Genomic DNA, 66,028 nt, shown 5'->3' on the forward strand with positions numbered 1-66,028 from the left:
GGAAGTAACTTAGTGTAAAATGAGAGTTCAAAGCATGACATATCTTGGACATTTCTGCTGGAGACAGTTCTGTCTCTCTCTCTCTCTCTCTCTCTCTCTCTCTCTCTCTCTCTCTCTCTCTCTCTCTCTCTCTCTCTCTCTCTGTCTCTCCTCTCTCTCTCTCTCTCTCTCTCTCTCTCTCTCTCTCTCTCTCTCTCTCTCTCTCTCTCTCTCTCTCTCTCTCTCTCTCTCTCTCTCTATCTCTCTCTCTCTGTCTCCCTCTCTCTCTCTCTCTCTCTCTCTCTATCCTCTCTCTCTCTGTCTCTCTCTCTCTCTCTCTCTCTCTCTCTCTCTCTCTCTCTCTCTCTCTCTCTCTCTCTCTGTCTCTCTCTCTCTCTCTCTCTCTCTCTCTCTCTCTCTCTCTCTCTCTCTCTCTCTCTCTCTCTCTCTCTCTCTCTCTCTCTCTCTCTCTCTCTCTCTCTCTCTCTCTCTCTCTCTCTCTCTCTCTCTCTATCTCTCTCTCTCTCTCTCTCTGTCTCCTCCCTCTCTCTCTCTCTCTCTCTCTCTCTCTCTCTCTCTCTCTCTCTCTCTCTCTCTCTCTCTCTCTCTCTCTCTCTCTCTCTCTCTCTCTCTCTCTCTCTCTCTCTCTCTCTCTCTCTCTCTCTCTCTCTCTCTCTCTCTCTCTCTCTCTCTCTCTCTCTCTCTCTCTCTCTCTCTCTCTCTCTCTCTGTCTCCTCTCTCTCTGTCTCTCTCTCTCTCTCTCTCTCTCTCTCTCTCTCTCTCTCTCTCTCTCTCTCTCTCACATAGATCAATACATATTTGTGTTCTTGTATTTCCATCTGAAGTCAGCAGCAACTATCCATCGTGTTGTTTGTCTGCTGAATTCTACAAAACAAAGGTGACCAGTTCAGGGACAGAAGGACAGAGCCGCATTGACTCATTCTTGACCGCCAAAGGTGTCCATGTTTACAGCCAGGGCCACCCCAGGCAGAAGGCCATAACAGAGGCTATACTGCAAGACCTGATCATGTCCTGCAACCTGCCTGTGTCCTTAGAGGACAAGCCCTTCACTAGGCATTTCATGTCCTTAGATGATAACATATAGACCAAGCCCGTGTTCACTGACTGAACAAAGAGGCATTTACAATCTCCACCCGGCACAGCCATGTCCTTGGTTCCTCTCTACCTGGTACAGCCAGAAGAGATGATAACTAGGTTTATAATCTAGACCAGTAAGTAGGCCAGAAGAGGACTGGCCCACCCCTCATAGCTTGACCTGGTACAGCCAGAAGAGGGACTGCCCACCCCTCATAGCTTGGTTCCTCTCACCTGGTACAGCCAGAAGAGGAACAACAGCCAGAAGAGGGCTACAGAAGAATACCTGGTACAAGATTTATAGCCCACCCCTCATAGCTTGGTTCCTCTCTCCACAGCCAGAGGACAGCCAGGAAGAGGACTAGCTTGGTTCCCACCTGGTACAGCCAGAAGAGGACTGGCCCACCCCTCATAGCTTGGTTCCTCTCTACCTGGTACAGCCAGAAGAGGACTGGCCACCCCTCATAGCCTGGTTCCTCTCTAGGTTTATAATCTCCACCCCTCATAGCCTGGTTCCTCTCTAGGTTTATAATCTCCACCCGGCACAGCCAGAAGAGGAAGCCCACCCCTCATAGCTTGGACCTGGTACAGCCAGAAGAGGACTGGCCCACCCCTCAGCTTGGTTCCTCTCTACCTCAGCCACCCCTCATAGCCTGGTTCCTCTCTAGGTTTATAATCTCCACCCCTCATAGCCTGGTTCCTCTCTAGGTTTATAATCTCCACCCGGCACAGCCAGAAGAGGACTGGTCACCCCTCAGAGTTTTTTAAAATCTTTATTTGACCAGGCAAGTCAGTTAAGAACAAATTCTTATTTTCAATGACAGCCTAGGAACAGCGGGTTAACTGCCTGTTCAGGGGCAGAACAACAGATTTGTACCTTGTCAGCTCGCAACCTTCCGGTTACTAGTCCAACACTCTAACCACTAGGCTACCTGACCCCCCCAGTTACTAGTCCAACACTCTAACCACTAGGCTACCTGACCCCCCAGTTACTAGTCCAACACTCTAACCACTAGGCTGACCCCCCAGTTACTAGTCCAACACTCTAACCACTAGGCTACCTGACCCCCCAGTTACTAGTCCTAACCACACCCCGGTTACTAGTCCAACACTCTAACCACTAGGCTACCCCCCCGGTTACTAGTCCAACACTCTAACCCCTGAGTTACTAGTCCAACACTCTAACCACTAACCCCCCCAGTTACTAGTCCAACACTCTAACCACTAGGCTACCTGACCCCCGGTTACTACCAACACTCTAACCACTAGGCTACCTAGTTACTAGTCCAACACTCTAACCAAGGCTACCTGACCCCCGGTTACTAGTCCAACACTCTAACCCAGGCTACCTGACCCCCGGTTACTAGCTAACCACTGCTACCTGACCCCCCGGTTACTAGTCCAACACTCTAACCACTAGGCTACCTGACCCCCCAGTTACTAGTCCAACACTCTAACCACTAGGCTACCTGACCCCCCAGTTACTAGTCCAACACTCTAACCACCAACACTGCTAACCACTAGGCTACCTACCCCCGGTTACTAGTCCAACACTCTAACCACTAGGCCCTGACCCCCCAGTTACTAGTCCAACACTAGTCCAACACTCTAACCACTAGGCTACCTGACCCCCAGTTACTAGTCCAACACTCCTACCTGACCCCCCGGTTACTAGTCCTAACCACTATGACCCCCCAGTTACTAGTCCAACACTCCAACCACTAGGCTACCTGACCCCCCCAGTTACTAGTCCAACACTCTAACCACTAGGCTACCTGACCCCCGGTTACTAGTCCAACACTTAACCACTAGGCTACCTGGCCCCCGGTTACTAGTCCAACACTCTAAACACTAGGCTACCTGACCCCCGGTTACTAGTCCAACACTCTAACCACTAGGCTACCTGACCCCCGGTTACTAGTCCAACACTCTAACCACTAACCCCCCGGTTACTAGTCCAACACTCTAACCACAGGCTACCTGACCCCTCAGAAGCTACCTGACCCCCTCAGTTACTGTAACCACTGCTAGACCCCCTCAGTTACTGATACCTGACCCCTCAGTTACTAGTCCAACACTCTAACCACTAGGGGTTACTAGTCCAACACTCTAACCACTAGGACCTGACCCCCCAGTTACTAGACACTAACCACAGGCTTGCTGAGGCTACCTGACCCCTCAGTTACTAGTCCAACACAGCTACCTGACCCCCCCAGAGTCCAACACTCTAACCACTAGGCTACCTGACCCCCCGGTTACTAGTCCAACACTAACCACTAGGCTACCTGACCCCCTAGTTACTAGTCCAACATCTAACCACTAGGCTACCTGACCCCCTAGTTACTAGTCCAACATCTAACCACTAGGCTACCTGACCCCCGGTTACTAGTCCAACACTCTAACCACTAGGCTGCTGACCACCCCAGTTACTAGTCTAACCACTAGGCTACCTGACCCCCTAGTTACTAGTCCAACACTCTAACCACTAGGCTACCTGACCCCCAGTTACTAGTCCAACATGCTAACCACTAGGCTACCCTGCCGCCCCTCTTCCACGGAAGAGAAATGAACTCCCATTGCTGGAGACAGTTCTGTTGAGCTGTGATAGACTCACAGGGTCACACCCTGGGGGAAGAGAAATGAACTCCCATTGCTGGAGACAGTTCTGTTGAGTTGTGATAGACTGATATTGATGATATTGATGATGATGATGATGATGGCAATAATGATATTGATGATGATGATGATGGTGATGATGATGATGGGGATGATGATGATGATGATGATGATGATGATGATGATGATGATGATGATGATGATGATGATGATGATGATGATGATGATGATGATATTGATATTGATATTGATGATGATGATGATGATGATGGTGATGATAGCATATGGGAATAATTTGGTGAAGAGTACAATGAATGATGTGAAGCTATCCAAACCAACTGCAGACAACAGAGTTTAGAGTGAATTTCCCCCGTTCATTACAACTGGTGAGTAAGAGATGGACTGAAGGAAACACTAAACAAATCATAAACAGTGTGATGGCTGAGGTAACTCAACTTTACAGCTTTACTACATATACTACCTGTGGTCTGAAAGAATACTACCTGTGGTCTGAAAGAATACTACCTGTGGTCTGAAAGAATACTACCTGTGGTCTGAAAGAATACTACCTGTGGTCTGAAAGAATATTACCTGTGGTCTTAAAGAATACTACCTGTGGTCTTAAAGAATACTACCTGTGGTCTGAAATAATATTACCTGTGGTCTGAAAGAATATTACCTGTGGTCTTAAAGAATACTACCTGTGGTCTGAAAGAATATACCTGTGGTCTGAAAGAATACTACCTGTGGTCTGAAAGAATACTACCTGTGGTCTGAAAGAATACTACCTGTGGTCTGAAAGAATACTACCTGTGGTCTGAAAGAATATTACCTGTGGTCTTAAAGAATACTACCTGTGGTCTGAAAGAATACTACCTGTGGTCTGAAAGAATACTACCTGTGGTCTGAAAGAATACTACCTGTGGTCTGAAAGAATACTACCTGTGGTCTGAAAGAATATTACCTGTGGTCTTAAAGAATACTACCTGTGGTCTTAAAGAATACTACCTGTGGTCTGAAAGAATATTACCTGTGGTCTGAAAGAATACTACCTGTGGTCTTAAAGAATACTACCTGTGGTCTTAAAGAATACTACCTGTGGTCTGAAAGAATATTACCTGTGGTCTGAAAGAATATTACCTGTGGTCTGAAAGAATATTACCTGTGGTCTGAAAGAATACTACCTGTGGTCTGAAAGAATACTACCTGTGGTCTGAAAGAATACTACCTGTGGTCTGAAAGAATATTACCTGTGGTCTGAAAGAATACTACCTGTGGTCTGAAAGAATACTACCTGTGGTCTGAAAGAATACTACCTGTGGTCTGAAAGAATACTACCTGTGGTCTGAAAGAATACTACCTGTGGTCTGAAAGAATACTACCTGTGGTCTGAAAGAATACTACCTGTGGTCTGAAAGAATATTACCTGTGGTCTGAAAGAATACTACCTGTGGTCTTAAAGAATACTACCTGTGGTCTGAAAGAATATTACCTGTGGTCTGAAAGAATACTACCTGTGGTCTGAAAGAATACTACCTGTGGTCTGAAAGAATATTACCTGTGGTCTGAAAGAATACTACCTGTGGTCTGAAAGAATATTACCTGTGGTCTGAAAGAATACTACCTGTGGTCTGAAAGAATATTACCTGTGGTCTGAAAGAATACTACCTGTGGTCTGAAAGAATACTACCTGTGGTCTGAAAGAATATTACCTGTGGTCTGAAAGAATACTACCTGTGGTCTGAAAGAATACTACCTGTGGTCTGAAAGAATACTACCTGTGGTCTGAAAGAATATTACCTGTGGTCTGAAAGAATACTACCTGTGGTCTGAAAGAATACTACCTGTGGTCTGAAAGAATACTACCTGTGGTCTGAAAGAATGCATTTTGAAGCTGAGTTTGGAGTCAAATCAAATCAAAACAACATTTTATTTGGTCACATACACATGGTTTAGCAGATGTTAATGCGAGTGCAGCGAAATGCTTGTGCTTCTAGTTCCGACAACGCAGTAATAACCAACGAGTAATCTAACCTAACAATTCCACAGCTACTACCTTATACATACAAGTGTAAAGGGATGAAGAATATGTACAGTGAGTGAATGGTATTATCGCTGCTGCTGTGTCTACCAGATGGAAGTCCATCCTCCGGCTTGTTAAAACAACGCCTCAATAGTCTACTTGAAGCCCAAGGACACAAGGAGCTCTGTTTATCACCAAGGGAATGGAGACAGCTATTGGAGTTAGTGGACATTTTTTGGGACCTGTTTTGTCCAGGCCACTGACCTTACTCAGGGGGAGAAAGCTGTGACACTCAGTGCTGCCCTTCCTTGTGCTCTGTCACTCAATTTCCATCTGAAAAGTATTCCCGAGCACAAGCTCGTCACCTTTTCAGTCTAGTAAAAAGCACTGTAGCAGTCACTCAAACACCAGATTCCAGGGGGGTTTGTGAATGTTAGAATGGAGTACTCGGATGAACAGGCAACAAAAACTGTAATACATAATGAGCTGCGCTGCTGGATCCATCTGTCTGCCTGTTCTGTCCTCATGACCACGTGAAGATAAAGCTGAATTGAAGGAGAGTCTGATTGGTGGGGTACGATACATTGCAACATGCAATGTTTTCTATGTCGCTTGCAAATTCAAAATAATAATGATTCGTTTTTTTTTCATGTATAATGTTTACTGTTATATTCTGGATTATATACATTATTTTATTGATGTTTATTTTATTCTCCAAAGTCACCGTTACGCAGAGCAGGTAGTGGAGAGGAAGAACACCCGGTTGAAACCTCCAGAATGTTCTCTGACGACCGCAGCAAGAAGAAAAAAGAGACATAAAGTCATATTCAGAGCAGAGATTCTTCACTACATTGAAGTATCTTCTGATGGAAATTAAGTTGATTTGTTTGGACTTTTTTTTGGGGGGGGGGGGGTCCATGCAAAAGACTTTTCAAGGCTCAAGCAGGTAGCAATGACAGTGTTGGCTGTGCCAGCCCCCAGCGCCCCCAGTGGGGAGAGTGTTTAGTCACGGTGGCCTCATCATGTGCCCTCATCGTGCCGGGCTCAGTGCAGGAACGCTGACAAACTTGATCTTTCTGAAATGTCACCTGTCCGCAACATAAATGTTCTCTGTCTAAAGGGGGCCGCAAACAGGATGTAATTTACTACTTGTTACAGGGGATTATATTTCTGTTAACGTATCCAGGTCAGGAAGTGTATTTTATGGATAAAAGGTCATTACGTTTGATATAATAATATAATAATAATATATGCCATTTAGTTTGATATGTATAGTGACACTTTAGTAAGTGCAGCTATTGAATAGTTGTCAGTCATTCTGGTTTACATTCATGCTTGTCATTTATCTTCCCTCACCTACAGATGTTCTGTTTGTGTGATTGAATGAAGTGAAATATAGACAATGTCCGCCACAAAATACCCTTTAAAATGTTACGTTTGATTGTTTTAAAAAAAAATATCCTGAACAATTACTTTTATCAATGTAAACTGTCTACATTTTAAAAGGAAATGTATTTTGATTTAAATAGTGCCTGATGTGCTTTTCTTTCATACACGAGTCTCTTCAAATCATTTACATGGTTTATAGACCAAACCCACAGCAGGCAGAAAGCCATTGCCAAAAGGGACTTGAGACTCGACTTAGACTTGGCCCTAAAAGACTTGAGACTTGACTTAGACTTGGCCCTAAAAGACTTGAGACTCGACTTAGACTTGGCCCTAAAAGACTTGAGAATTGACTTAGACTTGGCCCTAAAATACTTGAGACTTGACTTAGACTTGGCCCTAAAAAAACTTGATACTTGGCCCTAAAAGACTTGAGACTTGACTTGGACTTGGCCCTAAAAGACTTGACTTGACTCTACCTCAAAGACTTGAGACTTGACTTAGACTTGGCCCTAAAAGACTTGAGACTTGACTTAGACTTGGCCCTAAAAGACTTGACTAGGACTCTACCTCAAAGACTTGTGAACATCTCTGGTGGTACGTTATAGAGGCCTCATCATAGTGTGGCGCTCAGATGCTGTGTTCTTCAAGCGCCCGTTCGCTTATTGAGGCCAAGAACATAAAGATGACATTCCAATATACTAGAATATCACTTAGAACGCGTGGCCAACACTGGAACCCAAATGCTGCAGGGTAGCTTAGTGGTTAGAGCGTTGGACTAGTAACCGAAAGGTTGCAAGTTCAAATCCCCGAGTTGACATGGTACAAATCTGTCGTTCTGCCCCTGAACAGGCAGTTAACCCAATGTTCCTAGGCCGTCATTGAAAATAAGAATTTGTTCTTAACTGACTTGCCTGGTTAAATAAAGATAAAATAAAAACCCAGATGCTTTATTCTATGTGGCATGTTAATGTAGAATCTAGATATTGGAACAGAATGGTTTTGGATTCTGTTGTGGTTGTTTGAGTCTTCTGACGAACCAAAGGTTTCTGAACCCCTCAGACCAGAAGGAGAAGAGCAGACAGGGGGCTTTGGGACACAGTCAATTGATCCTGTAAATCCAGACACCTTGGACTCTTATCCATGCTGTCATACCCATACTAGCTAGCATACAACTTGGAATACATATAGCCGAATACATGGCTTCATTCTTAGTATTATTCCAGTCTACATATTGGAACAGAGCCAACAGATTAATTGATATTAAACGTACAGTGGGGGAAAAAAGTATTTAGTCATTTATTTTATTTATTTCACCTTTATTTAACCAGGTAGGCAAGTTGAGAACAAGTTCTCATTTACAATTGCGACCCTGACCAAGATAAAGCAAAGCAGTTCGACAGATACAACGACACAGAGTTACACATGGAGTAAAACAAACATACAGTCAATAATACAGTATAAACAAGTCTATATACAATGTGAGCAAATGAGGTGAGAAGGGAGGTAAAGGCAAAAAAGGCCATGGTGGCAAAGTAAATACAATATAGCAAGTAAAACACTGGAATGGTCGATTTGCAATGGAAGAATGTGCAAAGTAGAAATAAAAATAATGGGGTGCAAAGGAGCAAAATAAATAAATAAATTAAATACAGTTGGGAAAGAGATAGTTGTTTGGGCTAAATTATAGGTGGGCTATGTACAGGTGCAGTAATATGTGAGCTGCTCTGACAGTTGGTGCTTAAAGCAAGTGAGGGAGATAAGTGTTTCCAGTTTCAGAGATTTTTGTAGTTCGTTCCAGTCATTGGCAGCAGAGAACTGGAAGGAGAGGCGGCCAAAGAAATAATTGGTTTTGGGGGTGACTAGAGAGATATACCTGCTGGAGCGTGTGCTACAGGTGGGAGATGCTATGGTGACCAGCGAGCTGAGATAAGGGGGACTTTACCTAGCAGGGTCTTGTAGATGACATGGAGCCAGTGGGTTTGGCGACGAGTATGAAGCGAGGGCCAGCCAATGAGAGCGTACAGGTCGCAATGGTGGGTAGCATATGGGGCTTTGGTGACAAAACGGATTGCACTGTGATAGACTGCATCCAATTTGTTGAGTAGGGTATTGGAGGCTATTTTGTAAATGACATCGCCAAAGTCGAGTATTGGTAGGATGGTCAGTTTTACAAGGGTATGTTTGGCAGCATGAGTGAAGGATGCTTTGTTGCGAAATAGGAAGCCAATTCTAGATTTAACTTTGGATTGGAGATGTTTGATATGGGTCTGGAAGGAGAGTTTACAGTCTAACCAGACACCTAAGTATTTGTAGTTGTCCACGTATTCTAAGTCAGAGCCGTCCAGAGTAGTGATGTTGGACAGGCGGGTAGGTGCAGGTAGCGATCGGTTGAAGAGCATGCATTTAGTTTTACTTGTATTTTAGAGCAATTGGAGGCCACGGAAGGAGAGTTGTATGGCATTGAAGCTTGCCTGGAGGGTTGTTAACACAGTGTCCAAAGAAGGGTCAGCCACCAATTGTGCAAGTTCTCCCACTTAAAATGATGAGAGAGGCCTGTAATTTTCATCATAGATACACTTCAACTGTGACAGACAAAATGAGGGAAAAAAATCCAGAAAATCACATTGTAGGATTTTAAATTAATTTATTTGCAAATTATGGTGGAAAATAAGTATTTACTTTTTGCCCCACTGTGTTCTTCTGTTTGTTTGACAGCTGAGCAGTGACGCAAAGTACTTCAGTAAACATACTTGAAAGTACTAATTAAGTAGTTTTTTGGTGTATCTGTACTCTATACCATTTATATTTTTGACAACTTTTACGTCACTACATTATTAAAGAGAATAACACATACATACATTATCCCCGACACCCTAAAGTACTCATTACATTTTGAATGCTTAGCAGAATAGGAAAATGGTCCTGGGCACACACTTATCAAGAGAACATCCCTGGTCATCTCTATTGCCTGAGATCTGGTGGACTCTCTAAACAGAGAACATCCCTGGTCATCTCTATTGCCTGAGATCTGGTGGACCCTCTAAACAGAGAACATCCCTGGTCATCTCTATTGCCTGAGATCTGGTGGACTCTCTAAACAGAGAACATCCCTGGTCATCTCTATTGCCTGAGATCTGGTGGACCCTCTAAACAGAGAACATCCCTGGTCATCTCTATTGCCTGAGATCTGGTGGACTCTCTAAACAGAGAACATCCCTGGTCATCTCTATTGCCTGAGATCTGGTGGACCCTCTAAACAGAGAACATCCCTGGTCATCTCTATTGCCTGAGATCTGGTGGACTCTCTAAACAGAGAACAACGCTGGTCATCTCTATTGCCTGAGATCTGGTGGACTCTCTAAACAGAGAACATCCCTGGTCATCCCTATTGCCTCAGATCTGGTGGACTCTCTAAACAGAGAACATCCCTGGTCATCTCTATTGCCTGAGATCTGGTGGACTCTCTAAACAGAGAACATCCCTGGTCATCTCTATTGCCTCAGATCTGGTGGACTCTCTAAACAGAGAACATCCCTGGTCATCTCTATTGCCTGAGATCTGGTGGACTCTCTAAACAGAGAACATCCCTGGTCATCTCTATTGCCTGAGATCTGGTGGACTCTCTAAACAGAGAACATCCCTGGTCATCTCTATTGCCTGAGATCTGGTGGACTCTCTAAACAGAGAACATCCCTGGTCATCTCTATTGCCTGAGATCTGGTGGACTCTCTAAACAGAGAACATCCCTGGTCATCTCTATTGCCTCAGATCTGGTGGACTCTCTAAACAGAGAACATCCCTGGTCATCTCTATTGCCTGAGATCTGGTGGACTCTCTAAACAGAGAACATCCCTGGTCATCTCTATTGCCTGAGATCTGGTGGACTCTCTAAACAGAGAACATCCCTGGTCATCTCTATTGCCTGAGATCTGGTGGACTCTCTAAACAGAGAACATCCCTGGTCATCCCTATTGCCTCAGATCTGGTGGATCTAAACAGAGAACATCCCTGGTCATCTCTATTGCCTGAGATCTGGTGGACTCTCTAAACAGAGAACATCCCTGGTCATCTCTATTGCCTGAGATCTGGTGGACTCTCTAAACAGAGAACATCCCTGGTCATCTCTATTGCTTGAGAGCTGGTGGACTCTCTAAACAGAGAACATCCCTGGTCATCTCTATTGCCTGAGATCTGGTGGACCCTCTAAACAGAGAACATCCCTGGTCATCTCTATTGCCTGAGATCTGGTGGACCCTCTAAACAGAGAACATCCCTGGTCATCTCTATTGCCTGAGATCTGGTGGACTCTTAAACAGAGAACAACCCTGGTCATCTCTATTGCCTGAGATCTGGTGGACTCTCTAAACAGAGAACATCCCTGGTCATCTCTATTGCCTGAGATCTGGTGGACTCTCTAAACAGAGAACAACCCTGGTCATCTCTATTGCCTGAGATCTGGTGGACTCTCTAAACAGAGAACATCCCTGGTCATCTCTATTGCCTGAGATCTGGTGGACTCTCTAAACAGAGAACATCCCTGGTCATCTCTATTGCCTGAGATCTGGTGGACTCTCTAAACAGAGAACATCCCTGGTCATCTCTATTGCCTGAGATCTGGTGGACTCTCTAAACAGAGAACATCCCTGGTCATCTCTATTGCCTGAGATCTGGTGGACTCTCTAAACAGAGAACATCCCTGGTCATCTCTATTGCCTGAGATCTGGTGGACTCTCTAAACAGAGAACATCCCTGGTCATCTCTATTGCCTCAGATCTTACAGATTTTACTAAACACACATGCTTTGTTTGTAAATGATGGAGTGTTGGAGTGTTGGAGTGTTGGAGTGTTTGGAGTGTTGGGAGTGTTGGAGTGTTGGAGTGTTGGGAGTGTTGGAGTGTTGGATTGTTGGGAGTGTTGGAGTGTTGGAGTGTTGGAGTGTTGGAGTGTTGGGAGTGTTGGGAGTGTTGGAGTGTTGGAGTGTTGGAGTGTTGGGAGTGTTGGGAGTGTTGGGAGTGTTGGAGTGTATGGAGTGTTGGGAGTGTTGGGAGTGTTGGAGTGTTGGAGTGTTGGAGTGTTTGGAGTGTTGGGAGTGTTGGAGTGATGGAGTGTTGGGAGTGTTGGAGTGTTGGGAGTGTTGGAGTGTTGGGAGTGTTGCAGTGTTGGGAGTGTTGGGAGTGTTGGGAGTGTTGGAGTGTTGGGAGTGTTGGGAGTGTTGGAGTGTTGGGAGTGTTGCAGTGTTGGGAGTGTTGGAGTGTTGGAGTGTTTGGAGGTTGCAGTGTTGGAGTGTTGGAGTGTTGGAGTGTTGGGAGTGTTGGAGTGTTGGGAGTGTTGGGAGTGTTTGGAGTGTTGGAGTGTTGGAGTGTTTGGAGTGTTGGAGTGTTCCCCTTGCTCTCTGTAAAACATTTAAATTGTGCCGTCTGGTTTTGCATAATATAATATAAGCACTTTGAAATTATTGATGTATACTTTTACTTTAGATACTTAAGTGACTTTCACTTTTACTTGAGTCATTTTCTATTAAGCTATTTAACTAATTGGGGACTCCCCCCCCCCCCCTCCCCTCCGCCCACCACCACAGCTGAGAACACGTGTGGCGGGACGTTGAGAGGGTCCAGTGGGATCATCTCCAGCCCTGAATTCCTCAGTGACCTGTCCAACGCTGGGGAATGTAAGTGGACGGTGCTGGCTGACCCCGGAGACACCATCTCACTGGTGTTCACCGACTTCCAGATAGAGGACAAACACGGCTCTCTGGAGATAGAAGGATCAGAGCCGCCCAGTATCTGGTGAGTGGATTGTTTATGTTTTTGTTATTTTTGTAGCTCAGTTGGTAGAGCATGGCGCTTGTAACGCCAGGGTAGTGGGTTCGATTCCCGGGACCACCCATACGTAGAATGTATGCACACATGACTGTAAGTCGCTTTGGATAAAAGCGTCTGCTAAATGGCATACATTTATTATTATATATTATTTAATAACACTTTTAAACTAAAGCCAACTGATGTAATAAAAATAATAATTATAATTAGGTTTTAGTTTTTATATTTGTCCTGTTTCACACATATATACAAGTGTGTTTTATACTCGTGAAATGGAAATGTGATTTTTGTTTGTTGCATATTCCATTTCCCCTATGAGACACCCTCGGAGAGTTGGGGTCACGGTCAGGGGTCTGCCGTTGTCAACGGCAACCCTGGAGAAATGTAGGGTTAAGTGCCTTGCTCAAGGGCACGCCGACAGATCTCTTCACTTTGGTTATACCTATAATGTGTTTGAGAAACACAACTGTCTGGAGGAAATATCAGAGTTACACAGTATTATTATCTGACCCTGCTGGTCATCTGTGAACATTTGAACATCTTGGCCATGTTCTGTTATAATCTCCACCCGGCACAGCCAGAAGAGGACTGGCCACCCCTCAGAGCCTGGTTCCTCTCTAGGTTTATAATCTCCACCCGGCACAGCCAGAAGAGGACTGGTCACCCCGCATAGCCTGGTTCCTCTCTAGGTTTATAATCTCCACCCGGCACAGCCAGAAGAGGACTGGCCCACCCCTCATAGCCTGGTTCCTCTCTAGGTTTATAATCTCCACCCGGCACAGCCAGAAGAGGACTGGCCCACCCCTCATAGCCTGGTTCCTCTCTAGGTTTATAATCTCCACCCGGCACAGCCAGAAGAGGACTGGCCCACCCCTCATAGCCTGGTTCCTCTCTAGGTTTATAATCTCCACCCGGCACAGCCAGAAGAGGACTGGCCCACCCCTCATAGCCTGGTTCCTCTCTAGGTTTATAATCTCCACCCGGCACAGCCAGAAGAGGACTGGCCACCCCACATAGCCTGGTTCCTCTCTAGGTTTATAATCTCCACCCCTCATAGCCTGGTTCCTCTCTAGGTTTATAATCTCCACCCCTCATAGCCTGGTTCCTCTCTAGGTTTATAATCTCCACCCCTCATAGCCTGGTTCCTCTCTAGGTTTCTTCCTAGATTCTGGCCTTTCTAGGGAGTTTTTCAAAGCCACTGTGCTTCTACACCTGTATTGCTTGCTGTTTCGGGGTTTTAGGCTGGGTTTCTGTACAGCACTTTCTGACATCGGGTGATGTAAGAAGGGTTATATAAATACATTTGAATTTGATTGAGAGTATCTGGTGAGTCAGGATTGCTGAATATCTGCAGTACCAGTCAAAAGTTTGGACACACCTACTCATTCCAGGGGTTTTCTTTATTTAGACTATTTTCTACACGATAGAATAATAGTGCAGACATTAAAACTATGAAATAACACATATGGAATCATGTAATAACACATATGGAATCATGTAGTAACACATATGGAATCATGTAATAACACATATGGAATCATGTAATAACACATATGGAATCATGTAATAACACATATGGAATCATGTAATAACACATATGGAATCATGTAATAACACATATGGAATCATGTAATAACACATATGGAATCATGTAATAACACATATGGAATCATGTAATAACACATATGGAATCATGTAATAACACATATGGAATCATATAATAACACATATGGAATCATGTAATAACACATATGGAATCATGTAATAACACATATGGAATCATGTAATAACACATATGGAATCATGTAATAACACATATGGAATCATGTAATAACACATATGGAATCATGTAATAACACATATGTAATCATGTAGTAACACATATGGAATCATATAATAACACATATGTAATCATGTAATAACACATATGGAATCATGTAATAACACATATGGAATCATGTAATAACCAACACATTTTAGTTGTTGTATATTTGAGATTCTTAAAAGCAGAGCCACCGTTTGCCTTGAAGACAGTTTTGCACACTCTTGGCATTCTCTCTGAGAAATACAGGTTCACTCTATCCAATCAGAAACAACAGGATCAACGTAAAGCCCGCCTTTCTCTTAACCGACAGCCAGTTGAGTTATATGGACCACGTGGAACCTCGGACACGACTGATATGAGAAAGATCCTGGCAACACAACGTTTTTTCTTCTTCTTTATATCACAGAAAATTACAACAACAAAAAAAATACTCTGATCATAAATCGGATTCAGATAATTGTCCGTATTCGTTACGATACTCATTTTGGCCGACTACTAGGCACACCCCACTACAGACGGTTTTGTGAGAAGGGCGACATAGGAGGATATGAAGGGCGACCTTCATGGATTGTGGATTGAGACACAGCCCATGCAAACAAACAGATATCTCTAGTTTTAAACAGATATCTCTAGTTGTAACAGATATCTCTAGTTTTAACAGATATCTCTAGTTTTAACAGATATCTCTAGTTTTAAACAGATATCTCTAGTTTTAACAGATATCTCTAGTTTTAACAGATATCTCTAGTTTTAACAGATATCTCTAGTTTTAAACAGATATCTCTAGTTTTAACAGATATCTCTAGTTTTAAACAGATGTCTCTAGTTTTAAACAGATGTCTCTAGTTTTAAACAGATATCTCTAGTTTTAACAGATATCTCTAGTTGTAACAGATATCTATAGTTTTAACAGATATCTCTAGTTTTAATAGATATCTCTAGTTTTAACAGATATCTCTAGTTTTAAACAGATATCTCTAGTTTTAACAGATATCTCTAGTTTTAACAGATATCTCTAGTTTTAAACAGATATCTCTAGTTTTAACAGATATCTCTAGTTTTAACAGATGTCTCTAGTTTTAACAGATGTCTCTAGTTGTAACAGATATCTCTAGTTGTAACAGATATCTCTAGTTTTAAACAGATATCTCTAGTTTTAAACAGATATCTAGTTTTAACAGATATCTCTAGTTTTAACAGATATCTCTAGTTTTAACAGATGTCTCCAAGCCCTAGACCTTTCCTCTCTATGTTATTACCTATCCAGTCCCCAAGCCCATTCCTCTCTAAGTTATTGCCTATTTAGTCCCAAAGCCCTAGACCTTTCCTCTCTAAGTTATTGCATACCCAGTCCCCAGTCCCCAAGCCCTAGACCCTTCCTCTCTAAGTTATTGCCTACCCAGTCCCCAGTCCCCAAGCCCTAGACCTTTCCTCTCTAAGTTATAACCCTACCCAGTCCCCAAGCCCTCGACCTTTCCTCTCTAAGCTATTACCTACCCAGTCCCCAAGCCTGTTCCTCTCTAAGTTATAACCCTACCCAGTCCCCAAGCCCTAGACCCTTCCTCTCTAAGTTATTGCATACCCAGTCCCCAGTCCCCAAGCCCTAGACCCTTCCTCTCTAAGTTATTGCCTACCCAGTCCCCAGTCCCCAAGCCCTAGACCTTTCCTCTCTAAGTTATAACCCTAACCAGCCCCCAAGCCCTAGACCTTTCCTCTCTAAGTTATAACCCTACCCAGTCCCCAAGCCCTAGACCTTTCCTCTCTAAGTTATAACCCTACCCAGTCCCCAAGCCCTAGACCTTTCCTCACTAAGTTATAACCCTAACCAGCCCCCAAGCCCTAGACCTTTCCTCTCTAAGTTATAACCCTACCCAGTCCCCAAGCCCTAGACCTTTCCTCTCTAAGTTATAACCCTACCCAGTCCCCAAGCCCTAGACCTTTCCTCACTAAGTTATAACCCTAACCAGCCCCCAAGCCCTAGACCTTTCCTCTCTAAGTTATAACCCTACCCAGTCCCCAAGCCCTAGACCTTTCCTCTCTAAGTTATAACCCTACCCAGTCCCCAAGCCCTAGACCTTTCCTCACTAAGTTATAACCCTAACCAGCCCCCAAGCCCTAGACCTTTCCTCTCTAAGTTATAACCCTACCCAGTCCCCAAGCCCTAGACCTTTCCTCTCTAAGTTATAACCCTACCCAGTCCCCAAGCCTGTTCCTCTCTAAGTTATAACCCTACCCAGTCCCCAAGCCCTAGACCCTTCCTCTCTAAGTTATTGCCTACCCAGTCCCCAGTCCCCAAGCCCTAGACCTTTCCTCTCTAAGTTATAACCCTAACCAGCCCCCAAGCCCTAGACCTTTCCTCTCTAAGTTATAACCCCACCCAGTCTCCAGTCCCCAAGCCCTAGACCTTTCCTCTCTAAGTTATAACCCCACCCAGTCCCCAAGCCCTAGACCTTTCCTCTCTAAGTTATAACCCTACCCAGTCCCCAAGCCCTAGACATTGAAGAGTTCATTGTGCAGCCAGGAATGCAGACATTTCAGAGTGGCTCAATAATTCCCTATCTAGTGCGCTACTTTTGACCAAGGCTCCCTGTAAAAGGGGTTTAAAGTGCCGGTTGGGACGCGGTCGTTGAGTGTCTCAGAAACTGAATGCTTTTTTTTTTCATTCTTCCTACAATATTTGTGTCATTTAGATTTCAGTAAAATGGCTCAGTGTGCAGAAAAGGTCACGTTATGTGAAATCAATTACCTTCTAAACTCCCAGAGGAACACCCTATTTCTTCCACTGCCAGGATGGATTAGAAAAGCTCCTAGTATTTTTGAATTCACAAAGTCATTTTCACTGACTGTCGAGATCACGCCCATTGTTCACGCCCTCTTACGCCTTTAGCCCCACCCATTCATCATTGTCCACGCCCTCTTATAAGCCTTTAGCCCCACCCATTTAACATTGTTCACGCCCTCTTAAGCCTTTAGCCCCACCCATTTAGCATTGTTCACGCCCTCTTATTAAGCCTTTAGCCCCACCCATCTCTTTAAGGATTCACATGAGGTCATGTGATAAAGATTTAAAGTGGTAGTAGCCTACAATAAGGAAAAAATCAATTTCAACAGAAAGTGTCAAAAGATAAAAAATACGTTCTATAAATATTAGTTGATACTTACCCAGATACACTTGTCTAAATTGATGGGTCATGTGGAATAACTGCTAAAACCCCGAGCCACATCCAGTGGTGGAAAAAATAATACATGGACATACTTGAGTAAACGTAGAAATCATTTAAATTCCTTATATTAAAACCAGACGGCACAAATTATAAAAAAAAATTTATTGACGGATAGCCTGGGGCACAATGTACTTAAATATCAAAAGTCAAAATAAACAATTTCAACTTCCTGATATTAAGCAAATCAGACGGCATAATTGATTTTTTTTAAATTGATGGGTAGCCAGGGGCAACACTCCAACACTCAGACATCATTTACAAACAAAGCATCTCTGTTTAATGAGTCCTCCAGATTAGAGGCAGTAGGGATGACCAGGGATGTTCTCTGTTTAGTGAGTCCTCCAGGTCAGAGGCAGTAGAGGTGACCAGGGATGTTCTCTGTTTAGTGAGTCCTCCAGGTCAGAGGCAGTAGGGATGGACCAGGGATGTTCTCTGTTTAGTGAGTCCTCCAGGTCAGAGGCAGTAGAGGTGACCAGGGATGTTCTCTGTTTAGTGAGTCCTCCTGATCAGAGGCAGTAGGGATGACCAGGGATGTTCTCTGTTTAAATGAGTCCTCCAGATCAGAGGCAGTAGAGGTGACCAGGGATGTTCTCTGTTTAGTGAGTCCTCCAGATTAGAGGCAGTAGGGATGACCAGGGATGTTCTCTGTTTAGTGAGTCCTCCAGATTAGAGGCAGTAGGGATGACCAGGGATGTTCTCTGTTTAGTGAGTCCTCCAGATCAGAGGCAGTAGGGATGGACCAGGGATGTTCTCTGTTTAGTGAGTCCACCAGATCAGAGGCAGTAGGGACGACCAGGGATGTTCTCTGTTTAGTGAGTCCTCCAGATCAGAGACAGAGGTGACCAGGGATGTTCTCTGTTTAGTGAGTCCTCCAGATCAGAGGCAGTAGGGATGACCAGGGATGTTCTCTGTTTAGTGAGTCCTCCAGATCAGAGGCAGTAGGGATGACCAGGGATGTTCTCTGTTTAGTGAGTCCTCCAGATCAGAGGCAGTAGGGACGACCAGGGATGTTCTCTGTTTAGTGAGTCCTTCAGGTCAGAGGCAGTAGAGGTGACCAGGGATGTTCTCTGTTTAGTGAGTCCTCCAGATCAGAGGCAGTAGGGACGACCAGGGATGTTCTCTGTTTAGTGAGTCCTCCAGATCAGAGGCAGTAGAGGTTACCAGGGATGTTCTCTGTTTAGTGAGTCCTCCAGATCAGAGGCAGTAGGGATGACCAGGGATGGTCTCTGTTTAATGAGTCCTCCAGATCAGAGGCAGTAGGGATGACCAGGGATGTTCTCTGTTTAGTGAGTCCTCCAGATCAGAGGCAGTAGGGATGACCAGGGATGTTCTCTGTTTAGTGAGTCCTCCAGATCAGAGGCAGTAGGGATGACCAGGGATGTTCTCTGTTTAGTGAGTCCTCCAGATCAGAGGCAGTAGGGATGACCAGGGATGTTCTCTGTTTAGTGAGTCCTCCAGATCAGAGGCAGTAGGGATGACCAGGGATGTTCTCTGTTTAGTGAGTCCTCCAGATCAGAGGCAGTAGGGACGACCAGGGATGTTCTCTGTTTAGTGAGTCCTCCAGATCAGAGGCAGTAGGGATGACCAGGGATGTTCTCTGTTTAGTGAGTCCTCCAGATCAGAGGCAGTAGGGATGACCAGGGAGTGACCACACTCTTGATAAGTGTTTGAATTAGACAATTCTCCTGGTCAAAATGTAACGTGGGACTTTTGAGTGTTAAAGAAATTGTACGGAGTAAAAAGTACATTACTTTCTTTATGAGGTAAAATATGTAAAAAATATAAATAATAAAGTAATGTACAAATAACAACAACAAAAAAACAGACTTAAGTAGTACTTTAAAGTATTTAAAGTATTTTACACCTCCGCCCAAATGCCTTCACTCCGGTACATTAGCATACTTGATATACTGTTACACACAGACTGACATTATCATACTTGATATACTGTTACACACAGACTGACATTATCATACTTGATATACTGTTACACACAGACTGACATTATCATACTTGATATACTGTTACACACAGACTTACATTAGCATACTTGATATACTGTTACACACAAACTTACATTAGCATACTTGATTTTTACATTTTTTATATTTTTTTTTAACCTTTATTTAACTAGGCAAGTCAGTTAAGAACAAATTCTTATTTTCAATGACGGCCTAGGAACAGTGGGTTAACTGCCTGTTCAGGAGCAGAACGACCTTGTCAGCTTGGGGGTTTGAACTTGCAACCTTCCGGTTACTAGTCCAATGCTCTAACCACTAGGCTACCCTGCCGCCCCATATACTGTTACACACACACACTTATCACAAAGTATTCCATACGTAAGTTAATTAAGGCCATGCAACCTGAGTTGAAACCTCAGGGAGGTGCACATGTGCAGTACATAAACAGATGCATGCGCCATATATTTAAGTGTTGGACACTTGATACGGTCACATGATATTGTTGTGGTAAGTCACACGTATAAATATTGCAAAGAAAAAGCCACATCTCAGACTGGCCTATAAATACAATAGATTAAGATGGGCAAAAGAACACAGACACTGGAGAGAAGAACTCTGCCTAGAAGGCCAGCATCCCGGAGTCGCTTCTTCACTGTTGACGTTGAGACTGGACAGAGGAACTCTGCCTAGAAGGCCAGCCTCCCGGAGTCGCTTCTTCACTGTTGACGTTGAGACTGGACAGAGGAACTCTGCCTAGAAGGCCAGCCTCCCGGAGTCGCCTCTTCACTGTTGACGTTGAGACTGGACAGAGGAACTCTGCCTAGAAGGCCAGCCTCCCGGAGTCGCTTCTTCACTGTTGACGTTGAGACTGGACAGAGGAACTCTGCGTAGAAGGCCAGCCTCCCGGAGTCGCTTCTTCACTGTTAACGTTGAGACTGGACAGAGGAACTCTGCCTAGAAGGCCAGCATCCTGGAGTCGCCTCTTCACTGTTGACGTTGAGACTGGACAGAGGAACTCTGCGTAGAAGGCCAGCCTCCCGGAGTCGCCTCTTCACTGTTGACGTTGAGACTGGACAGAGGAACTCTGCGTAGAAGGCCAGCCTCCCGGAGTCGCCTCTTCACTGTTGACGTTGAGACTGGACAGAGGAACTCTGCGTAGAAGGCCAGCCTCCCGGAGTCGCCTCTTCACTGTTGACGTTGAGACTGGACAGAGGAACTCTGCCTAGAAGGCCAGCATCCCAATGTCGCTTCTTCACTGTTGACGTTGAGACTGGACAGAGGAACTCTGCGTAGAAGGCCAGCCTCCCGGAGTCGCCTCTTCACTGTTGACGTTGAGACTGGACAGAGGAACTCTGCCTAGAAGGTCAGCCTCCCGGAGTCGCCTCTTCACTGTTGACGTTGAGACTGGACAGAGGAACTCTGCCTAGAAGGCCAGCCTCCCGGAGTCGCCTCTTCACTGTTGACGTTGAGACTGGACAGAGGAACTCTGCGTAGAAGGCCAGCATCCCAATGTCGCTTCTTCACTGTTGACGTTGAGACTGGACAGAGGAACTCTGCGTAGAAGGCCAGCCTCCCGGAGTCGCCTCTTCACTGTTGACGTTGAGACTGGTGTTTTGAAGGGTACTATTTAATGAAGCTGCCATTTGAGGACTTGTGAGGTGTGTGTTTCTCAAAGTAGACACGCTAATGTACTTGTCCTCTTGCTCAGCTGTGCACTGGGGCCTCCCACTCCTCTTTCTATTCTGGGTAGGGCCGGTTTGCGCTGTTCTGTGAAGGGAGTAGTACACAGCGTTGTACGAGATCTTCAGTTTCTTGGCAATTTCTCGCATGGAATAGCCTTCATTTCTCCGAACACGAATAGACTAATGAGTTTCAGAAGAAAGTTATTTGTTTTGGGCCATTTTGAGCCTGTAATCGAACCCACAAATGCTGATGCTCCAGATACTCAACTAGTCTATAGAAGGAGGGTTTTATTGCTTCTTTAATCAGCAAAACTTTACGGGAAAAAGCACACCATGCAATAATCTGAGTACAGCGCTCAGACAACAAAACAAGCCGTCTCCATATTCATGTTGTGGAGTCGACAGAAGTCACAAATAGCATTATAAATATTCACTTACCTTTGATGACCTTCATCAGAATGCACTCCCAGGAATCCCAGTTCCACAATAAACGTTTGTTTTGTTTCGATAAAGTCCATGATTTATGTCCAAATACCTCCTTTACGTTTAGTTCCAAAATCCAAATTCATGACGCGCAGGCCAGATGAAAAGTCAACAAATTCTATTACAGTTCATAGAAACGATGTCAAACGATAGAATCAATCTTTAGGATGTTTTTAACATAAATATTCAATAATGTTTCAACCGGAGATTTCCTTTGTCTGTAGAAATGCAATGGAAGGCAGCTAACTCGGGGGGGGGCGCGTCAATCAGCTCTTATTCCCTCATCCTTCACAGTAGGAGCATCAAACAAGGTTCCCGAAGACAGTTGACAGTGGAAGCCATAGGAAGTGTCATATGACCCCATAGACACTGTATATTAGATGGGCAAACCTACAAACCTCACATTTCCCACTTCCTGTTTGGTATTTTTTCTCTCAGGTTTTTGCTGCCATATGAGTTCTGTTATACTCACAGGCATCATTCAAACAGTTTTAATAATAATAATAATATAATAATATATGCCATTTAGCGGACGCTTTTATCCAAAGCGACTTACAGTCATGTGTGCATACATTCTACGTATGGGTGGTCCCGGGAATCGAACCCACTACGCTGGCGTTACAAGCGCCATGCTCTACCAACTGAGCTACAGAAGGACACAAGACACGATACATTTGAGTTCTAGTTATTTTGATGACATTCATCCTGTTATCCTTGTGTGGTATTTAGATTCCATCCAATCAAACTCTCTCTTTTTTTAACACTGACAGTGTTTCTCTGTTTCCTCTTCAACACTACGTATGTGACCCGATTCAGGACACTAGGTAGATTCAGGACACTAGGTAGATTCAGGACACTAGGTAGATTCAGGACACTAGGTAGATTCAGAACACTAGGTAGATTCAGGACACTAGGTAGACTCAGGACACTAGGTAGACTCAGGACACTAGGTAGATTCAGGACACTAGGTAGATTCAGGACACGAATCTAGGTAGTAATAATTGAGGTAGTAATAATTGGGGCACCACGGAAAAAAGTTATTTAACGAGTTACTATCTCCCGACTAAACTCTAAAGATATAAATATCTCTTACGTCAATTCACGAAATCTTATTTACTGTCAGACTCGTTCTGAATGTCGTCCTTGGATATCTGCACAAACCCATCAATGATGAATCAGCAATATACAAATTGGTTTAATTATTGTCTCGTTCTGAATGTCGTCCTTGGATATCTGCACAAACCCATCAATGATGAATGAGCAACATACAAATTGGCTTAATTATTGTCTCGTTCTGAATGTCGTCCTTGGATATCTGCACAAACCCATCAATGATGAATCGGCAATATACAAATTGGCTTAATTATTGTCTCATTCTGAATGTCGTCCTTGGATATCTGCACAAACACATCAATGATGAATGAGCAACATACAAATTGGCTTAATTATTTATTTACTAACTAACTAACTAAATAATCACACAGATTAAATAAACACACAAACAGAATATCTTACAAATTGATTACTACAGTTTTGTGGCCAAAAGTTTTGAGAATGACACAAATATTAATTTTCACAAAGTCTGCTGCCTCAGTTTGTATGATGGCAATTTGCATATATTCCAGAATGCCAGTAAGATTGCACCTAAATCAACCATTTATCGGATCATCAAGAACTTCAAGGAGAGCGGTTCAATTGTTGTGAAGAAGGCTTCAGGGTGCCCAAGAAAGTCCAGCAAGCGCCAGGACCGTCTCCTAAAGTTGATTCAGCTGCGGGTTCAGGGTTCAGGGCACCACCAGTACAGAGCTTGCTTAGGAATGTCAGGACACACACACACACACACACATGTTTTGGGCATCCGTAAAAAGCTTGTCCGGAGAAGACAAGGTGAGCGCTACCATCAGTCCTGTGTCATGCCAACAGTAAAGCATCCTGAGACCATTCATGTGTGGGGTTGCTTCTCAGCCAAGGGAGTGGGCTCACTCACAATTTTTAAGAACACAGCCATGAATAAATAATGGTACCAACACATCCTCCGAGAGCAACTTCTCCCAACCACCCAGAAACAGTTTGGTGACAAACAATGCATTTTCCAGCATGATGGAGCACCTTGCCATAAGGCTAAGTGGCTCGGGAACAAAACATCAATATTTTGGGTCCGTGGCCAGGAAACTCCCCAGACCTTAAGCACTCGGGGGAAAAGGACATTCTCTCCTTTTGTCATAATGTCTGGGCTCACGTGGGTGTGGCCACTGACTTGGTTAAGATTTTATTTGAAAAACAATTCACTCATTTAGAAGGCTAACATCACATTACATCTTCTCACAAATAGTTTCGTATTTAATCATATAAGTTCCACAACATCTATATGTAAATCTTATCACTGGGAAATATACACATTCAGAGATACAGTTATGTTGTTATACTGTCCCTATTGTCACGCTGGAATAAATGATTCAGAGGAATGTGTAATAGTTTAAAAAAAAATGTTAACCCAAATTACGGCTTGCCGTGTAAAGGCACGGGGACGAAAACCAAACAATCACATAACAAAAACACAGGGTTGAAACCCAAAACAAAAGAGCGGAGAGTACCTCGAATAAATAACACACTCGCACAATGGTTAACACTACGGGACGAGACCCGTAATCATCAGCGCAATCCACAAGGGCCCCAAAGCCCAAAACAAAAGAGCGGAGAGTACCTCGAATACATAACACACTCGCACAATGGTTAACACTACGGGACGAGACCCGTAATCATCAGCGCAATCCACAAGGCCCCAAAGCCCAAAAAACACAAAAACACAACGGAGAAACAATAATGGACCACAGTGAACAATAAATATACAAATACAACTGGGCCAAGTGTGTGCATGTTCCAATGGTAATGAACACCATCCGTGGGCCACGTAAGACGTTCCATCCGTGGGCCAATCATCATGTTCCATCCGTGGGCAATCCACAAGTGTGTGTAATGGTTCCATCCGTGGGCCAAGTGTGTAATGAACAACACAACACAACACAACACAAAACAAAACAATGTTCCACAATGTTCCACAAATGTTCCAACACAAGTGTGTGTAATGAATGTTCCATCCCCAACGGTTCCACAGAGAAACAATAATGGACCACAGTGAACAAAGGGCACATAGTGTGTGTAATGAATATACAAATACAATCCAAGTGTGTGTAATGAATGTTCCATGGGCCAAGTGTAATGAATGTTCCATGTAATGTAATGAATGTTCCATCCGTGGGCCAAGTGTGTGTAATGAATGTTCCATCCGTGGGCCAAGTGTGTGTAATGAATGTTCCATCAAGTGTGTGTAATGAATGTTCCATCCGTGGGCCAAGTGTGTGTAATGAATGTTCCATCCGTGGGCCAAGTGTGTGTAATGAATGTTCCATCCGTGGGTGTGTGTAATGAATGTTCCATCCGTGGGCCAAGTTCCATCCGTGGGCCAAGTGTGTAATGAATGTTCCATCCGTGGGCCAAGTGTGTGTAATGAATGTTCCATCCGTGGGCCAAGTGTGTGTAATGAATGTTCCATCCGTGGGCCAAGTGTGTGTAATGAATGTTCCATCCGTGTTCCATCCGTGGGCCAAGTGTGTGTAATGAATGTTCCATCCGTGGGCCAAGTGTGTGTAATGAATGTTCCATCCGTGACGCTTAGTTACATCACAAATTAGAAAATGAATTCGACATGATAGTTCTTTATTAAGTATCCACAGACCCTTCCAATTTTTTTTTGGGGGGGGGGAATATAGAAATATTGTTTCATTATTCAACCTTTTGATGTTACCATACTGCAACGTCTCTCTCTCTCTCTCTGTGGTAACAAAGGGGATTTAACTTCCATTTCTAAAAGACAAATGAAAACAAGAAACCTTGTTTAATAGCTGTGTGTTGGGTTTGTATTGTGTTGCATTGACTGTGTGTGAAGCTGAGGAGAGGCGGGGAAGGAGAGAGGGAGGGATGCAGGCAGGCAGGTGGAGAGAGGGGGGGAGGGAGAGAGGGGGAGAGAGGGAGGCAGGCAGGCAGGTGGGAGAGAGGGGGAGGGAGGGAGGCAGGTGGAGAGGGAGAGAGGGAGGGATGCAGGCAGGCAGGTCGGGGAGGGAGAGAGGGAGGGAGGCAGGTGGAGAGGAGGGGGGGGAGGGAGAGAGGGAGGGATGCAGGCAGGCAGGTCGGGGAGGGAGAGGGGGGAGGGGGGAGAGAGGGAGGGAGGCAGGTGGGAGAGGGGAGGGAGAGAGGGAGGGATGCAGGCAGGCAGGTCGGGGAGGGAGAGAGGGAGGGAGGCAGGTGGAGAGAGAGGGGGAGGGAGGCAGGCAGGTGGGGAGGGAGAGAGGGAGGGAGGCAGGTGGAGACAAACCAGAGAGGGGAGGGAGGCAGGTGGAGAGGGAGAGAGGGAGGGAGGGAGGCAGTATGTTCCCTATATAGTGTGGTTCTGGCCCTGTGGGCCCTAGTTATAGTAATGCAGTATGTTCCCTATATAGTGTGGTTCTGGTTCTGGCCCTGTGGGCCCTGGTTATAGTAATGCAGTATGTTCCCTATATAGTGTGGTTCTGGGTTCTGGCCCTATGGGCCCTGGTTATAGTAGTGCACTATGTTCCTTATATAGTGTGGCTCTGTCTCTGGCCCTATGGGCCCTGGTTAAAGTAGTGCAGTGTAAATGGGTTAGGATGCCACTCAACCCTGGCCTGGTTAGCCAGACAAACCAGCACAAACCTCTGGCAGTGATGTTCCTCCCAGTCATTACTGTGATGTTCCTACCAGTGATTACTGTGATGTTCCTACCAGTGATTACTGTGATGTTCCTACCAGACATTACTGTGATGTTCCTACCAGACATTACTGTGATGTTCATCCAGTCATTACTGTGATGTTCCTACCAGTCATTACTGTGATGTTCCTACCAGTCATTACTGTGATGTTCCTCCCAGTCATTACTGTGATGTTCCTACCAGACATTACTGTCATTACAGTCTACAGTTGTGTGTTGTTCCTACCAGATGTTCCTACCAGTCATTACTGTGATGTTCCTACCAGTCATTACTGTGATGTTCCTACCAGTCATTACTGTGATGTTCCTACCAGTCATTACTGTGATGTTCCTACCAGTCATTACTGTGATGTTCATACCAGACATTACTGTGATGTTCCTACCAGTCATTACTGTGATGTTCATACCAGTCATTACTGTGATGTTCCTACCAGTCATTACTGTGATGTTCCTACCAGTCATTACTGTGATGTTCATACCAGTCATTACTGTGATGTTCCTACCAGTCATTACTGTGATGTTCCTACCAGACATTACTGTGATGTTCCTACCAGTCATTACTGTGATGTTCCTACCAGACATTACTGTGATGTTCCTACCAGTCATTACTGTGATGTTCCTACCAGTCATTACTGTGATGTTCCTACCAGTCATTACTGTGATGTTCCTACCAGTCATTACTGTGATGTTCCTACCAGACATTACTGTGATGTTCCTACCAGTCATTACTGTGATGTTCCTACCAGTCATTACTGTGATGTTCCTACCTGACATTACTGTGATGTTCCTACCAGTCATTACTGTGATGTTCCTACCAGTCATTACTGTGATGTTCCTACCAGTCATTACTGTGATGTTCCTACCAGACATTACTGTGATGTTCATACCAGTCATTACTGTGATGTTCCTACCAGTCATTACTGTGATGTTCATACCAGTCATTACTGTGATGTTCCTACCAGTCATTACTGTGATGTTCATACCAGACATTACTGTGATGTTCCTACCAGTCATTACTGTGATTTTCATACCAGTCATTACTGTGATTTTCATACCAGTCATTACTGTGATGTTCCTACCAGTCATTACAAAACTACTGGAGCCTTTAAGCTGCTCTGCTCAGGGAGGTCTCTGACAACCTCCTCTCATTTTAATATTCTCTAAAAATATGATCTTGTTTCGATCTTATAGACTACAGCAGCTGTGTCTGATAACCCTGTTGTTATAGACTACAGCAGCTGTGTGTGATAACCCTGTTGTTATAGACTATAGCAGCTGTGTGTGATAACCCTGTTGTTATAGACTACAGCAGCTGTGTGTGATAACCCTGTTGTTATAGACTATAACAGCTGTGTCTGATAACCCTGTTGTTATAGACTATAACAGCTGTGTGTGATAACCCTGTTGTTATAGACTATAACAGCTGTGTGTGATAACCCTGTTGTTATAGACTATAACAGCTGTGTGTGATAACCCTGTTGTTATAGACTACAGCAGCTGTGTGTGATAACCCTGTTGTTATAGACTACAGCAGCTGTGTGTGATAACCCTGTTGTTATAGACTATATCAGCTGTGTCTGATAATCATGTTGTTATAGACTATAACAGCTGTGTCTGATAACCCTGTTGTTATAGACTATAACAGCTGTGTGTGATAATCATGTTGTTATAGACTATAACAGCTGTGTGTGATAACCCTGTTGTTATAGACTACAGCAGCTGTGTCTGATAACCATGTTGTTATAGACTACAGCAGCTGTGTCTCATAACCCTGTTGTTATAGACTACAGCAGCTGTGTGTGATAACCATGTTGTTATAGACTATAACAGCTGTGTGTGATAACCATGTTGTTATAGACTATAACAGCTGTGTGTGATAACCATGTTGTTATAGACTACAGCAGCTGTGTGTGATAACCATGTTGTTATAGACTATAACAGCTGTGTGTGATAACCCTGTTCTTTAGATAGCAGATACTGGTTGTTTCTCTTTCTCTTCTTGTCCCTGAAGTAACAGCGGTCGTGTACATGTGGAGAAACAGATAGTCTGGAACAGGACAGACATGACAGGTGATTGAACCCGTCAGATTACAGAGGCTGTTATGTCTGTATCTTTACCTGCAGGTTATCTGGTGTGAATATACCAGCGCCCGTCATCAGCAACAAGAACTGGCTCAGACTCCATTTTGTGACCGACAGGAGTCATCTAAATAAAGGATTCACACTTCAGTATCAAGGTAAGACACAATCAACCGATTTATTGAATGAATTCATTGTCACGTTTGATAACCGTAAAATGTTTGTGTTTTTCACCTGAAAGTCTTTGTAGACGGACAAGGAGGACCAAGGAACTCTTTATACAATTACCTGACTATATTTTTTGTGTTGCCATGTTCAACAGGTCCTCCTTGTTCTTTGATACCTAATTGTTCTTTAATAACCACTCTAATAACCCCTAATAACCCCTAATAACCACTCATAACCCCTAATAACCCCCTAATAACCACTCATAACCCCTAATAAGCCCTAATAACCACTCATAACCCCTAATAAGCCCTAATAACCACTCATAACCCCTAATAAGCCCTAATAACCACTCATAACCCCTAATAACCACTCATAACCCCTAATAAGCCCTAATAACCACTCATAACCCCTAATAAGCCCTAATAACCACTCATAACCCCTAATAACCACTCATAACCCCTAATAAGCCCTAATAACCACTCATAACCCCTAATAAGCCCTAATAACCACTAATCATAACCCCTAATAAGCCCTAATAACCACTCATAACCCCTAATAAGCCCTAATAACCACTCATAACCCCTAATAACCACTCATAACCCCTAATAAGCCCTAATAACCACTCATAACCCCTAATAAGCCCTAATAACCACTCATAACCCCTAATAAGCCCTAATAACCACTCATAAGCCCTAATAACCACTCATAACCCCTAATCAAATCAAATCAAATCAAATTTATTTATATAGCCCTAATAACCGTACATCAGCTGATATCTCAAAGTGCTGTAACCAGAAACCCAGCCTAAAACCCCAAACAGCAAACAATGCAGGTGTAAAAGCACGGTGGCTAGGAAAAACTCCCTAGAAAGGCCAAAACCTAGAAGAAACCTAGATAAGGAACCGGGCTATGTGGGGTGGCCAGTCCTCTTCTGGCTGTGCCGGGTAGAGATTATAACAGAACATGACCAAGATGTTCAAATGTTCATAAATGACCAGCATGGTCGAATAATAATAAGGCAGAACAGTTGAAACTGAGCAGCAGCAGTCAGGTGGAATGGGGACAGCAAGGAGCCATCATGTCAGGTAGTCCTGGGGCACTGTCCTAGGGCTCAGGTCCTCCGAGAGAGAGAGAAAGAAAGAGAGAATTAGAGAGAGCATATGTGGGGTGGCCAGTCCTCTTTTGGCTGTAACCCCGGGTGGAGATTATAACAGAACGTGGCCATAAGATGTTCAAATGTTCATAAATGACCCAGCATGGTTGAATAATAGTAAGGCAGAACAGTTGAAACTGGAGCAGGAGCATGGCCAGGTGGACTGGGGACAGCAAGGAGTCCTCATGTCAGGTAGTCCTGGGACATGGTCCTAGGGCCCAGGCCAGTTGAAACTGGAGCAGCAGCATGGCCAGGTGGACTGGGGACAGCAAGGAGTCATCATGTCAGGTAGTCCTGGGGCATGGTCCTAGGGCTCAGGTCCTAACCCCGAGAGAGAGAAAGAAAGAGAGAAGGAGAGAATTAGAGAACGCTAATAACCACTTAAGATAAGCCCTAATCACACAGGACACCGAATAAGGACAGGAGAAGTACTAACCAGATATAACAAACTGACCCTAAGCCCCCGACACATAAACTACTGCAGCATAAATACTAAGGCTGAGACAAGCCTAATAAGCCCTAATAACCACTCATAACCCCTAATAAGCCCTAATAACCACTCATAACCCCCCTAATAAGCCCTAATAACCACTCATAACCCCTAATAAGCCCTAATAACCACTCATAACCCCTAATAAGCCCTAATAACCACTCATAACCCCTAATAAGCCCTAATAACCACTCATAACCCCTAATAACCACTCATAACCCCTAATAAGCCCTAATAACCACTCATAACCCCTAATAAGCCCTAATAACCACTCATAACCCCTAATAACCACTCATAACCCCTAATAAGCCCTAATAACCACTCATAACCCCTAATAAGCCCTAATAACCACTCATAACCCCTAATAACCACTCATAACCCCTAATAACCACTCATAACCCCTAATAAGCCCTAATAACCACTCATAACCCCTAATAAGCCCTAATAACCACTCATAACCCCTAATAAGCCCTAATAACCACTCATAACCCCTAATAACCACTCATAACCCCTAATAAGCCCTAATAACCACTCATAACCCCTAATAACCACTCATAACCCCTAATAACCACTCATAACCCCTAATAAGCCCTAATAACCACTCATAACCCCTAATAACCACTCATAACCCCTAATAACCACTCATAACCCCTAATAAGCCCTAATAACCACTCATAACCCCTAAATAAGCCCTAATAACCACTTATCATAACCCCTAATAAGCCCTAATAACCACTCATAACCCCTAATAAGCACTCATAACCCCTAATAACCACTCATAACCCCTAATAAGCCCTAATAACCACTCATAACCCCTAATAAGCCCTAATAACCACTCATAACCCCTAATAAGCCCTAATAAGCGGCCCTGTCTTGGAGGGTTCTAGGGGATTGTTAGAGGGGCACAATGAAAACAAGGCTGCGGCCCTGTCTTGGAGGGTTTCTAGGGGATTGTTAGAGGGGCACAATGAAAGCAAGGCTGCGGCCCTGTCTTGGAGGGTTCTAGGGGATTGTTAGAGGGGCACAATGAAAGCAAGGCTGCGGCCCTGTCTTGGAGGGTTCTAGGGGATTGTTAGAGGGGCACAATGAAAACAAGGCTGCAGCCCTGTCTTGGAGGGTTTCTAGGGGATTGTTAGAGGGGCACAATGAAAACTAGGCTTCGGCCCTGTCTTGGAGGGTTTCTAGGGGATTGTTAGAGGGGCACAATGAAAACTAGGCTTCGGCCCTGTCTTGGAGGGTTCTAGGGGATTGTTAGAGGGGCACAATGAAAACAAGGCTTCGGCCCTGTCTTGGAGGGTTCTAGGGGATTGTTAGAGGGGCACAATGAAAACAAGGCTTCGGCCCTGTCTTGGAGGGTTCTAGGGGATTGTTAGAGGGGCACAATGAAAACTAGGCTTCGGCCCTGTCTGGAGGGTTTCTAGGGGATTGTTGGAGGGTTTCTAGGGGATTGTTAGAGGGGCACAATGAAAACTAGGCTTCGGCCCTGTCTTGGAGGGTTCTAGGGGATTGTTAGAGGGGCACAATGAAAACAAGGCTTCGGCCCTGTCTTGGAGGGTTTCTAGGGGATTGTTAGAGGGGCACAATGAAAACAAGGCTGCGGCCCTGTCTTGGAGGGTTCTAGGGGATTGTTTTTGATTCATCCTATTATATTATATTCTATTCATTCATATTCATAAAAAGGTCGATTTGGATTCAATTGGATACCTTTTCACCCCCTGTAAACACGTCAGTTGCAAAGACAATCAATCTAATACATTTTGATATGGAATTTATCAATGAAGTTATGGTCATGCCACTGAAATGACACTCTATTCTGTTTGTAGCAGGGATAATGACTCCTTTCCTGTATGTAGCAGGGATAATGACTCACCTTTCCTGTATGTAGCAGGGATAATGACTCCTTTCCTGTATGTAGCAGGGATAATAGAGGGCACAATGACGCACTCTGCTGTATGTAGCAGGGATAATGACTCCCTCTTCTGTATGTAGCAGGGATAATGACTCCCTCTTCTGTATGTAGCAGGGATAATGACTCCCTCTTCTGTTTGTAGCAGGGATAATGACTCACTTTTCTGTATGTAGCAGGGATAATGACTCACTTTTCTGTATGTAGCAGGGATAATGACTCACTCTGCTGTATGTAGCAGGGATAATGACTCACTTTTCTGTATGTAGCAGGGATAATGACTCACTCTGCTGTATGTAGCAGGGATAATGACTCACTCTGCTGTATGTAGCAGGGATAATGACTCACTTTTCTGTATGTAGCAGGGATAATGACTCACTCTGCTGTATGTAGCAGGGATAATGACTCACATTTCTGTATGTAGTAGGGATAATGACTCACCTTTATGTATGTAGCAGGGATAATGACTCACTCTGCTGTATGTAGCAGGGGTAATGGCTCACTATTCTAAAACAAATATGAATCCGATAGCAATTATTCATGATGTTCGTTCCTCACAAGGGGCGATGTGTTATTACTGAACCCAAACCGCCACTGCGTCTTCCTCTCATCTAATGCTGGAACTTCCTCTCATCTAATGCTGGAACTTCCTCTCATCTAATGCTGGAACTTCCTCTCATCTAATGCTGGAACTTCCTCTCATTCTAATGCTGGAACTTCCTCTCATCTAATGCTGGAACTTCCTCTCATCTAATGCTGGAACTTCCTCTCATCTAATGCTGGAACTTCCTCTCATCTAATGCTGGAATTTCCTCTCATCTAATGCTGGAACTTCCTCTCATCTAATGCTGGAACTTCCTCTCATCTAATGCTGGAACTTCCTCTCATCTAATGCCATTGTTTTTTATTGCTCTCATCCAGTGAAAAGCTCTGGTGAGCTGAAATCCAGAGGAGTAAAGTTACTACCGGGAAAGGACAACAATAACAAATGGTCTCTGAGTAAGTTTCCTGTGTGTCTTTATGCTAATCACTTCCTGTTTGTGTTTGTGTTTGTGTTTGTGTTTGTGTTTGGGCTATTTGCTTATTTGAGACGGGGTGGTTCTTTGTTTTAAGCTGGGGCGTTTAGCTACACTCATGGAGAAAAGGGTTCCAAAAGGAACCCTTTTGGTTCCAGATAGAATGCCTTTGGTTCCAGGTAGAACCCTTTTTGGTTCCAGGTAGAACCCTCTGTGGTAAGGGTTCTTTTGTGTTTCTACCTGATTGGTGTGTTTCTATAGTGAATCAATAAGCCTGATAAACAGTAACATTGTGTTTCTATAGTGAATCAATAAGCCTGATAACCAGTAACATTGTGTTTCTACCTGATTGGTGTGTTTCTATAGTGGATCAATAAGCCTGATAAACAGTAACATTGTGTTTCTATAGTGGATCAATAAGCCTGATAAACAGTAACATTGTGTTTCTATAGTGGATCAATAAGCCTGATAAACAGTAACATTGTGTTTCTATAGTGGATCAATAAGCCTGATAAACAGTAACATTGTGTTTCTATAGTGGATCAATAAGCCTGATAAACAGTAACATTGTGTTTCTATAGTGGATCAATAAGCCTGATAAACAGTAACATTGTGTTTCTACCTGATTGGTGTGTTTCTATAGTGGATCAATAAGCCTGATAAACAGTAACATTGTGTTTCTACCTGATTGGTGTGTTTCTATAGTGGATCAATAAGCCTGATAAACAGTAACATTGTGTTTCTATAGTGGATCAATAAGCCTGATAAACAGTAACATTGTGTTTCTATAGTGGATCAATAAGCCTGATAAACAGTAACATTGTGTTTCTATAGTGGATCAATAAGCCTGATAAACAGTAACATTGTGTTTCTATAGTGGATCAATAAGCCTGATAAACAGTAACATTGTGTTTCTATAGTGGATCAATAAGCCTGATAAACAGTAACATTGTGTTTCTACCTGATTGGTGTGTTTCTATAGTGGATCAATACGCCTGATGAACAGTAACATTGTGTTTCTACCTGATTGGTGTGTTTCTATAGTGGATCAATAAGCCTGATAACCAGTAACATTGTGTTTCTACCTGATTGGTGTGTTTCTATAGTGGATCAATAAGCCTGATAAACAGTAACATTGTGTTTCTACCTGATTGGTGTGTTTCTATAGTGGATCAATAAGCCTGATAAACAGTAACATTGTGTTTCTATAGTGGATCAATAAGCCTGATAAACAGTAACATTGTGTTTCTACCTGATTGGTGTGTTTCTATAGTGGATCAATAAGCCTGATAAACAGTAACATTGTGTTTCTATAGTGGATCAATAAGCCTGATAAACAGTAACATTGTGTTTCTATAGTGGATCAATTAGCCTGATAACCAGTAACATTGTGTTTCTATAGTGGATCAATAAGCCTGATAACCAGTAACATTGTGTTTCTATAGTGGATCAATAAGCCTGATAAACAGTAACATTGTGTTTCTATAGTGGATCAATAAGCCTGATAAACAGTAACATTGTGTTTCTATAGTGGATCAATAAGTCTGATAAACAGTAACATTGTGTTTCTATAGTGGATCAATAAGCCTGATAAACAGTAACATTGTGTTTCTATAGTGGATCAATAAGTCTGATAAACAGTAACATTGTGTTTCTATAGTGGATCAATAAGCCTGATAAACAGTAACATTGTGTTTCTATAGAGGATCAATACGCCTGATAAACAGTAACATTGTGTTTCTATAGTGGATCAATAAGCCTGATAAACAGTAACATTGTGTTTCTACCTGATTGGTGTGTTTCTATAGTGGATCAATAAGCCTGATAACCAGTAACATTGTGTTTCTATAGTGGATCAATAAGCCTGATAAACAGTAACATTGTGTTTCTATAGTGGATCAATAAGCCTCATAAACAGTAACATTGTGTTTCTATAGTGGATCAATAAGCCTGATAAACAGTAACATTGTGTTTCTATAGTGGATCAATTAGCCTGATAAACAGTAACATTGTGTTTCTATAGTGGATCAATAAGCCTGATAAACAGTAACATTGTGTTTCTATAGTGGATCAATAAGCATGATAAACAGTAACATTGTGTTTCTACCTGATTGGTGTGTTTCTATAGTGAATCAATAAGCCTGATAAACAGTAACATTGTGTTTCTATAGTGGATCAATAAGCCTGATGAACAGTAACATTGTGTTTCTACCTGATTGGTGTGTTTCTATAGTGAATCAATAAGCCTGATAACCAGTAACATTGTGTTTCTATAGTGGATCAATAAGCCTGATAAACAGTAACATTGTGTTTCTATAGTGGATCAATAAGCCTGATAAACAGTAACATTGTGTTTCTACCTGATTGGTGTGTTTCTATAGTGGATCAATAAGCCTGATAAACAGTAACATTGTGTTTCTACCTGATTGGTGTGTTTCTATAGAGGATCAATAAGCCTGATAAACAGTAACATTGTGTTTCTACCTGATTGGTGTGTTTCTATAGTGGATCAATAAGCCTGATAAACAGTAACATTGTGTTTCTACCTGATTGGTGTGTTTCTATAGTGGATCAATAAGCCTGATAAACAGTAACATTGTGTTTCTACCTGATTGGTGTGTTTCTATAGTGGATCAATAAGCCTGATGAACAGTAACATTGTGTTTCTACCTGATTAGTGTGTTTCTATAGTGAATCAATAAGCCTTATAAACAGTAACATTGTGTTTCTACCTGATTGGTGTGTTTCTATAGTGGATCAATAAGCCTGATAACCAGTAACATTGTGTTTCTATAGTGGATCAATAAGCCTGATAAACAGTAACATTGTGTTTCTATAGTGGATCAATTAGCCTGATAAACAGTAACATTGTGTTTCTATAGTGGATCAATAAGCCTGATAAACAGTAACATTGTGTTTCTATAGTGGATCAATAAGCATGATAAACAGTAACATTGTGTTTCTACCTGATTGGTGTGTTTCTATAGTGAATCAATAAGCCTGATAAACAGTAACATTGTGTTTCTATAGTGGATCAATAAGCCTGATGAACAGTAACATTGTGTTTCTACCTGATTGGTGTGTTTCTATAGTGAATCAATAAGCCTGATAACCAGTAACATTGTGTTTCTATAGTGGATCAATAAGCCTGATAAACAGTAACATTGTGTTTCTATAGTGGATCAATAAGCCTGATAAACAGTAACATTGTGTTTCTACCTGATTGGTGTGTTTCTATAGTGGATCAATAAGCCTGATAAACAGTAACATTGTGTTTCTACCTGATTGGTGTGTTTCTATAGAGGATCAATAAGCCTGATAAACAGTAACATTGTGTTTCTACCTGATTGGTGTGTTTCTATAGTGGATCAATATGCCTGATAAACAGTAACATTGTGTTTCTACCTGATTGGTGTGTTTCTATAGAGGATCAATAAGCCTGATAAACAGTAACATTGTGTTTCTACCTGATTGGTGTGTTTCTATAGTGGATCAATAAGCCTGATGAACAGTAACATTGTGTTTCTACCTGATTGGTGTGTTTCTATAGTGGATCAATAAGCCTGATAACCAGTAACATTGTGTTTCTATAGTGGATCAATAAGCCTGATAAACAGTAACATTGTGTTTCTACCTGATTGGTGTGTTTCTATAGTGGATCAATAAGCCTGATAAACAGTAACATTGTGTTTCTATAGTGGATCAATAAGCCTGATAAACAGTAACATTGTGTTTCTACCTGATTGGTGTGTTTCTATAGTGGATCAATAAGCCTGATAAACAGTAACATTGTGTTTCTACCTGATTGGTGTGTTTCTATAGTGGATCAATAAGCCTGATAAACAGTAACATTGTGTTTCTACCTGATTGGTGTGTTTCTATAGTGGATCAATAAGCCTGATGAACAGTAACATTGTGTTTCTACCTGATTAGTGTGTTTCTATAGTGAATCAATAAGCCTGATAAACAGTAACATTGTGTTTCTACCTGATTGGTGTGTTTCTATAGTGGATCAATAAGCCTGATAACCAGTAACATTGTGTTTCTATAGTGGATCAATAAGCCTGATAAACAGTAACATTGTGTTTCTACCTGATTGGTGTGTTTCTATAGTGGATCAATAAGCCTGATAAACAGTAACATTGTGTTTCTATAGTGGATCAATAAGCCTGATAAACAGTAACATTGTGTTTCTACCTGATTGGTGTGTTTCTATAGTGGATCAATAAGCCTGATAAACAGTAACATTGTGTTTCTACCTGTTATTTTGTTCCTACAGTGAACGAAGGAGGAATTAAACAACTGTCCAATTATTGCCCGGATCCGGGGGAACCTGAGAACGGCAAACGCCGAGGCTCTGACTTCAGGTGAGCTCGTCTGTCTACCTACCTCACCTGGGCCTGTCTACCTACCTCACCTGGGCCTGTCTACCTACCTCACCTGGGTCTGTCTACCTACCTCACCTGGGCCTGTCTACCTACCTCACCTGGGTCTGTCTACCTACCTCACCTGGGCCTGTCTACCTACCTCACCTGGGCCTGTCTACCTACCTCACCTGGGTCTGTCTACCTACCTCACCTGGGCCTGTCTACCTACCTCACCTGGGCCTGTCTACCTACCTCACCTGGGTCTGTCTACCTACCTCACCTGGGCCTGTGTCCTAAATGGGCCCTGGTCAGACCTACCTCACCTAGGCCTGTGTCCTAAATGGGCCCTGGTCAGACCTACCTCACCTGGGCCTGTGTCCTAAATGGGTCCTGGTCAGACCTACCTCACCTAGGCCTGTGTCCTAAATGGGCCCTGGTCAGACCTACCTCACATGGGCCTGTGTTCTAAATGGGCCCTGGTCAGACCTACCTCACATGGGCCTGTGTCCTAAATGGGCCCTGGTCAGACCTACCTCACCTAGGCCTGTGTCCTAAATGTGCCCTGGTCAGACCTACCTCACATGGGCCTGTGTCCTAAATGGGTCCTGGTCAGACCTACCTCACCTAGGCCTGTGTCGTAAATGGGCCCTGGTCAGACCTACCTCACATGGGCCTGTGTTCTAAATGGGCCCCGGTCAGACCTAACTCACATGGGCCTGTGTTCTAAATGGGCCCTGGTCAGACCTACCTCACATGGGCCTGTGTTCTAAATGCGCCCTGGTCAGATCTACCTCACCTGGGCCTGTGTTCTAAATGGGCCCTGGTCAGACCTACCTCACATGGGCCTGTGTTCTAAATGGGCCCCGGTCAGACCTACCTCACCTGGACCTGTGTTCTAAATGTGCCCTGGTCAGACCTACCTCACCTGGGCCTGTGTTCTAAATGGGCCCTGGTCAGACCTACCTCACATGGGCCTGTGTTCTAAATGGGCCCCGGTCAGACCTACCTCACCTGGACCTGTGTTCTAAATGTGCCCTGGTCAGACCTACCTCACCTGGGCCTGTGTTCTAAATGGGCCCTGGTCAGACCTACCTCACCTGGACCTGTGTTCTAAATGGGCCCTGGTCAGACCTACCTCACATGGGCCTGTGTTCTAAATGGGCCCTGGTCAGACCTACCTCACCTGTGCCTGTGTTCTAAATGGGCCCTGGTTAGACCTACCTCACATGGGCCTGTGTCCTAAATGGGCCCTGGTCAGACCTACCTCACATGGGCCTGTGATCTAAATGGGCCCTGGTCAGACCTACCTCACCTGGGCCTGTGTTCTAAATGGGCCCTGGTCAGACCTACCTCACCTGGGCCTCTGTTCTAAATGGGCCCTGGTCAGAAGTAGTTCACTGTATGGAAAATATGATGCCCTCTGATGATCAGCCATGGACTCAGTTGGAATATAATACATCCTCTAGACTACAGACCCTGGTAAAGAAGAGACAAAACTAGATATTTTCAATTGGAGTTATGGCTTCAGTCCATCTGTCCATAATATGTCCTCAGTTCATCTGTCCATAATATGTCCTCAGTCCATCTGTCCATAAAATGTCCTCAGTCCATCTGTCCATAATATGTCCTCAGTCTATCTGTCCATAATATGTCCTCAGTCCATCTGTCCATAATATGTCCTCAGTCCATCTGTCCATAATATGTCCTCAGTCCATCTGTCCATAATATGTCCTCAGTCCATCTGTCCATAATATGTCCTCAGTCCATCTGTCCATAATATGTCCCCAGTTCATCTGTCCATAATATGTCCTCAGTCCATCTGTCTATAATATGTCCTGAGTTCATCTGTCCATAATATGTCCTCAGTCCATCTGTCCATAATATGTCCTCAGTCCATCTGTCCATAATATGTCCTCAGTCCATCTGTCCATAATATGTCCTCAGTCCATCTGTCCATAATATGTCCTCAGTTCATCTGTCCATAATATGTTTTCAGTCCGTCTGTCCATAATATGTCCTCAGTCCATCTGTCCATAATATGTCCTCAGTCCATCTGTCCATAATATGTCCTCAGTCCATCTGTCCATAATATGTCCTCAGTCCATCTGTCCATAATATGTCCTCAGTCCATCTGTCCATAATATGTCCTCAGTCGATCTGTCCATAATATGTCCTCAGTGCATCTGTCCATAATATGTCCTCAGTCCATCTGTCCATAATATATCCTCAGTCCATCTGTCCATAATATGTCCTCAGTCCATCTGTCCATAATATGTCCTCAGTCCATCTGTCCATAATATGTCCTCAGTTCATCTGTCCATAATATGTCCTCAGTCCATCTGTCCATAATATGTCCTCAGTCGATCTGTCCATAATATGTCCACAGTCCATCTGTCCATAATATGTCCTCAGTCCATCTGTCCATAATATGTCCTCAGGCCATCTGTCCATAATATGTCCTCAGTCCATCTGTCCATAATATGTCCTCAGTTCATCTGTCCATAATATGTCCTCAGTTCATCTGTCCATAATATGTCCTCAGTCCATCTGTCCATAATATGTCCTCAGTCCATCTGTCTATAATATGTCCTCAGTCCATCTGTCCATAATATGTCCTCAGTCCATCTGTCCATAATATGTCCTCAGTCCATCTGTCCATAATATGTCCTCAGTTCATCTGTCCATAATATGTCCTCAGTCCATCTGTCCATAATATGTCCTCAGTCCATCTGTCTATAATATGTCCTCAGTCCATCTGTCCATATGTCCTCAGTCCATCTGTCCATATGTCCTCAGTTCATCTGTCCATAATATGTCCTCAGTCCATCTGTCCATAATATGTCCTCAGTCCATCTGTCCATAATATGTCCTCAGTCCATCTGTCCATAATATGTCCTCAGTCCATCTGTCCATAATATGTCCTCAGTCCATCTGTCCATAATATGTCCTCAGTTCATCTGTCCATAATATGTCCTCAGTTCATCTGTCCATAATATGTCCTCAGTCCATCTGTCCATAATATGTCCTCAGTCCATCTGTCTATAATATGTCCTCAGTCCATCTGTCCATATGTCCATAATGTCCTTAGTCCATATTCCAAATGATCCTAAAGCTTCTTATTATATTAGACTGTGTGGGTGGAGCTAGACTGTGTGGGTGGAGCTAGACTGCGTGGTTGGAGCTAGACTGTGTGGGTGGAGCTAGACTGTGTGGGTGGAGCTAGACTGCGTGGGTGGAGCTAGACTGTTTGGCTGGAGCTAGACTGTGTGGCTGGAGCTAGACTGTGTGGGTGGAGCTCGACTGTGTGGGTGGAGCTAGACTGTATGGGTGGAGCTAGACTGTGTGGGTGGAGCTAGACTCTGTGGGTGGAGCTAGACTGTGTGGGTGGAGCTAGACTGTGTGGGTGGAGCTTGACTGTGTGGCTGGAGCTGGACTGTGTGGCTGGAGCTAGACTGTGTGGGTGGAGCTAGACTGTGTGGGTGGAGCTAGACTGTGTGGGTGGAGCTCGACTGTGTGGGTGGAGCTAGACTGTGTGGCTGGAGCTAGACTGTGTGGGTGGAGCTAGACTCTGTGGGTGGAGCTAGACTGTGTGGGTGGGGCTAGACTGTGTGGGTGGAGCTTGACTGTGTGGCTGGAGCTGGACTGTGTGGCTGGAGCTAGACTGTGTGGGTGGAGCTAGACTGTGTGGGTGGAGCTAGACTGTGTGGGTGGAGCTCGACTGTGTGGGTGGAGCTAGACTGTGTGGCTGGAGCTAGACTGTGTGGGTGGAGCTAGACTCTGTGGGTGGAGCTAGACTGTGTGGGTGGGGCTAGACTGTGTGGGTGGAGCTAGACTGTGGGTGGAGCTAGACTGTGTGGGTGGAGCTAGACTGTGTGGGTGGGGCTAGACTGTGTGGGTGGAGCTAGACTGTGTGGGTGGAGCTAGACTGTGTGGGTGGAGCTAGACTGTGTGGGTGGAGCGAGACTGTGTGGGTGGAGCTAGACTGTGTGGCTGGAGCTAGACTGTGTGGGTGGAGCTAGACTGTGTGGGTGGGGCTAGACTTTCTTTCTTACATGAATGTGTTGTTATGTGTTCCAGCATTGAGCGACGGCTCAGTTTACCTGTGATGAGGACCATGTGCTGCAGGGCTCCAAAACCATCACCTGTCAGAGGGTGGCTGAGGTGTTCGCTGCCTGGAGCGACCACAGACCTGTCTGTAAAGGTGAGGCCCTCTTCCTGGTACATCTAATATAGATACACGCTGCCTAGAGCGACCACAGACCTGTCTGTAAAGGTGAGGCCCTCTTCCTGGTACATCTAATATAGATACACGCTGCCTGGAGCGACCACAGACCTGTCTGTAAAGGTGAGGCCCTCTTCCTGGTACATCTAATATAGATACACGCTGCCTAGAGCGACCACAGACCTGTCTGTAAAGGTGAGGCCCTCTTCCTGGTACATCTAATATAGATACACGCTGCCTGGAGCGACCACAGACCTGTCTGTAAAGGTGAGGCCCTCTTCCTGGTACATCTAATACAGATACACGCTGCCTAGAGCGACCACAGACCTGTCTGTAAAGGTGAGGCCCTCTTCCTGGTACATCTAATATAGATACACGCTGCCTAGAGCGACCACAGACCTGTCTATAAAGGTGAGGCCCTCTTCCGGGTACATCTAATACAGACAACTGCTTTGATTAAACCAGGGCCTGTGGATATATGCAGATTCTAATGGTTAAGCCTTTACCTCTGTTTAATATTGGTCGATAGCAGAGAATATTACACCAGCAAGGTATCATTCCCTCTCTGCATTTAAACATCTCATTCCTTTCTCCTGTTTCAGTTAAAGAGCTGCAGGACATTGACTAAACATGACATATTCTAGTATCCCATTTAAACATCTCACTCTCCTGTCTCTTGTTTCAGTTAAAGAGCTGCAGGACATTGACTAAACATGACACATTCTAGTATCCCGTTTAAACATCTCAATCCTTTCTCTTGTTTCAGTGAAAACGTGTGGATCGACACTCCAGGGTCCATCGGGGACTTTCACCTCTCCCAATTTCCCCATCCAGTACGAGAGTAATTCCCACTGTGTGTGGATTATCACTGCTAGTAACCCCAATAAGGTATGGTTTATATTCTTACGCCTTTACCTGTCAGCTCACTCCTAGTCTCTCCTAGTCTCCCCTAGTCTCTCCTGGTCTCTCCCAGTCTCTCCTAGCCTCTCACAGTCTCTCCTAGTCTCTCCTAGCCTCTCATAGTCTCTCCTAATCTCTCCCAGTCTCTCCTAGCCTCTCCTAATCTCTCCTAGTCTCTCCCAGTCTCTCCTAGCCTCTCCGAGCCTCTCCCAGTTTCTCCTAGTCTCTCCCAGTTTCTCCTAGTCTCTCCCAGTCTCTCCCAGTCTCTCCTAGTCGCTCCCATGCTCTCCCAGTCTCTCCTAGTTTCTCCTAGTCTCTCCCAGTCTCTCCCAGTCTCTCCCAGTCTCTCCTAGTTTCTCCTGATATCTCCCAGTCTCTCCTAGATTCTCCCAGTCTCTCCCAGTCTCTCTCAGTCTCTCCTAGTCTCTCCTAGTCTCCCCAGTCTCTCCCAGTCTCTCCTAGCCTCTCCTAGCTTCTCCTAGTCTCTCCTAGTCTCTCCCAGTCTCTCCTAGCCTCTCCTAGTCTATCCTATGCTCTCCTAGTCTCTCCTAGTCTCTCATATGCTCCCTAGTCTCTCATAGTCTCTACCAGACTCTCATATGCTCTCCTAGTCTCTCCTAGTCTCTCCTAACCCTATCATAGTCTCTCCTAGTCTCCCTAGTCTATCCTATGCTCTCATAGTCTCTCCTAGTCTCTGCTAGCCTCTCCCACTCTCTCCTAGTCTCTCCTAGTCTCGCCTAGTCTCCCCAGTCTCTCCTGGCCTCTCCCGGTCTCTCCTGGTCTCTCCTAGTCTCTCCTTGTCTCTCCCAGTTTCTCCTAGTCTCTCCCATTCTCTCCCAGTCTCTCCTAGTCTCTCACATGCTCGCCCAGTCTCTCCTAGTTTCTCCCAGTCTCTCCTAGTCTCTCCTACTTTCTCCTAGCCTCTCCAAGTCTCTCCCAGTCTCTCCTAGTTTCTCCCAGTCTCTCCAAGTCTCTCCTATGATCTCCCAGCCTCTCCTAGCCTCTCCTAGGCTCTCCTAGTCTCTCCAGTCTCTCCTAGCCTCTCCTAGTCTCTTCTAGTCTCTCCCAGTCTCTCCTAGTCTCTCCTATGCTCTCCTAGTCTCTCCTATTCTCTCCTATGCTCTCCTAGTCTTTCCTATGCTCTCCTAGTCTCTCCTCGTCTCTCCTATGCTCTCCTAGTCTCCCTAGTCTATCCTATGCTCTCCTAGTCTCTCCTAGTCTCTGCTAGCCTCTCCCACTCTCTCCTAGTCTCTCCTAGTCTCGCCTAGTCTCCCCAGTCTCTCCTGGCCTCTCCCGGTCTCTCCTGGTCTCTCCTAGTCTCTCCTTGTCTCTCCCAGTTTCTCCTAGTCTCTCCCATTCTCTCCCAGTCTCTCCTAGTCCCTCCCATGCTCGCCCAGTCTCTCCTAGTTTCTTCCAGTCTCTCCTAGTCTCTCCTACTTTCTCCTAGTCTCTCCCAGTCTCTCCCAGTCTCTCCTGGTTTCTCCCAGTCTCTCCAAGTCTCTCCTATGATCTCCCAGTCTCTCCTAGCCTCTCCTAGGCTCTCCTAGTCTCTCATAGTCTCTCCCAGTCTCTCCTAGCCTCTCCTAGTCTCTTCTAGTCTCTCCCAGTCTCTCCTAGTCTCTCCTATGCTCTCCTAGTCTCTCCTATTCTCTCCTATGCTCTCCTAGTCTCCCTATTCTCTCCTATGCGCTCCTTGTCTCTCCTAGTCTCTCCTAGTCTCTGCTAGCCTCTCCCACTCTCTCCTAGTCTCTCCTAGTCTCGCCTAGTCTCTCCAAGTTTCTCCTAGTCTCTCCCAGTCTCTCCCAGTCTCTACTAGTCTCTCCCATGCTCTCCCAGTCTCTCCTAGTTTCTCCTAGTCTCTCCTAGTTTCTCCTAGTCTCTCCCAGTCTCTCCTAGTTTCTCCCAGTCTCTCCTAGTCTCTCCTATGGTCTCCCAGTCTCTCCTAGCCTCTCCTAGTCTCTCCTAGTCTCTCCCAGTCTCACCTAGCCTCTCCTAGTCTCTCCCAGTCTCTCCAAGTCTCTCCTATGATCTCCCAGTCTCTCCTAGCCTCTCCTAGGCTCTCCTAGTCTCTCATAGTCTCTCCCAGTCTCTCCTAGCCTCTCCCTAGTCTCTCCTAGTCTCTCCTATGCTCTCCTAGTCTCTCCTATTCTCTCCTATGCTCTCCTAGTCTTTCCTATGCTCTCCTAGTCTCTCCTCGTCTCTCCTATGCTCTCCTAGTCTCTCCTAGTCTCTCCTAGTCTCTACCAGACTCTCCTATGCTCTCCTAGTCTCTCCTAGTCTCTCCTAACCTATCCTAGTCTCTCCTAGTCTCCCCTATTCTCTCCTATGCGCTCCTTGTCTCTCCTAGTCTCTCCTAGTCTCTGCTAGCCTCTCCCACTCTCTCCTAGTCTCTCCTAGTCTCGCCTAGTCTCTCCAAGTTTCTCCTAGTCTCTCCCAGTCTCTCCCAGTCTCTACTAGTCTCTCCCATGCTCTCCCAGTCTCTCCTAGTTTCTCCTAGTCTCTCCTAGTTTCTCCTAGTCTCTCCCAGTCTCTCCTAGTTTCTCCCAGTCTCTCCTAGTCTCTCCTATGGTCTCCCAGTCTCTCCTAGCCTCTCCTAGTCTCTCCTAGTCTCTCCCAGTCTCACCTAGCCTCTCCTAGTCTCTTCTAGTCTCTCCTAGTCTCTCCTAGTCTCTCCCAGTCTCTCCTAGTCTCTCCTATGCTCTACTAGTCTCTCCCAGTCTCGCCCAGCCTCTCCCGGTCTCTCCTAGTCTCTCCTAATCTCTCCCAGTTTCTCCTAGTCTCTCCCAGTCTCTCCTAGTCACTCCCATGCTCTCCCAGTTTCTCCCAGTCTCTCCTAGTCTCTCCTAGTTTCTCCCAGTCTCTCCTAGTCTCTCCTAGTTTCTCCCAGTCTCTCCTAGTCTCTCCTAGTTTCTCCCAGTCTCTCCTAGTCTCTCCTAGTTTCTCCCATGTCTCTCGTTGACATTGAAGTCATTATCTACGCTTCACATTACCATGTGTTAGCTAACGTTACCTAACGTCATTAGAATAATTATGCACTGTCGCTGCATTGCTAATTCAACACAATGCAGGCATAGGCCTGCATCACAAAAGGCACACTTTTCCCTATTTAGTGCACTACGTTTGACCAGTGGCCATTTGGTAAAGTGCACTGTATAAAGAAAGAGTACACTGTGGGACGCTGCGATGTCCTGTCCCCAAAGCACAGACACTACAAGGTCCTAGAGAACAACAGAAGCATGTTGCCGTCATGTTTGGCTGTTGGCATTGGACAGAAATGTGACACGCGTGGCATTTTAAAAGCTTTCATCTGAGCTCCGTGTGGACAAGGTAGAAATACACTTAAATACATTACATTTACATTACATTTAAGTCATTTAGCAGACGCTCTCATCCAGAGCGACTTACAAATTGGTGCATTCACCTTATGACATCCAGTGGAACAGCCACTTTACAATAGTGCATCTAAATCTTTAGGGGGGTGAGAAGGATTACTTATCCTATCCTAGGTATTCCTTAAAGAGGTGGGGTTTCAGGTGCTCCGGAAGGTGGTGATTGACTCCGCTGTCCTGGCGTCGTGAGGGAGTTTGTTCCACCATTGGGGGCCAGAGCAGCGAACAGTTGCAATAATCAATGTTTTTCTTCATTCGGATTAAGCTTCCCTGCATGTGTCATGTTATATGTTAAAAGCTTCCCTGCATGTGTCATGTTATATGTTAAAAGCTTCCTGCATGTGTCATGTTATATGTTAAAAGCTTCCCTACATGTGTCATGTTATATGTTAAAAGCTTCCCTACATGTGTCATGTTATATGTTAAAGCTTCCCTGCATGTTTCATGTTATATGTTAAAAGCTTCCTGCATGTGTCATGTTATATGTTAAAAGCTTCCCTGCATGTGTCATGTTATATGTTAAAAGCTTCCCTGCATGTTTCATGTTATATGTTAAAAGCTTCCCTACATGTGTCATGTTATATGTTAAAGCTTCCCTACATGTGTCATGTTATATGTTAAAAGCTTCCCTGCATGTGTCATGTTATATTTGGTTGTGTGTATTGTTAAATAAAGAGAGGAGAGTAGCTCGGTCACGGTCAGCTACGATGCATCCCAAATAGCAACCTATTCCCTACATAGTGCATTACATTTCATCAGGGCCCATATGGCTCTGGTCAGAAGTTATGCATTATATTGAAAATAGGTTGCTATTTGGGATGCATCGTAGGTGACTGTGACCAGAAGATTCATTAAAAAGGGAAGACAGAGAGGCAATTAATTATTTCAGTCAATAAGTTACATCTTTGCATGATTGCTTCTCAGTATTTGATTTGTGTTCTGAGGGGGATTTATAAAGTCCTCCCTGAAGACCATTTGCATCGCTTCTGTTGCGAACGATTCTGGGCCTTGCTTTTGTTGAGAGAAACACACACTCTACTTGACGAAATGCATCCGTTTGACAGGACTTGTTAGGATTCATTTGGTTTCTTTGTTGTTTCAATCGAATTGTCTTTCACTCATTGTGAATCAAGAGCCGCGTGGGCGGATATTTAGTAAACATCAGAAAATGACTTGAATGAATATGATTCCGAACACTCTCCCAAAGGTGTGTTTGATGCGAATCAGCAGCTGCTCGTACGTCTGTTTATGAATGTGATGTGAGGTAAATGTGGAACGATTCTCCGGTCGCATACTGCGACCGGATGATGTAATAGCAGTGCATACAGTGCAGTAGCTGGGTGGGATTGTGTTTCTGTTATCTCCTCCGAAGCTTTCTGTCAGCGGTGGATTAGCTGTCCTTTTACCAGATACCACGTCCTATTATTCAGCCAATCAAATGAACACATTGTTTATTTCTGCTGTCAGAAACAGTTAAATAAAAGCGATGTGTTCGTGATTTTGTTGTCCAAGGAATAATAATGTGTATATAATATAAATGTAGTGGAAGATACGTTGGCAGAATGTGTTGTAAAATGGGTTTACTTCCAACAGGTCATCCAGGTCAACTTTGAGGAGTTTGACATGGAGATCGGCTATGACTCGTTAACCATCGGAGACGGAGGGCAAGTCGGAGACTCAAGAACTATAATACAAGTGTAGGTATTATACTTGAATTATCCTCAGATCCCACAACCACATCTCGCTGTGAGATTACACTTAAATAAACATGTCTGCTGTTCGATGGTTCAATGAAGTCCACTTACGTTCCATGTTGTTTTAAAATGTTAATATTAACTCTATAACTAATTAACATATGTGTTGTTTGATGGTTCAATTAAGTCCATTTACGTTCCACGTTGTTTTAAAATGTTAATATTAACTCTATAACTAATTAACGTATGTGTTTTTTGATGGTTCAATTAAGTCCACTTACATTCCACGTTGTTTTAAAATGTTAATATTAACTCTATAACTAATTAACATATGTGTTGTTTGATGGTTCAATTAAGTCCACTTACATTCCACGTTGTTATAAAATGTTAATATTAACTCTAACTAATTTACATATGTGTTGTTTACAATAATGACTTATCGTCAAGTTTCTCTTACATGCCTGGTTGTATAACAAAGGTAAATAGCTTTTAAGATAACCCTGTCTCTTTTACGATAACCCTGTCTCTTTTACGATAACCCTGTCTCTTTTACGATAACCCTGTCTCTTTTACGATAACCCTGTCTCTTATTTCTGTTTTTGTATTTAACCTTTATTTGGACAGATAAGTCAATTAAGAACAGATTCTTATTTACGATTACAACCGATCTGATTGGCTGAAGGGCAGTATTGTGACGGGCCATTGGTTGTATTGTGCTCTTATCTGCAGCCTGACAGGTAGCTTCGTGCCTGACCTCATTGTCAGCATGTCCCATCAAATGTGGCTGCACCTTCAGTCTGATGAGAGCGTGGGATCTATCGGCTTCAAGATCAACTATAAAGGTACAAACACTATCAACCTCTTTAACCCTAGCCACAGTATACAGTCCTCCTCTGTGCTGATAATGATAACATGTTGAGATACAGACACAATCAACCGACCTTAGCCTATCCCCAGTCCCATGCCTGTCCCAGAACTAACACCCAGCCCCTATCCCCAGTCCCTAGTCCCCAGCACATATCCCCAGCCCCTATCCCCAGTCCCAATCCCCAGCCCCTATCCCCAGTCCCTATCCCCAGCACATATCCCCAGCCCCTATCCCCAGCACCTAGCCCCAGCACTAGCGTCCCCAGCCCCCAGCACCTAGCCTCAAGCCCCATCCCCAGCCCCCAGCCTCTTGACCATAGCCCCAGGACCAGACTACCTCCATCCCAGACCTGGCCCAGCACCAGACCTTCTCCATCCCAGACCTGGCCCAGGACCAGACTACCTCCATCCCAGACCTGGCCCAGGACCAGAGACCCTTTGAGACAGATACTATCAGTATCAAACAGATAAAAGACCAACATTTGACTAATCCCTGTCTCTTTCTCTGACAGAGATTGATAAGGAGAGTTGTGGGGACCCAGGCACACCTCTGTATGGCTTCCAGGAGGGCAGTGGGTTTCTGAACGGGAACGTGCTGCGGTTCGAGTGCCAGTTTGGCTTCGAGCTGATTGGAGAGAGGATGATCACATGTCAGAACAACAACCAGTGGTCTGCTAACATCCCCATTTGCATATGTGAGTATCTGGACTTGCAGAGTATGGAGAGTATGTTCATTGTTTGAAATTACATGTTAAAAAGCACAGTCATTCTGTGGAATATGTTTTCATTAAAATAAGTAAGGAAATACATTATTCCACTTTTCAGGTTTTACATCCAATATGTAACAGAGTATGTATATCTATAGGAAAACCCTCCCATGCTGCCTCGGTGGAATACCTTAATGAACATATGAATATGCGAACATAAACATTTCTACACCTAAGCCACTCCCTTCTTCCGACTCCCACAGTCCCATGTTTCTCCAACTTCACGGCGGCCGTGGGCACTGTGCTGTCCCCTGACTACCCAGAGGGCTATGGGAACAACCTGAACTGTGTGTGGATCATCATCTCTGAACCAGGCAGCCGGATCCACCTGGCCTTCAACGACTTTGACCTGGAGCCTCCATACGACTTCCTCACCGTGAAGGACGGAGACCAGGTAATGGATTGATTGAGACCAGGTAATGGATTGATTGAGACCAGGTAATGGATTGATTGAGACCAGGTAATGGACTGATTGAAACTAGGTAATGGACTGATTGAAACTAGGTAATGGATTGATTGAGACCAGGTAATGGATTGATTGAGACCAGGTAATGGATTGATTGAGACCAGGTAATGGATTGATTGAGACCAGGTAATGGACTGATTGAGACCAGGTAATGGATTGATTGAAACCAGGTAATGGACTGATTGAGACCAGGTAATGGATTGATTGAGACCAGGTAATGGATTGATTGAGACCAGGTAATATATTGACTGAGACCAGGTAATGGATTGATTGAGACCAGGTAATGGACTGATTGAGACCAGGTAATGGATTGATTGAGACCAGGTAATGGATTGATTGAGACCAGGTAATGGACTGATTGAAACCAGGTAATGGATTGATTGAGACCAGGTAATGGATTGATTGAGACCAGGTAATGGATTGATTGAGACCAGGTAATGGATTGATTGAGACCAGGTAATGGATTGATTGAGACCAGGTAATGGATTGATTGAGACCAGGTAATGGATTGATTGAGACCAGGTAATGGATTGATTGAGACCAGGTAATGGACTGATTGAAACTAGGTAATGGACTGATTGAAACTAGGTAATGGATTGATTGAGACCAGGTAATGGATTGATTGAGACCAGGTAATGGATTGATTGAGACCAGGTAATGGATTGATTGAGACCAGGTAATGGATTGATTGAGACCAGGTAATGGACTGATTGAAACTAGGTAATGGATTGATTGAGACCAGGTAATGGATTGATTGAGACCAGGTAATGGACTGATTGAGACCAGGTAATGGACTGATTGAGACCAGGTAATGGATTGATTGAGACCAGGTAATGGACTGTTTTGAAACTAGGTAATGGATTGATTGAGACCAGGATATTCCTTGGTTTGTGGTTGCGTAATGGATTGATTGAGACCAGGTAATGGATTGATTGAGACCAGGTAATGGATTGATTGAGACCAGGTAATGGATTGATTGAGACCAGGTAATGGATTGATTGAGACCAGGTAATGGATTGATTGAGACCAGGTAATGGATTGATTGAGACCAGGTAATGGATTGATTGATAATTGATTGAGTAGCTAGTAAAAGGGGAAGGGCATCATGGAGGTTTTTAAATCAGGTTTTTAAAGCTTCCTAGCTTTATGTTAGTGGTTGTCATACATCCTTTCTGGGACGAGGTTTATTTTAGTTCATCTCTTAATTCCTCTTGGTTTGTGGTAAATGCGTATTTTATTGCCTCTTGGTTTGTTCTTAGTTCTTTCATTTTCTAATTTTACCAAAAAGTTTGTGTTGTTTAAGTGTATAGTTTATTTGAATAGTGTTGTGTTGTTTAAGTGTATAGTTTATTTGAATAGTGTTGTGTTGTTTAAGTGTATAGTTTCTTTGAATAGTGTTGTGTTGTTTAAGTGTATAGTTTCTTTGAATAGTGTTGTGTTGTTTAAGTGTATAGTTTCTTTGAATAGTGTTGTGTTGTTTAAGTGTATAGTTTCTTTGAATAGTGTTGTGTTGTTTAAGTGTATAGTTTCTTTGAATAGTGTTGTGTTGTTTAAGTGTATAGTTTCTTTGAATAGTGTTGTGTTGTTTGAGTGTATAGTTTCTTTGAATAGTGTTGTGTTGTTTAAATGCTCCCCCCCTCCCCCCTCTTTAAATAACGTTTCAACACGTTGTGGTCGTACCAGACGGGCTCGTCCATCCTGGGGAGGTACTCGGGGGCCGAGGTGCCGTCTCACTTCACCTCCAACAGTAACATACTGCAGCTGGAGTTCCAGGCAGACCACTCCATGTCCGGAAGAGGATTCAACATCACCTACAGCAGTCAGTACCCTGCTCTACTATTACCACACCATGTCCTTACGACTCACCTTGTTTTATTTTCTTTGTTGTGGGGAGAGAAGCCGTTGATGACCAAGTGTACGGCCTTGTGAGTCATTGTAAACCCCACTGGTAAAAAATATGTTATGAATTAGCGTTAGTTCAGTGTCACACTGTTACAAAGGCTGTCACGTTAGATGTGTCATGCGTCTCTTACCGTTGGGTCACCGAAAGGATGCTGGTTCGGAATATTTGAGGTGACAAGGTGAAAATCTGTCAATGTGCCCTTGAGCAAGACACTTATCCCTAATTTGCTGTTGGTGCACCAATTCAATTAAATTCAATTCAAGGGGCTTTATTGGCACGGGAAACATGTGTTAACATTGCCAAAGCAAGTGAGGTAGATAATATTATTATAAAATGAACAGTAAACATTACACATACAGATATTTCAAAACAATGCTACTATGGCTGACCCTGTAAAACAACACATTTCACTGCAGCTATCCAGTGGCTGGGAAAACTATTATTTCTCAAACAAATGTACAGTCTTGTGTTTCATTGTATATAATGTGTGACTTTATCTAACATTGTAGCTTCCATATCAACTACATTAATCAGTAAAACTCACAGGGCAGATAGATGTTGGATTAGTGTTGTGTCAACGTTCTATTGTAAAACAAACCCGTCAATGAAAACCCACACTCTGTTGCCAGGCAACTGTTTATCAGATGTGTCACACGCCTGATGTTGTTGAGACGTCACTGACGGCCATTTATACAGTATTGTAACAACAACTACATTATGTGTAACGACAACTAACGACAACTACATTATGTGTAACGAAAACTACATTATGTGTAACGACAACTACATTATGTGTAACAACAACTACATTATGTGTAACGACAACTACATTATGTGTAACGACAACTACATTATGTGTAACTACAACTACATTATGTGTAACGACAACTACATTATGTGTAACTACAACTACATTATGTGTGTTACGACAACTACATTATGTGTAACGACAACTACATTATGTGTGTTACGACAACTACATTATGTGTAACGACAACTACATTATGTGTAACGACAACTAACGACAACTACATTATGTGTAACGACAACTACATTATGTGTAACGACAACTACATTATGTGTAACGACAACTACATTATGTGTAACGACAACTACATTATGTGTGTTACGACAACTACATTATGTGTAACGACAACTACATTATGTGTAACGACAACTAACGACAACTACATTATGTGTAACGACAACTACATTATGTGTAACGACAACTACATTATGTGTAACGACAACTACATTATGTGTAACGACAACTACATTATGTGTAACGACAACTACATTATGTGTAACGACAACTACATTATGTGTGTTACGACAACTACATTATGTGTAACGACAACTACATTATGTGTTACGACAACTACATTATGTGTAACGACAACTACATTATGTGTTACGACAACTACATTATGTGTTACGACAACTACATTATGTGTTACGACAACTACATTATGTGTGTTACGACAACTACATTATGTGTAACGACAACTACATTATGTGTAACGACAACTACATTATGTGTAACGACAACTACATTATGTGTGTTACGACAACTACATTATGTGTAACGACAACTACATTATGTGTAACGACAACTACATTATGTGTAACGACAACTACATTATGTGTAACGACAACTACATTATGTGTAACGACAACTACATTATGTGTAACGACAACTACATTATGTGTGTTACGACAACTACATTATGTGTAACGACAACTACATTATGTGTAACGACAACTACATTATGTGTAACGGCAACTACATTATGTATAACAACAACTACATTATGTGTAACAAAACTACATTATGTGTAACATTATGTGTAACAACAACTACATTATGTGTAACGACAACTACATTATGTGTAACGACAACTACATTATGTGTAACGACAACTACATTATGTGTAACGACAACTACATTATGTGTAACGACAACTACATTATGTGAACGACAACTACATTATGTGTAACGACAACTACATTATGTGAATCGACAACTACATTATGTGTAACAACATCTACGTTATGTGTAACAACAACTACATTATGTGTAACGACAACTACATTATGTGTAACGACAACTACATTATGTGTAATGACAACTACATTATGTGAATCGACAACTACATTATGTGTAACGACAACTACATTATGTGTAACGACAACTAACGACAACTACATTATGTGTAACGACAACTACATTATGTGTAACGACAACTACATTATGTGTAACGACAACTACATTATGTGTAACGACAACTAACGACAACTACATTATGTGTAACGACAACTACATTATGTGTTAACGACAACTACATTATGTGTTACGACAACTACATTATGTGTAACGACAACTACATTATGTGTAACGACAACTACATTATGTGTAACGACAACTACATTATGTGTAACGACAACTATATTATGTGTAACGACAACTACATTATGTGTAACAAGAACTATATTATGTGTAACGACAACTACATTATGTGTAACTACAACTACATTATGTGTAACATTATGTGTAACTACAACTACATTATGTGTAACGACAACTACATTATGTGTGTTACGACAACTACATTATGTGTAACATTATGTGTAACTACAACTACATTATGTGTAACTACAACTACATTATGTGTAACGACAACTACATTATGTGTAACATTATGTGTAACGACAACTACATTATGTGTAACGACAACTACATTATGTGTAACGACAACTACATTATGTGTAACGACAACTACATTATGTGTAACGACAACTACATTATGTGTAACGACAACTACATTATGTGTAACGACAACTACATTATGTGTAACGACAACTACATTATGTGTAACGACAACTACATTATGTGTAACGACAACTACATTATGTGTAACGACAACTACATTATGTGTAACGACAACTACATTATGTGTAACAACAACTACATTATGTGTAACGACAACTACATTATGTGTAACGACAACTACATTATGTGTAACAACAACTACATTATGTGTAACAACAACTACATTATGTGTAACGACAACTACATTATGTGTAACATTATGTGTAACAACAACTACATTATGTGTAACGACAACTATATTATGTGTAACGACAACTACATTATGTGTAACAAGAATTATATTATGTGTAACGACAACTACATTATGTGTAACGACAACTATATTATGTGTAACGACAACTACATTATGTGTAACAAGAACTATATTATGTGTAACGACAACTACATTATGTGTAACTACAACTACATTATGTGTAACATTATGTGTAACTACAACTACATTATGTGTAACGACAACTACATTATGTGTAACGACAACTACATTATGTGTAACGACAACTACATTATGTGAACGACAACTACATTATGTGTAACAACAACTACATTATGTGTAACGACAACTACATTATGTGTAACGACAACTACATTATGTGTAACGACAACTACATTATGTGTAACGACAACTACATTATGTGTTACGACAACTACATTATGTGTTACGACAACTACATTATGTGTAACGACAACTACATTATGTGTAACGACAACTACATTATGTATAATGACAACTACATTATGTGTAACGACAACTATCGACAACTACATTATGTGTAACGACAACTACATTATGTGTAACAACAACTAACGACAACTACATTATGTGTAACGACAACTAACGACAACTACATTATGTGTAACGACAACTACATTATGTGTAACGACAACTATGTGTCGACAACTACATTATGTGTAACGACAACTACATTATGTGTAACAACAACTACATTATGTGTAACGACAACTACATTATGTGTAACGACAACTACATTATGTGTAACAACAACTACATTATGTGTAACGACAACTACATTATGTGTAACGACAACTACATTATGTGTAACGACAACTACATTATGTGTAAAGACAACTACATTATGTGTAAAGACAACTACATTATGTGTAACGACAACTACACTATGTGTAACGACAACTACATTATGTATAAAGACAACTACATTATGTGTAACAACAACTACATTATGTGTAACGACAACTACATTATGTGTAACGACAACTACATTATGTGTAACGACAACTACATTATGTGTAACGACAACTACATTATGTGTAACTAATAACTATCGACAACTACATTATGTGTAACGAACAACTACATTATGTGTAACAACAACTAACGACAACTACATTATGTGTAACGACAACTACATTATGTGTAACGACAACTACATTATGTGTAACGACAACTACATTATGTGTAACGACAACTACATTATGTGTAACGACAACTACATTATGTGTAACGACAACTACATTATGTGTGTAACGACAACTACATTATGTGTAACGACAAACGACAACTACATTATGTGTAACGACAACTAACGACAACTACATTATGTGTAACGACAACTACATTATGTGTAACGACAACTACATTATGTGTAAAGACAACTACATTATGTGTAACGACAACTACATTATGTGTAACGACAACTACATTATGTGTAACGACAACTACATTATGTATAAAGACAACTACATTATGTGTAACGACAACTACACTATGCGTAACGACAACTACATTATGTGTAACGACAACTACATTATGTGTAACGACAACTACATTATGTGTAACGACAACTACATTATGTGTAACGACAACTACATTATGTGTAACGACAACTACATTATGTGTAACGACAACTACATTATGTGTAACGACAACTACATTATGTGTAACAACAACTACATTATGTGTAACAACAACTACATTATGTGTAATTTAAAACTACGTTATGTGTAACAACAACTACATTATGTGTAAAGACAACTACATTATGTGTAACGACAACTACATTATGCGTAACAACAACTACATTATGTGTAACGACAACTACATTATGTGTAACGAAAACTACATTATGTGTAACGACAACTACATTATGTGTAACGACAACTACATTATGTGTAACAACAACTACATTATGTGTGTTACGACAACTACATTATGTGTAACAACAACTACATTATGTGTAACGACAACTACATTATGTGTAACGACAACTACATTATGTGTAACAACAACTACATTATGTGTAACGACAACTACATTATGTGTAACGACAACTACATTATGTGTAACATTATGTGTAACAACAACTACATTATGTGTAACGACATTAACAACTACATTATGTGTGTAACGACAACTACATTATGTGTAACGACAACTACATTATGTGTAACAACAACTACGTTATGTGTAACGACAACTACGTTATGTGTAACGACAACTACATTATGTGTAACAACAACTACATTATGTGTAACGACAACTACATTATGTGTAACAACAACTACATTATGTGTAACGACAACTACATTATGTGTAACGACAACTACATTATGTGTAACAACAACTACATTATGTGTAACGACAACTACATTATGTGTAACGACAACTACATTATGTGTAACGACAACTACATTATGTGTAACGACAACTACATTATGTGTAACGACAACTACATTATGTGTAACGACAACTACATTATGTGTAACAACAACTACATTATGTGTAACAACAACTACATTATGTGTAACAACAACTACATTATGTGTAACGACAACTACATTATGTGTAACGACAACTACATTATGTGTAACAACAACTACATTATGTGTAACGACAACTACATTATGTGTAACGACAACTAACGACAACTACATTATGTGTAACAACAACTACATTATGTGTAACAACAACTACATTATGTGTAACGACAACTACATTATGTGTAACGACAACTAACGACAACTACATTATGTATAACGACAACTACATTATGTGTAACGACAACTACATTATGTGTGTTGCGATTCTACTGTACAAGCGGATGAAATTGAGGCGGCTCACTAACAGCCCTCAGTTTCAATGGGAATGAAGATCCCAGGCTGTTATATGGTTGAATACAATGACACCTTAGTGTCTGTTCTCCTCTGTCAAGGCAGTGCAGTCCCTTAGAGGAGGTATAGTGGTTCTGAGACCTACTGTAGGCAGTGCAGTCCCTTAGAGGAGGTATAGTGGTTCTGAGACCTACTGTAGGCAGTGCAGTCCCTTAGAGGAGGTATAGTGGTTCTGAGACCTACTGTAGGCAGTGCAGTCCCTTAGAGGAGGTATAGTGGTTCTGAGACCTACTGTAGACAGTGCAGTCCCTTAGAGGAGGTATTGTGGTTCTGAGACCTACTGTAGACAGTGCAGTCCCTTAGAGGAGGTATTGTGGTTCTGAGACCTACTGTAGGCAGTGCAGTCCCTTAGAGGAGGTATTGTGGTTCTGAGACCTACTGTAGGCAGTGCAGTCCCTTAGAGGAGGTATTGTGGTTCTGAGACCTACTGTAGGCAGTGCAGTCCCTTAGAGGAGGTATTGTGGTTCTGAGACCTACTGTAGACAGTGCAGTCCCTTAGAGGAGGTATTGTGGTTCTGAGACCTACTGTAGGCAGTGCAGTCCCTTAGAGGAGGTATTGTGGTTCTGAGACCTACTGTAGGCAGTGCAGTCCCCTAGAGGAGGTATTGTGGTTCTGAGACCTACTGTAGGCAGTGCAGTCCCCTAGAGGAGGTATTGTGGTTCTGAGACCTACTGTAGGCAGTGCAGTCTCTTAGAGGAGGTATTGTGGTTCTGAGACCTACTGTAGACAGTGCAGTCCCTTAGAGGAGGTATAGTGGTTCTGAGACCTACTGTAGGCAGTGCAGTCCCTTAGAGGAGGTATTGTGGTTCTGAGACCTACTGTAGGCAGTGCAGTCCCTTAGAGGAGGTATTGTGGTTCTGAGACCTACTGTAGGCAGTGCAGTCCCTTAGAGGAGGTATAGTGGTTCTGAGACCTACTGTAGGCAGTGCAGTCCCTTAGAGGAGGTATAGTGGTTCTGAGACCTACTGTAGACAGTGCAGTCCCTTAGAGGAGGTATTGTGGTTCTGAGACCTACTGTAGACAGTGCAGTCCCTTAGAGGAGGTATTGTGGTTCTGAGACCTACTGTAGACAGTGCAGTCCCTTAGAGGAGGTATTGTGGTTCTGAGACCTACTGTAGACAGTGCAGTCCCTTAGAGGAGGTATTGTGGTTCTGAGACCTACTGTAGGCAGTGCAGTCCCTTAGAGGAGGTATTGTGGTTCTGAGACCTACTGTAGGCAGTGCAGTCCCTTAGAGGAGGTATTGTGGTTCTGAGACCTACTGTAGGCAGTGCAGTCCCTTAGAGGAGGTATAGTGGTTCTGAGACCTACTGTAGGCAGTGCAGTCCCTTAGAGGAGGTATAGTGGTTCTGAGACCTACTGTAGACAGTGCAGTCCCTTAGAGGAGGTATAGTGGTTCTGAGACCTACTGTAGACAGTGCAGTCCCTTAGAGGAGGTATAGTGGTTCTGAGACCTACTGTAGACAGTGCAGTCCCTTAGAGGAGGTATAGTGGTTCTGAGACCTACTGTAGGCAGTGCAGTCCCTTAGAGGAGGTATAGTGGTTCTGAGACCTACTGTAGGCAGTGCAGTCCCTTAGAGGAGGTATTGTGGTTCTGAGACCTACTGTAGGCAGTGCAGTCCCTTAGAGGAGGTATAGTGGTTCTGAGACCTACTGTAGGCAGTGCAGTCACTTAGAGGAGGTATTGTGGTTCTGAGACCTACTGTAGGCAGTGCAGTCCCTTAGAGGAGGTATTGTGGTTCTGAGACCTACTGTAGGCAGTGCAGTCCCTTAGAGGAGGTATAGTGGTTCTGAGACCTACTGTAGACAGTGCAGTCCCTTAGAGGAGGTATTGTGGTTCTGAGACCTACTGTAGGCAGTGCAGTCCCTTAGAGGAGGTATTGTGGTTCTGAGATCTACTGTAGGCAGTGCAGTCCCTTAGAGAAGGTATTGTGGTTCTGAGACCTACTGTAGGCAGTGCAGTCCCTTAGAGGAGGTATTGTGGTTCTGAGATCTACTGTAGGCAGTGCAGTCCCTTCGAGAAGGTATTGTGGTTCTGAGACCTACTGTAGACAGTGCAGTCCCTTAGAGGAGGTATAGTGGTTCTGAGACCTACTGTAGACAGTGCAGTCCCTTAGAGGAGGTATTGTGGTTCTGAGACCTACTGTAGGCAGTGCAGTCCCTAGAGGAGGTATTGTGGTTCTGAGACCTACTGTAGGCAGTGCAGTCCCTTAGAGGAGGTATTGTGGTTCTGAGACCTACTGTAGACAGTGCAGTCCCTTAGAGGAGGTATAGTGGTTCTGAGACCTACTGTAGACAGTGCAGTCCCTTAGAGGAGGTATAGTGGTTCTGAGACCTACTGTAGACAGTGCAGTCCCTTAGAGGAGGTATTGTGGTTCTGAGACCTACTGTAGACAGTGCAGTCCCTTAGAGGAGGTATAGTGGTTCTGAGACCTACTGTAGACAGTGCAGTCCCTTAGAGGAGGTATTGTGGTTCTGAGACCTACTGTAGGCAGTGCAGTCCCTTAGAGGAGGTATTGTGGTTCTGAGACCTACTGTAGACAGTGCAGTCCCTTAGAGGAGGTATTGTGGTTCTGAGACCTACTGTAGGCAGTGCAGTCCCTTAGAGGAGGTATAGTGGTTCTGAGACCTACTGTAGGCAGTGCAGTCCCCTAGAGGAGGTATTGTGGTTCTGAGACCTACTGTAGGCAGTGCAGTCCCTTAGAGGAGGTATTGTGGTTCTGAGACCTACTGTAGACAGTGCAGTCCCTTAGAGGAGGTATAGTGGTTCTGAGACCTACTGTAGGCAGTGCAGTCCCTTAGAGGAGGTATAGTGGTTCTGAGACCTACTGTAGACAGTGCAGTCCCTTAGAGGAGGTATTGTGGTTCTGAGACCTACTGTAGGCAGTGCAGTCCCTTAGAGGAGGTATAGTGGTTCTGAGACCTACTGTAGGCAGTGCAGTCCCTTAGAGGAGGTATAGTGGTTCTGAGACCTACTGTAGACAGTGCAGTCCCCAGAGGAGGTATTGTGGTTCTGAGACCTACTGTAGGCAGTGCAGTCCCTTAGAGGAGGTATTGTGGTTCTGAGACCTACTGTAGGCAGTGCAGTCCCTTAGAGGAGGTATAGTGGTTCTGAGACCTACTGTAGGCAGTGCAGTCCCTTAGAGGAGGTATAGTGGTTCTGAGACCTACTGTAGACAGTGCAGTCCCTTAGAGGAGGTATTGTGGTTCTGAGACCTACTGTAGGCAGTGCAGTCCCTAGAGGAGGTATTGTGGTTCTGAGACCTACTGTAGACAGTGCAGTCCCTTAGAGGAGGTATTGTGGTTCTGAGACCTACTGTAGACAGTGCAGTCCCTTAGAGGAGGTATTGTGGTTCTGAGACCTACTGTAGACAGTGCAGTCCCTTAGAGGAGGTATTGTGGTTCTGAGACCTACTGTAGGCAGTGCAGTCCCTTAGAGGAGGTATTGTGGTTCTGAGACCTACTGTAGACAGTGCAGTCCCTTAGAGGAGGTATTGTGGTTCTGAGACCTACTGTAGGCAGTGCAGTCCCTTAGAGGAGGTATTGTGGTTCTGAGACCTACTGCAGGGCAGTGCAGTCCCTTAGAGGAGGTATTGTGGTTCTGAGACCTACTGTAGGCAGTGCAGTCCCTTAGAGGAGGTATTGTGGTTCTGAGACCTACTGTAGGCAGTGCAGTCCCTTAGAGGAGGTATTGTGGTTCTGAGACCTACTGTAGGCAGTGCAGTCCCTTAGAGGAGGTATTGTGGTTCTGAGACCTACTGTAGGCAGTGCAGTCCCTTAGAGGAGGTATAGTGGTTCTGAGACCTACTGTAGACAGTGCAGTCCCTTAGAGGAGGTATAGTGGTTCTGAGACCTACTGTAGGCAGTGCAGTCCCTTAGAGGAGGTATTGTGGTTCTGAGACCTACTGTAGGCAGTGCAGTCCCTTAGAGGAGGGTATTGTGGTTCTGAGACCTACTGTAGGCAGTGCAGTCCCTTAGAGGAGGTATAGTGGTTCTGAGACCTACTGTAGACAGTGCAGTCCCTTAGAGGAGGTATTGTGGTTCTGAGACCTACTGTAGACAGTGCAGTCCCTTAGAGGAGGTATTGTGGTTTGAGACCTACTGTAGACAGTGCAGTCCCTTAGAGGAGGTATGTGGTTCTGAGACCTACTGTAGACAGTGCAGTCCCTTAGAGGAGGTATAGTGGTTCTGAGACCTACTGTAGGCAGTGCAGTCCCATAGAGGAGGTATTGTGGTTCTGAGACCTACTGTAGGCAGTGCAGTCCCTTAGAGGAGGTATTGTGGTTCTGAGACCTACTGTAGGCAGTGCAGTCCCTTAGAGGAGGTATTGTGGTTCTGAGACCTACTGTAGGCAGTGCAGTCCCTTAGAGGAGGTATTGTGGTTCTGAGACCTACTGTAGACAGTGCAGTCCCTTAGAGGAGGTGTGGTTCTGAGACCTACTGTAGGCAGTGCAGTCCCTTAGAGGAGGTATTGTGGTTCTGAGACCTACTGTAGGCAGTGCAGTCCCTTAGAGGGAGGTATTGTGGTTCTGAGACCTACTGTAGGCAGTGCAGTCCCTTAGAGGAGGTATTGTGGTTCTGAGACCTACTGTAGGCAGTGCAGTCCCTTAGAGGAGGTATTGTGGTTCTGAGACCTACTGTAGGCAGTGCAGTCCCTTAGAGGAGGTATTGTGGTTCTGAGACCTACTGGCCAGGCAGTGCAGTCCCCTTAGAGGAGGTATAGTGGTTCTGTAGGCTGGTGCAGTCCCTTAGAGGAGGTATTGTGGTTCTGAGACTACTGTGGGCAGTGCAGTCCCTTAGAGGAGGTATAGTGGTTCTGGGACCTACTGTAGGCAGTGCAGTCCCTTAGAGGAGGTATTGTGGTTCTGAGACCTACTGTAGGCAGTGCAGTCCCTTAGAGGAAGTATTGTGGTTCTGAGACCTACTGTGGACAGTGCAGTCCCTTAGAGGAGGTATTGTGGTTCTGAGACCTACTGCATGGGCAGTGCAGTCCCTATGGAGGAGGTATTTGTGGTTCTGAGACCTGCTGTAGGCAGTGCAGTCCCTAGAGGAGGTATTGTGGTTCTGAGACCTGCACTGTAGGCAGTGCAGTCCCTTAGAGGAGGTATAGTGGTTCTGAGACCTACTGTAGGCAGTGCAGTCCCTTAGAGGAGGTATTGTGGTTTCTGAGACCTGCTGTAGACAGTGCAGTCCCTTAGAGGGAGGTATGGTGGTTCTGAGGACCTACTGTAGACAGTGCAGTCCCTTAGAGGAGGTATTGTGGTTCTGAGACCTACTGTAGACAGTGCAGTCCCTTAGAGGGAGGTATAGTGGTTCTGAGACCTACTGTAGGCAGTGCGGTCCCTTAGAGGAGGTATTGTGGTTCTGAGACCTACTGTAGGCAGTGCAGTCCCTTAGAGAGGTATTGTGGTTCTGAGACCTACTCGTAGGCAGTGCAGTCCCTTAGAGGAGGTATTGTGGTTCTGAGACCTACTGTAGGACAGTGCAGTCACTTAGAGGAGGTATTGTGGTTCTGAGACCTACTGTAGAGCAGTGCAGTCCCTTAGAGGAGGTATTGTGGTTCTTGAGACCTACTGTAGGCAGTGCAGTCCCTAGAGGAGGAAGGTAGTGGTTCTGAGACCTGCTGTAGACAGTGCAGTCCCTTAGAGGAGGTATAGTGGTTCTGAGACCTACTGTAGGCAGTGCAGTCCCTTAGAGGAGGTGATTGTGGTTCTGAGATCTACTGTAGGCAGTGCAGTCCCTTCGAGAAGGTATTGTGGTTCTAGAGACCTACTGTGGGCAGTGCAGTCCCTTAGAGGAGGTATTGTGGTTCTGAGATCTACTGTAGGCAGTGCAGTCCCTTCGGGAAGGTATTGTGGTTCTGAGACCTACTGTAGACAGTGCAGTCCTTAGAGGAGGTATAGTGGTTCTGAGACCTACTGTAGACAGTGCAGTCCCTTAGAGGAGGTATTGTGGTTCTGAGGATGCAGGCGTGCAGTCACTAGAGGAGGTGGCCTTGGTTCTGAGACCTACCTTGAGCCAGTGCGGTCCTTAGAGGTGAGCTGTGGTTCAGGACTCTGAGCCAGTGCAGTCCTTAGAGAGGGTACAGTGTTCCCAGATATACTGTAGTGCAGTCCCATAGAGAAGTGTGTGGTTGTGGGACCACCATGTGGGTGCTGATCCCTTCAGAGGTGGTATTGGTTCTGAGACCTGCTGTAGACAGTGCAGTCCTTAGGAGGTATAGTGGTTCTGAGACCTGCATGGGCAGTGCAGTCGCAGAGAGTGTTGTGGTTTCTGAGACCTGTAGGCAGTGCAGTCCCTTAGGAGGTATTGTGGTTCTGAGACCTGCTGTAGACAGTGCAGTCCCTTAGAGGAGGTATTGCTGGTTCTGAGACCTGCACTGTAGGCAGTGCAGTCCCTTAGAGGAGGTATAGTGGTTCTGAGACCTACTGAGGCAGTGCAGTCCCCTAGAGGAGGTATTGTGGTTCTGAGACCTGCCAGGCAGTGCAGTCCCTTGGAGGAGGTATTGTGGTTCTGAGACCTACCGTAGACAGTGCGTCCCTTAGAGGAGGTATAGTGGTTCTGGGACACTCACTGTGGCAGTGCGGTCCTTAGAGGAGGTATAGTGGTTCCTGAGACCTACTGTAGACAGTGCAGTCCCTTAGAGGAGGTATAATGGCAGTTCCTGAGACCCTACCTTGAGGCAGTGCAGTCACTAAGAGGAGCGCTGACCGTTGGTTCTGAGACCTACTGTAGACAGTGCAGTCCCTTAGAGGAGAGTGCTGGTTCTGGAGACCTACTGTAGGCAGTGCAGTCCCTAGAGGAGGTATTGTGGTTCTGCGAGACCTACTGCAGACAGACTGCGGTCGCATAGAGGAGGTATTGTGGTTCTGAGACCTACTGTAGGCAGTGCAGTCCCTAGAGGAGGTATAGTGGTTTCTGGGACCTGCTAGGCAGTGCGAGTCCCTTAGAGGAGGTATTGTGGTTCTGAGACCCACTGTAGACAGTGCAGTCCCTGAGAGGAGGTATTGTGGTTCTGAGACCTACTGTAGGCAGTGCAGTCCCTTAGAGGAGTATAGTGGTTCTGGGAGACCTACTGTAGGCAGTGCAGGTCCGCCCAGAGGAGGTATTGTGGGTTCTGGAGACCTGCTGTAGACAGTGCAGTCCCTGAGAGGAGGTATAGTGGTTCTGAGACCTACTGTAGACAGTGCAGTCCCTTAGAGGGAGGTATAGTGGTTCTGAGACCTACTGTAGGCAGTGCAGTCCTTAGAGGGAGGTATTGTGGTTCTGAGACCTACTAGGCAGTGCAGTCCCTTAGAGGAGGTATTGTGGTTCTGAGACCTACTGTAGACAGTGCAGTCCCTTAGAGGAGGTATTGTGGTTCTGAGGACCTACTGTAGGCAGTGCAGTCCCTTAGAGGAGTATAGTGGTTCTGAGACCTGCTGTAGACAGTGCAGTCCCTTAGAGGAGGTATTGTGGTTCTGAGACCTGCACCTAGTCAGGCGGTGCGGTCCCTTAGAGGAGGTATTGTGGTTCTGAGACCTGCACTTGGACAGTGCAGTCCCTTGGGAGGTATAGTGGTTCTGAGACCTACTGTAGGCAGTGCAGTCCCTTAGAGGAGGTATTGTGGTTCTGAGACCTAGTAGACAGTGCAGTCCCTTAGAGGAGGTATAGGTGGTTCTGAGACCTACTGTGGGCAGCGGTCCCTTAGAGGAGGTATTGTGGTTCTGACTGTAGGCAGTGGGAG

The 66,028-nt window shown here is 43.9% G+C and overlaps 2 protein-coding genes across 2 annotated transcripts; both read left to right on the plus strand.

Annotated features, from left to right (window-relative positions):
• Positions 1-12,680: 12,680 nt before the first annotated feature.
• LOC127920205 (CUB and sushi domain-containing protein 3-like) lies at positions 12,681-29,196 on the plus strand (the record flags this gene model as incomplete). The annotated part of the gene is made up of 2 exons (XM_052504004.1): positions 12,681-12,888; positions 29,004-29,196. Coding segments are annotated over 2 exons (401 nt in total), but the record flags the coding sequence as incomplete, so codon positions are not given.
• Positions 29,197-39,043: 9,847 nt separating this feature from the next.
• On the plus strand, positions 39,044-52,182 carry LOC127920204 (CUB and sushi domain-containing protein 3-like; the record flags this gene model as incomplete). Its single annotated transcript, XM_052504003.1, has 8 exons — positions 39,044-39,139; positions 42,154-42,259; positions 43,047-43,168; positions 48,163-48,233; positions 48,993-49,105; positions 49,643-49,825; positions 50,101-50,291; positions 52,047-52,182. Coding segments are annotated over exons 1-8 (1,018 nt in total), but the record flags the coding sequence as incomplete, so codon positions are not given.
• Between the last annotated feature and the right edge of the window lie 13,846 nt (positions 52,183-66,028).

The sequence above is a fragment of the Oncorhynchus keta genome, unplaced genomic scaffold (assembly GCF_023373465.1).
Source record: "Oncorhynchus keta strain PuntledgeMale-10-30-2019 unplaced genomic scaffold, Oket_V2 Un_contig_18628_pilon_pilon, whole genome shotgun sequence".
In the NCBI taxonomy this organism is placed as follows: domain Eukaryota; kingdom Metazoa; phylum Chordata; class Actinopteri; order Salmoniformes; family Salmonidae; genus Oncorhynchus; species Oncorhynchus keta.